Source organism: Triticum aestivum, chromosome 7A (genome assembly GCF_018294505.1).
Source record: "Triticum aestivum cultivar Chinese Spring chromosome 7A, IWGSC CS RefSeq v2.1, whole genome shotgun sequence".
Lineage (NCBI taxonomy): Eukaryota > Viridiplantae > Streptophyta > Magnoliopsida > Poales > Poaceae > Triticum > Triticum aestivum.
The window spans coordinates 373619791-373691879 of NC_057812.1; positions in this window are offsets into that span (position 1 = coordinate 373619791).

Consider the following 72089-nt stretch of genomic DNA (forward strand, 5'->3'; position numbering starts at 1 on the left):
TCTAATTGTTTCAGTTTGTTGTGGCTAATCGCAAATAGTTCAGCCATGTGAAGTGTATGCCATCAATCGTAGACACTTTGACCTGGCTGACCCGTTTCTGTTATGTTGCCTAATCGCAAACTTTAATACTTCTAAAGCGTATGCCCTCAAGCACACACACCTTGATCTAGCTGCCCGTTTCTTTTGTTCCTCCTCATCGCAAACTGTCAATTGAACTGAATCGTATGCCCTTCATCACACACACAACTAAAACCTGAACCGTGTTTGATGCATTCGTCGTCGCAAACGTTTTATACATTTATAACGGTTTTCATACAGCACCGTTTGCGATTATTGCATCACACACAGTTTCTCGAATGGTCTCTGATCGTAGTGTCGCGTTACCAGCATCCTGTAGTAGTGTATCGTTCTTGAGGCTCTACTAGAGGCGGAAAGAGATGGTGTGGCTGCCATGAATGAGGTAATCTTGAGCTTGGGGCTGGAAATTATGCAATTAGTTGCACGCATTATGCAAGCAACCCAAGAATTGGAGGAAGTAAGAATGTTGCATTTGAAGACAGAGGTGGTCCTACTTCTTCTGCTATCTGAAGCCCAGGGTAATCCTAGTTCTTCTTTAGATACCAGTTGAAATTGTCATTAGATTACTATACTTTCATGTCGTGTCGTGTCTCTAAATCGATTATGTTGTAAGACCCCCTATGTTGTCCATGTGTTGTAACGATCAAAAAAAATTAGGCGAGGTAATCCTCAGTACTTGTATGATTGACATAAGGTGAACTGTTTTTCATGTGAGCATATTGTATTGGATGAAATAACTATTTGACTTAAAGTGTATCCAACCTACCGAATTCGAAGATCATGACATTTCTAAATCATATTCATATACAAAGATGGAATAAATCTTTGTGTGGTTTTGAAGAAATAAATAACAAAACGTAGAATGATGTATGGATATTCATAATTGAATACAAATTGGGTTTGAATTTATTTGTTAGAGCCTAGGGTAAATGTGAATGCTAATTATCCCAAATTTTGAACAAAGCAGCAAAACACCCACTATCATTTGCTGGCTGCCCAAAGCAAGTGTTTATGCAATGGAATTTATTGTCTACCCCTGACACTTCACATCCTAATTGACCCGATTTCAACTTTTGTCCATAGGGATAGACTAGTAACTTCAGTCAGACATGACATGAGCGCCTTTGAGCCCATTCACACACGGTGGGCGCCAAATGTGGGTGGCAAAACACATTTGATTCAAGCTCATCCGAAAGACTTATGTCTCTCACTCCATTTCAGCATTCATACACGGTGGGCGGCAAAACAAACTCTCCTTGTTCGAAATCGATGTAGGCAAATATTTTGAATAGGGGCAGATGTGTAACTTCCCTCAGACATGACACAACCCCCTACCTGTCAACACCATTCATACATTGTGGGCGCCAACCGTGGGCGACAAAACACCATTTCCTCGCCTGAAATCGCTACCGGCAAATATTGGGGAGATGCGAGATTACCGTCCTATCACCAACCGACGAGATGTCCGAAATTTTAAATGGGGGATAAGTTCGTTACTTCCCCACATTTCAGACAAGCGCGTCCCAAAGTTTGAGATCCCCCCTTCCCCTCAATTTCCCCATTCATACACCATCGACGCCACAACAACCTCCCCACTCCAGCCAGCCTCCTCCGTCCGCCACCTCATCCTCCACCTTGCGGAGGCGCTTCCCCTATCCCGTCGTCCATTGGAAGAGATGGAAGTCTCTCATCCACAGTGCCAGACCAAGATTCTTTTATCTCGTCCTCTCGCTTCATAGGCACCGTCATCCACCTTATCATTGCCGCTCCTACGACTACCTCGTCCACGGCAACAGGACTTATCCCCTGACCCGACCGTCTCCGTCTAAAGTATTCTTCCACGCCTCCGACAGCCATCACACCCGTAGCACCCTCAACATATCAGCATGGGCCTACACGGCTTCGCAAGAGAGGTGGTACTCTTTCATATCTGCTTAAGTCATTGATCTTACCCGGAAAATAGATCATAACTTGTTTACTGTACTTTTCTTGTCCGTACCAAATCGTAGTGGCTAGTTGAAAGCAAACATTGGTTGCGAAGTAGCCTTTGTCCTGTTTGCACCTTCAGATCCGCCATGGTACGGTCACTATACGGGTAAAGCTTATGGTTTCCACCCTTTATATTCACTACCATCATTGTAGGTGCTTCGTGTCATGCTAGCACTGCTCCTCAAGACCTCAACCCATTAGCGAAACAACATGCCACTCATAATTCGAAAGCGTAGTTGTTGAAATACAAATCTGATATGATGCTCATATTACTAAAACAAAGAATGTTTAATTGGTCAGCTAATGTTCCTATATTTGTTTCGAAAAGCATGTGCGCCACATATAGATAGACAACTGGGATTTGCATTTCTTTGTGCGCTCTGGTTCATCATGAGTGGGCTAACTAGCAAGATGCTCGTGCGTTGCATGGAACATCAAGATGCATTTGTATGAGCAGTTTATCTTGTGGGAGAAAAGGATGAACGAGGGAAGGCCTTATTTGCAAATGTGGAGAGTGGTGTGGGTATCTTTTTGCAAAATTGCCATAGTTTCCTTCCTATCCGTCAGATATAAATCGGACAGCCTATATTGCAAGATGGCAGGCACAACATCATCACCAACTCTGTTTTTATAAGAGTACAGATAAGAGTATAAGAGTAGAGAAAAAAGTAGAGAAATTTTCTTGCTATTAGTTATCATTTCCCCCTTCTGTTCTTCTTAATAAGTATATTACTTCCTCCATTCCTAAACTGCCTTGGGTTCGTGCGTGTGTTGTCGTGGAGTGTGTTTGTACCTGTTGTTGTTCATCATTGCTTTATTTATAAAGTGGGCCAAAAGCCTTTTTCGATAAAACATAACTCTTTTTAGAATGTACATTCACTTATTTTGCTCCCTATGTAGTCTGCATTCGAATCTCTGAGAGATTTATATTTAAGAACTGAGGGAGTAGTACAGTATGTTCCGTGTCGGGAAGTGGAGCAGGGACATTTGTAGTCGACAGGTCTATTGGGTCACTTCAGATGGATGTTTTCAATGATTCTAGATGGTCTGCCATAATATCCGAGAAATGTTGGGAGCTATGTCGCCTCTGATAGTCTAGACTAATAGTAACAATATTGTGCCTTCAGTTGAATAGAGCTGCCCCTTTTGGGGTCGAAGCCTTTCCGAACTCTTTCTTGCTGCACCGACAATACAAGCCCATATGGTCTAGCTAGTTCCACTTTCCCGAATTTACTCTTGATGCATAGGGTTTTCCCCCTTTATCTACCCTACTATGATCTGCGTAGGTGCTTTCATAATTCCAAAGCTTAGTTGTTCAAATATGATTGTGATATGATACTGATATTAGTTAACAGACATATAGAGAGACAGCAGAATTGTATTTCTTCGTCATTTGTTGACTGTACTTTCTTGTCCATACCAAATCTTAGTTGTTATTTAAAAGAAAATATCGGTTGCTAACTATCCTCTGCATGGTTTGCAGCTTCAGATCTGCCATCCCACTGCCATGGTCAATACTATACTCATCATGCTTACGGTTTCCCCATTTTATGATGACCACGATCAGCCTACGTGGTTCATGTCATAATAGCACTGCTCCACCCGTCGAGCTATACAAGCTTAGTTGTACAAATTCGAATATGATATTATGCTGATATTATTCAAACCAAGACATGTTTAATTGGTCAGCTAAATGTTCCTACTTTAGTTTTGAAATGCATGTGAGCCACATATGGAGAGACCACAAGGAATATTATTTCTTTGTGCGCTCTGGTTCATCATGGGTGGGCAACCGACATTGTATAGAAAAACTTGTAATATCTTCAATCCGCTTGCTCTTCAGCTCTTCTTTAACATGATCCTCTTCTCTTCTTTAATAAGTATGTTCCTTGTTGGGAAGAGTAGCAGAGACATTTGTGGTCGACTGGTTAGGTCGAGTTGTTCTCCCTTAGTATATTTTTGAATATGTCAGGTCAGGCGACTTGTTCTTCTTTACTATATTTTGAAGTTGTCATCTGCGAAGTATCGTCACTTATGGAGCTCTCATATTTTGAGTAGAGGCCACATTATATTAATGCACACACCAAATTACAGCATGCATGGCATCTCTTAGAAGAATTGCAAAGATAGCACAAAGGGGTTTACAGGGAGGCAGTATTGGATTAGAATCACTTCTACATTACAAAGATAATCCCACTTGTTTTTCTCTTTTCATGCATGTGAAGTGTTGACCATGATCAAAATGAATATAAGAATGGGTGCACGAGAGGAATATTGCGGAACAATCCACTGGCTAACAAACTTGGCATGGTGGAGGATGGCCTATCTTATTCACCCATCAAGGTGCTTGCTCTAACTTGGCAAGGTTGTATTGGTCGCACATATTTTGCAGATGACCTCCTGCATTACTTCTACTTTCTTACACCACCATCTGCTAAGTTTAAGCATCATATATGAGTATATATGAGACCTATCCATTTTCGGTACCTACCATGTGTCATCATACTATGTTTTTCCAGTCAAACGTTGTTCTTTCATAATAGATGTCCAAAAGAAGAGGGTGGGCGCAGATCCTCAAGGAGTACAAAGTAGGTATTTGGAAAAGTTAGCGATACCTATTAAATCAGATAGATCAGCAACCACAGAAAATACAGGCCGAACTATACCACACTTTACCCTTACTCCACTGGCCAAACCCCTATTAGAACTATAGAAAGCCCAGCGTCACATACTATCTATGATATCAATTAAAAATTTGAAATCCTAAATTTCTGCCTATGCCATACCTTCCTCTTCTATGAAAACTAATCTCAGATGAATCTCCTTTCTCAAAGGACCATAGGATCTCACAACAATACTGGGCACTGCGCTGCTCTTGTCAGTACCTCTTGCCCTTTGTCAACATACTTACACTCATTGTTGTTTGATTATGTAGCATCACTTCTAATGTTCGCTTCTTTATCCTCCCTTTGCTCGAAATTATAAGATCTATATTTACACTTAGATAAATGTAGAATTAATACAATGGTTATGAAGTTTTGGATTGCTCATGTAAGTACTTATTGTCATGTACTCCCTTCGTATCGAATTAATTGTTTCTCAATTGGATGTATTTAGAACTTAATAGCGCTAGATACATCCATTTGAGCGACTAGTAATAATGGGCAGTGGTAGGATTACTGTACTTGCATTGCGAGATAGTTGATTGTCTAGCATTACTCTGCATCTTAACTGCCCTGCCCTCCACTTTCTCCAAATTATCAGATCGACATTTACTCTTACCAAAATGTTGAATAAAGCCAACGCCACTACAAACGTTGATGTCTTCATTCCTCTTGTCAGTACCTTTTGCGTTGTAATGCTGTACTTAATTAATTGCTATTTGATTATGTATCATCACTCTGCACCTGAGCTTCATTATCCTCTATTTCTTGAAATATTATTTGATATATATTTACTCTTTACAAAATGTAGAATAATGGCAACGCTTATAAAGAAGTTTCTTTAGGGAATTTATTGAATTACCTTCCATCAACATGGAGAAGGGCTTTGTCTAGCCCGTGTTAACATGTAATGTAAGTACATCCTTCTCAAGCCTTCAAACTTTGTTCTAGTATAGATTTGGATAGGCATCATTTCCTCCACTGCTGTTTACTTTCATGTTTACAACTGATTGGATGTTTGCAACAACTACCAATTTTAAATTGTAGTTGTAAAAACATGTTCCTTATGCGGAACAGATCCATTTATTTGCTTAAATAATTGTGAAACCGGTTACGTGTCTCCTTGTTTCTCTTTCAAAGTGGTATCTATTATGCCAGGCAGAACTTCAGGGAATATAGTGAACCAAACTATCTTGAAGAGAGCAAGATGACCCCAAGGTCTTGTCTTGTTGAAGACAGTGAGTTGAAGCTACTCACCAGCAGCTGTGAGACAACCTCGGTGCAGTTGCTGCCTCAATCAGATCAAATTCTTCGGTCTCAACTTAAAGCGGAATGGCTTGCTTCAGCTCAGCTCCGACTTGATGTCAATGATGCAAAGAAGATCTCAGAGGACTGCTTTGCGGGCTTTGGTGCTATACAACTAGGGATAGAGCATCTATCGTTGACATAACTAAGGTCTCATCAGCTCGTTTGGCTGCTCGCGGTTCACGTCCAGGACATGCTTAATGCCTTCTGAAGTGCTCTCAGTTTTGTTATTCTTTTGTTGGCGTGTTTATACGCACTGGTGGCGACCTTTGATGCCTAGTGTATGTAATCCGCGGTCACGTTGCGCTTTATTATCACCGCTGGAGAACTTTGATTCCCAGTGGATGTAATATGCCATAATTTCTTTATTGTATAGTCCAGGTTTATTCTTAGTCGGTATGCTGTAATTTAGGCAAGAAGCTTCAATGGATCTCAATGTTGTCGGTATTCAGGTCGGCCCGTAACTCGCTATATATGGGCCGAAACATGGTCCTATAATCATCTTGGGGCATTAGCAGGTCTAAACATATAGTAGTTTTCCGCCTTTAACATGCCAAGTAAAGTTCTGGCCAGCTGGGCAAAGAATACCACTCGCTTTTAACAGGCTAAAAACTAGATTGGGCTAGCATTGAGCCAAAAAATTCATGGGACAATACAGGCTGAAACTGCCTAAGGCCCATGTTTGGCCCAAATAGAATGAGCCATTAACATGCCAAAATAGATCCCGGGCCCTGTTTGGCCAAATAAAATTATGGGCTTTAAGAACGTAGGTATCAACACGGGTCGTGGGCCCAACAGTGACACGGGCCATTAACAGATGGGCTGTAAGCAGGACGGATTCAACGCGGGCTGTAATTAGGCCCAACTGTTACATGGGCCATTAACAAGCCGATAGGCCAGTTGGGATGAAATTTATCCACGAGCACTACGGGCCGTTAATAGGCCTAAAGTTACTTCGGACGAGAAATAGCCCAGTTTCTGCATGGGCCATTAAATGGCCTAAACTAAAACTAGTCCGTTAACAGCCCAGATGTACCACGGGCTGTCGGCGTTCTAGGAACGGCGTGGATCTGCAAGCGGGCCGGTACGGCCCATCTTCACCAATAAGCATCCAAGACCCTCGTGTGGGGCCAAGCCTCGCGAGGCATACTACACAAGACCTCCTCGGGAGCGGCCTCACCAGGCTGGCTCGCGAGGGGCGGAGAGATAAAGGCTAGGCAAACCTCGCAAGGTTCCAATGACGTGAGCCATGACGATCGAGACCAGGCGGGCGCCAGTGTGCACAGTGTCCTTGTTCCCTCTTTGGTGCTAAGGAGGCAAGCGCGGGCGAGGAGTACCAAGGTGTCAAGCAAAGGTTTCAATATCGGTGCAACGATACCAAGACCAGTAGGACGACAAGACGGAGGTCACCATGGAGCCCAAGGCGGCGTCACCACCAGAGCCTTTGGCAGGCGAAGACTGCTTTTGTCAGGATAACTTGTACTATCTCCCCTTTCAAATTGGTCGTTGTGGCATCCCTTCCCGCTCAATATTTGGGGAGAGGGCCAGGGCCTCTATAAATAGGATTAGCCACCACAGTAGGAGGCAATGAAAACAGGGCCTCAGCCATCTCATCCTGGACTAGATCCAACCCATCCACACACCCACCAAGCACAAGAACACCTCACCTCAGGAGGTTGTTCTTCCCCTTGTACTGTTCATCCTCAGCCCGAGAGGCAATCCACCACACCACACTAGAGTAGGGTATTAAACCACAACGGTGGCCCGAACCAGTATAAATCTTGCGTCTCTTGTGTTGCGAGTTCGTCGAGCTTGACTTCGAGATCGTGGCGAGGTTGAGGGCGTGATTCGGTAGGGGGAAATCTTCTTACGCACCCCAGTGTTCAAACCTTGAGGGTTTTGTCGGAACCCGATATCCAACATTTGGCGCGCCAGGTAGGGGTGCGCCGAAGCCTTCTTCTGTGTCGACCACGCTTCGTCACTCCACCAAGCTCATGGCCGATGCACACCGGGCTTGCACTGAGTGTCGGGCCGCTCTCGCCGCCCGTATCGCTCAGACAACCCTAGTAGGCGGGCCTCCCCGTCGTTCTCCGTCACCTGCCGCCAACGCCGTCACCAGTCCGACGGCAAACGAGTAGCAAGCCTCTTTGCTGCATCCTTCAGTGTGCCGTGACGGCCACACCGCCACCCTGTCGCTAACTCCGGCTGACTCGTCCTCTCACGCTGGCCGCGCACCCATGGATGCGCAGGCCGCGCTGCTCATGTCACGCGAGCTCCTATGCTACCGTCTAGTCGACGAACTCTACGAGGACTGGCTGGACCGCATCGCCGAGCTCGTCAACGCCGCGGAAGGCTCTACTTCACCGGCCCTTCGCTGGGGTGGAGAGGGTGTTTTGGCGCCCACGGGGTATCAGCTCCGGCATGGTGCAGGAGGACGACGGTGGATGGGGTGGCGGACGGAGGAGGCTGGGGTGGAGAGGGTGTTTTGGCGCCCACGGAGTATGAATGGGGAAATGGAGGTAGGGAGAAAGGGGGAACCATGTCTTCAGGGCGCGCTTGTCTCAAATGCAAGGAAATTTACAAACTTAGCCCCCGTTTCAAATTTCCTACATCACAGCAGTATTAGTCGGATGGGGATAGGACGGTAATCTCGCATACACCGAATATTTGCCGGCGAGAGTTTGTTTTGGGTGCCAACCGTGTATGAATCGGGGAGGGAGTCGATTTCGGCCGAGGACACACTGTGTTTTGGTGCCCACCGTGTATGAATCCGGGTGAGAGGCGGTTATGTCATGTTTGAGTGAAATTACAATCCTACCCCTATTGAAACCTATAGAAATCGAGCAGATAGGCTTTGCGTGGCAGGGATAGGCAGTAGTAATTTCCATCTTGCAGATTTTGGTTTCGGGCGGTTACTGCGACTTTCCCGCCTTCATTCAAATTTTGCAGAGTGCATGTTTACCGTGCCAACTCTATTCGAATCTCGTTTGTATTCTGTTTTTTTCGGGCGGGAGCCATTTTCGATTGGAATAAAATTATATATACATCATTTATATATATATTTTCAAAAGCACAACACCCTTTATACATAAATATGGTTTACAAATGGCATGATCTCAGATTCATAAGGTTGTATCCATCAATTTAGATTTTCAAATATTTGAAACCACTTTATGTTGAAATCCAATGTATGCATTCCTCGCTAACTGTCTCCAATTAATGTGTGTTTCATGCGGGTTTTTTTTACTTCTCAAACATGTATAATGTGTTTCACACACGCAACATATAGTGTAATCCTGTTTAGACATTAATTGCATATAAACCATGCATTGTCTCTAATTAAAGAATCTATGGATCACCAATATTGATAAACTATATAGCATTACACGTGTCCCCAAATTCAAATGAATATGCATGTTTGATGCACCAATTTGCTTTATGATATTATCGATGTCGTGATCTCTAGTTTAAATATTTGAATCCCATTTAATCCAGATATTCATCTTATATAACTATCACTCATGCTTTTATAGGACTATCTCTCTAGACCTATACACGTTCGTCGTCTCTCGGGAATCTCTCGTGCTACCTGTATGTCGACAATGATCTTTTATCTTTGTAACACACTGGTGGTACTCCCTCCCTCGACCTTCATCACTCTATCTCTCTCTAAGTATATCTCGCTCCCTACTATGTGTCTCTAACTATGATTCTCCATGTGGAATCTCTTTCTCTCACACAAACACAAAACTTTGTCTACCGGGGTCTCATTTCTCTCTACTATTCCCCTGTGTGCCACTCGCACAGCCCTCATACAGAGATGTCTTTCTCTCCTTAGGTATGAGAACCTATGACTCTTCCTCTTAAATATCTCTTTCTCACACACAAACACAAACTCTGTCTCCCAGGGTCTCATATTTCTCCACTGTTCTCTTGTATGTGGCTCGCACACACACTCTCTCTCCCTAGAGATATCCTGTGTTCCCTCATATGTCTCTCTAGCTATCACTCTCGTTGTGAAATATATTTCTCTCTCACAGACACAAAACTCCGTCTCTCTGGATCTCATTTCTCTCCGATATTTGTTTGTATGTGAGTCACATGCACCCTGTCTTCATCTCTCTCACACCCACACACATAACTCAACCTTCTGATCCACTCGACTCCTATCTCTAACGCACACTAGCTAGCATCTTTATCTTTCTATTTATCTGTTTCTCCATCAACCTTCTTTCATTTATAGGTTGATCTCTTTTGCACAATCGTTGTGCCTCACTCCCTCTGCTCGCCATAGATGCATGCTCCAGCCCACGCCACTATCTCTTAAAGACAAAAACACATGCTCAATTTTCGGGCCTTCTTCCCTGCATTCTCACATGCATGCATATTGTCATACCGATCCGTGTCTCCCATGTCGTTGATCTTATGACTTATGTCTTCTTTCTTTTATCTCGATCATGCACGCGCGCACACACACACATCCCACGTATACATATATACCTCTCTCACATGCACGTTCAAGGTCTCTATGTCTCCATACGTAGTTAATTACCCTCAACCCTAACGCCACATCAAATCGTTCTCTTTTTGTGTGCACATAACTTCTGCCTGGATGGGTAAAGCACACACTCACACTTAACAATCTCCTTCTAGCTACCCCCCTCTCACTCTTCCCCTATATCCCCGAAACCAATAAGACCATCCCTTCGTTTAATTCCCGCCTACATGCACCATCGATATATAGTAGTCTTCCTCGGTGTCTGTCGAACAAACACATTCTCTCGATGTCAACTCCTCTCACACGCACACACCTTCTCTTCCCTCTCTACGAGCATTTTCTCTCTCACACCCCATCATTAGTGGCCTCTGCCATACACATCACCTCTCTATGATGAAGCCATGCACACTTAAATTACATCCGCCACCGAGGACCCCGCGACACACCCACACCCACACACACACACACACACACACACAAACACACACACACACACACGCATGCACCCACACAAACACACACACACACTAAGACTCCATCACACACACACACACTAAGACTCCATCTCTCTCTCTCTCTCTCTCTCTCTCTCTTACACACACACCCCCCCCCCACCCCCCCACACACACACTAAGACTCCTTCTCACACACACATGCTCTAGGTGGAGCATTTGTTCCTACCACCCTTCATCCAACCTTACCCGTATGATAAACAATCACCTTAATTTACTTGTATAACATGGACAAATTCCAGTTTACTTTTTGTAGTTAGCAAACTATCATCTGTATCCTTATAAAAAACCGAGTTGGCGATGATGGTGTGCCTGCCATCTTCTAATATAGACCATCTGATCTATATCTAATGGATAGAAAGCAAACTATGATAATTTTACAAAAGATACTCACACCTCTCTCCACATCCTTATCTCCCACAACCTCATTGCTGAGCAATTAAAAAAGGAAGTCTCTGGAACAATCTAGCATGGTGGCCGCTGCCGCCTGCTGGCGCCGTCCTTCCCCATGCCTCCGCCCATTCCAACCACCAGTCACCACCACACTCCACTCCTCCTCACCTTATCTCTCATCTTTCATTTTTTCAATGACATTCTCGAGATACCAGTTTTCCGATAAAATTCTTGAAATATCGTTAGTTTTTACACATGGGATTACTCCTGCATTGGTAAATCACAACAGGTGTTTTGTAAAAAAATGCATATTGATGTTCCGTGCAATGCACGAGCATCTTGCTTGTAATTATATAACGCAAATCACGAGCAGGAAGTGACATTTTTTTTACACAACCACGTTAACATGGCCATGTAAATCACTAGCTAAAGTAAATACCATTATACTTATATCCCGATGCAAAAGGTTGAGTACATGTCCGAAGAGTAGATTCACACACACGCACTCTGTCTCTCAGAATCTCAAACACACACACACACACCAGTTACGTGACGCCCACTTAAGCAGACACGTATGTTATAATTTGTGCACCCACGGGTACACGTGATGCTGTGCATTTATTTAAGCTGGACGGCGAACCCAAATAGTAGCTGCATTCATTCCCCTCCCGCCGCCTCTTCTCTGGTTGTGGTCGCCCGGTAGCCATAGCCTGGCCGAAGGTAACAACATACGCCATACTCCCGCCGGAGTGGCACTTTAATCTGGAAATTTTAGTGGTCATGCATGCATCTTTTTGTGCTAGCACTCCTATATAAGGGTTGACTGGTCGCTTCTCGCGGACATGCGCGGGCGGTGGAAGAGGAAGGAGAAGGGAAGCGAGCTGTGGAGTAATGTTTTTTACGACAAATTCTTAGGAAACTAAGTGCAATAATTGAGTAGTTTTGCAAACTACAAGTACTACACCTGAAACGGTTCAAAACCTATACTCCCTTGCCAGCGCGCTTCCCGCGTGAAACGGTCAGCGTCGCCCTGGAGCGTCAGTGCCGCATTAGTGCCCTGCCAAAGCGAAGGCGACCTCTCACTGGCGCTGGCTTTGAAGCGGCGCGACGGCCGAGAGAGCGCCGCTTCCCGGTGCACGCGACTGCTCCGCGTCGAGGCTGGCCATAGGCCCTGTTTGGATCCATGGGTTAGAGTTAGTTTGAGCTAGTTGGGGATCCAAGCATGAGGGTTTAAATTGGAGCAAGTTGCACCGAACCCACCAAAAAACACTATCCCACCCGAGAGGTGCTAACTGGAGATAGTTCTCATTGGGACCACTGAAAAATCACTTTTCTCTCTTCATCAAGTGCATTTATTGTCAATCTAACCCTGTCACCCAATCACCTCTTTGGCTATAGTTAGTTTAGGGTTATTCATGAGTTAGTCTAACCTGTAGCTAAGTTTGAGTATCCAAATAGGAGCAGTATAGGACATGCAAGTTGCTCAAAGCATACAGTCAAATTCGTACGTGAAAGGATTTTTTCTTTTTTAAAACGGAACGTGAAAGGAATTTTTTTAGAATGCTCTTGGCATGTCGCTAACATGTGATTAGTTAACCGACCTCAATAGACGACAAAAACGCCAGCCCACCGCACTTTGAGAGAGACGAGGAGGGAGAAGCGATACGGGCTGCTAGATTACTAGAGATAGGTGTCGCACATAAGCCAAGATGTATGGTCATAGCGTGGGTTAGCCATGTACTAGTATAATGTAACTACACTGGGCTGCCGTGTTTCGTACTCTTCCAGTCCACTGTGGAGATGATTGGTTGATTTTATATCGCTGAATAATATAAAATATTATGAGTGCAGACGCTCCACCGCGAGGTTCCTTGCTCCTTCTCGGTTGTCGGGAATCTATGTTCTTCCACTCTATTTTTTTACGTGAGATTTGTTCATCCTTTTGCCAACACGCGAGACATCTAGCATCAAGGTGCACGTGTCATGCAAGGATCGTTCCATCTATATGAAGAACATGTGGGACTGGAACTATGAGATGGACATGCACCCAGGAGTGGACATGCGAACTTGTGTAATGTTTAAGTGAAGTAGAAAGGCACAAATAGTATGAACATGCATGGAATATAGGAATTTGTCTCTTACTACCACTAAATGTTGTACGTGCAATGCCCGGTGATGTTATGGAGTATGTGACTAAGTACTCTACTACTACTATATTAATTGGAGGCACATATTAGGTTTTATATTTGTTTACGTGTATGCCCTGAGTCCTTCCAACTAGACGTGTCTTTCTCTCCGAGTCGCACTTTGTATCGTTCATGCCACTATTACAGTAGTACTACTACGTGTGGTCTCCGACCTAGAAGTGGAGACGCTCTACCACGCTGTTCATGTCCCACACATTTCGTTGACGTGTGGGACATCCAGCACGTGCCGTGTGTTTGGCACTCCTTCGTCGTAAGAGTTGAAATGCTAGCATTCATCAGAAATAAAAAAAATATAAATCACTAGTGATACTATACCACGCGGTTTCCTTGCTGCTCGATATCAGAAAGAATACTTCCGCTCGCCGACATGTGGGACATCGACCATCCTGGTCCACTTGCCATGCCCGGAGAAATACAAGGGAGAGTCACCCCAGTCGTCCCGTCGTAGTAATTACTAATGAGCCGTCAAATCACAGGCCCAACCTTACCCACTGTGAAGTTGCTCGGACGAAGGAACCATCATGACTTCGTTGAATTCCACTTCTTGAAGAAAACTACTATACCAGCAGTACTGCTAGCTACAGTAGTTACTCCAGCATAGGACTCCTTTGGTTCATAGGATAGGAATTTTATAGGAATATGAAAATCATAGGAAATGAGATGACATGCATCTCAATTCCTATAGAGAAAGAGATGTCATTTGATGCATAGGATAGGAATTTTTCCATTGAGTCTTGGCTAATGTACTTGTAATTTGCTCTAAAAACTATAGTAGTAACTAGTAGTACTGGTACATGCTCATAAAAAATTAAACAAACCTACGGGTGACACAGACACAGACACTAACTACTAGTACTACTACTTCTCACATGCTGGCCAGAGGTCGTCGGTCTCCTTCCCGGCTTTGTTGGCGACACCCCACTGTGATTGGAACTCCGCCATCCCCTCTGCAGCAGCGCGTGCATCCTCTTCTTTCTTGCGGCGGCGGGCCTCTCTTTTCTTGAGTGTTTTCTGACTTTTCCGCTCCCTCTTTGCGGCTTTGGCCGCCTCTTGCTCAACCTCCCATTCGGCCTTGGCAGCTTCAAATTCCACCCACATAGGTGTGAGGTCGCGAGCGGCGATGAACTCGGCACGGCGGGATGCCACCGCTTCCCTACCATTCTATGTTCGGTCATGGGCGGCGAGGAACTCAGCACCGGCGGGATGCCATCGCTTCCTTACCGGTTAGTGTGCGGCACGGTGGCATGAATGACGCTTGGTGACAACTCTGGTGGTCGTTGAAGGCTAGCTAGCAACAAGAGTGGTTGCAGGTACGCTTGGTTGTCAATACGTGCCGCATACGCTTCAAAGGCTCATCATCCATGAGTTCAAATTTTACCACCACACCAACGTCTAACCGCCCTGGCCTACCGAAACCCTTTCCATCGCTAGCGCGTGCTTCCTGCCTGAAACAATCACCGTCTCTCCAGAACGTCAATGCCGCATTCATCGGCCTTAACTGCAGGTGCAGTTGGTGTGTCACTTACATGCGGGCCAGATGCCTATTGGGCCCACATGTCTGTGATACAACGCACCTGTGGTTAAGTCACTTAAGCAGCATCTGCATTCACGCGACCTCTCACTGGCGCCAGCATTGCAACAGCGCGACGGCCGAGAGAGCGCCACCCGCGCGGCATCCCAGTGCAAGCGACTGTTCCTCGTTAACGACACCACGGCTATCCTTCCGTCCGCCACCCACATTAATGACACGCGGCTGCCGACGAACCTACTCCGGCGCCAGCAGTACATCCGTCTGCCGCGGCTCATTACCATTCACCCGCTATATTAACTTGAGCCCCCGCTCCCAGCCATAGCGAAAGACCCACACTCATTCTCCTCTGGTCCCTTCCTTCTGTCAGCACCACTCCAACCATGGCCTCATGGCGCTCCAAAGCTCTCTTGGATGTACTGTCATAAGAGCAGACGAAGGACATTGGCGGCCCCGCTCCGAGCATGCTACAAAGCTCTCTTGGACGTACTGTCGCAGGAGCAGACAAAGGAGATCGCCGTCTCCCCCCCGGCCGCCCTCCGCCGCCACGACCACGAAGCCAGCGCGCGTGTGCGGGCGCAGCCGGCAGCGAGGAAGAGTAGTACACGGTAGGTCGCCACCGCTCTGTTCCCAGGAAGGCCACCACTCCTCCACTCAGTCAACGCCAAGCTTGGTAGGATAAACATCGGCGGCTGATTAGCCGCTTAACGGCGATGTGGAGGAGGAAATCTTCAGAACCTTGTGTTCCGGAGGAGGAGGTTATCGAGGCGGATGAGGAGGAGGCAAAGGCAATAGCCGACTTTCTCAAGTTCATGGCCGGACATGGTGGTCTAGTGCCGGTGATCATTTAGATTAGGTTTACAGTAGGTTTTAGTATGGTCTGTGTGAAATATGTAATGAATTTTGTCCAGTTTATAGGAAAAGTTTTTGAAATGTAATGAATTTCATACGGTTAATTTGAAATTTGCTTTGTTTGCACGAATTTTGTTCGGTTAGTTCATATAGTTGTCGAAAGGTATGCGGGCAGCATTGGACGTCATCCATCAATGTCCTCGGATAGATGCATGTGTAAATTTGAGGGCCAGCGCTGGAGATGCCCTAAGTATCATGCTATAATCGCTAACAATGCTCCATTATTTCGCAGGGAACTATTTTCCCTCGATCAAAATCAGATCGTCCGTGTTTCGCACTCCTCCCACGTAAGAGTGTAGACTCTTGCTTACATAAAAATGGAGCAAGTGGACGGCACTGTAGGAGGTCATATCACTCAAACTAGCCCGCGTAACACGCGGGAAAGCACCGCCCTTGTCACTCTATTCTGTATTTCTATGACCGATCGCACGAAAATGTTACGCTTTGCAAGTTCAAAAGGAAAAGGTGGCACACTTACGACTCATATGCGTCGCACCCCCGACAGTCCGTCTCGCACACCGCTCACCAGAGGGGACACGCGTTGTCTCGCATTTTCACTAACATGTGGGAATAAACCATCGATAGCCGAAATCTAATCACTCGGCAGGCGTCGGCTGAGAAGAGAGAGAGGGGGAGGGAGAAGAGATCGCCCGCCCACCGCGCACGGACTCCAAGAAATATATATGGTGATAATGTGAGGTGGGCCATGGGGGAGTCCGGAGTAATTGAAGTAGAAAGGCACAAACGGTATGAACATGCGTGGCATATAGGGTGTGTTTGGTTGTGTTCTCGTCTCAGCATAGTTGTTCCCTCTTCATGCATTCTCAACTCAACACCCCTCTTCATGCATGCTCTCTTCATGCATGCTTCTAGTGTATTAGTGCTAAACTAGTGTGGACTCATGCACCCTCCATACACTCTACCAAACACCCAAAAGTGGGTCGAGAAGGGTACTGTTGGGCGACATTTGTCTCTTACTACGTACTCCCTCCGTTCCAAATTACTCATCGTGGTTTTAGTTCAAATTTGAACTAAAACCACGACGAGTAATTTGGAACGGAGGGAGTACCACTAAATGTTGTACGTGCAATGCACGGTGATGTTATGGAGTACGTGCCTAAGTACTCTACTACTACTATATTAGTTGGAGGCACATATTAGCTTTTATATTTGTTTACGTGTATGCCCCGAGACCTTCCAACTAGACATGTCTTTCTCTCCAGGTCGCACTTTGTATCGTTCATACCACTAGTACTACTACGTGTGGTCTCCGACCCAGAAGTGGAAGAAGTGGAGACGCTCTACCACGCTGTTTTTTTGCGCTGGGCTCTACCACGCTGTTCATGTCCCACTCCTTTCGCTGACGTGTGGGACATCCAGCACGTGCCGTGTTTGGCACTCTTCGTCGTAAGAGTTGAAATGCTAGCATTCATCAGAAATAAAAAATAAATATAAATCAGCAGTGATACTATTTTTTTAAATTATCCTGGTCTACCCCTGTCGTATCGCAGGCCCAACCATTCCCATTGTAAGTTGGTCGGACGAAGGAACCATCATGACTTCGTTGAATTCCGCTTCTTCAAGAAAACTTACTGTACCCGCAATACTGCTACCAAACGAGAAGACTGGACAACACTGTACCACATCATATCACTGAAACCAACTAGGCCATCCTAAAAAAACCACTAGGCCAAACTAGCCCGCCTATAGGTCATCTATTTTGGAATGGAGGGAGTACGTCTCTGTACTGCTATGATTTTCTGTTGTACGTCTCTGTACTTTTTCTATGATTTTCCTACCCTATGAACCAAATGAGGCCTGAATGCATCCGTGTCGATTAAGCCTACAATTTTAGGAGCTTGGGCTATTGGCCGATCGACGATGGATAAGTATAAGCGTACCACGAGCTCATCAGCCCCAACGTTTCTCTTCAATGAGTGTTTTGCAAGTACTATAGCTCGCATAGTAGCTAGCCTTCTAACACCAAGAATCATCAAACAAGCCCTGCTGATATGATAAATAGTTCAAACTTACATCTAAGCATGCCATATATTACATCAAAAGCTGGTGAGGATACATCTCTTTCCATAACTCGGAGAGGTTTGGCATGATTCACTATCAAACAAAAGTAGCAAGTACCGCCCACACAAGACAGTGCACTAGCCCTAAGATGGTTTGATAATACGCATCATTCTGGTAATTAAACACAGGGCAATGCAAACTACCCTGAAGGATTAGCGCGACCAACTATTTCTTGTCATCGATCTCTCGGGCAATGACCACAGCACGAACAGCAGCATGGGAATCGATCTCTGGGGCGATGTCCAATTGGATGGACAGCGACATGGGAATCGATCTCCGGGGCGATGCCAACAAGTCGGACTGCAACATCGAAAACGATCTCTGGGCGTTGTCCACATGACGGGCCGCAACATCGGAATCATGAAGGACGTCCACCGGCACCTGCACAACCCTAACATATTAGCAAGCACATTGCAAATAATCAAAAACCACAACTATGGTAATAAGACATTATTTTTTACCTTGTGTAGCTCACCGGGGGATCCCATCCCTCCGGGGCCATCTCCTCGTCCTCAATGGGGGCCACCACCTTGCCAGGGGAATAATGCTTCTCAACGGCGACTATATCCTCAAACTCGGCCTTGAGCCTCGCATAGGTGGCCATCAGTGTTTCCGGGGTAGGCACGATGGGGCCCTTGCTGTTCTTCCAACTTTCTTTGAGGAGTTCATCCGCCAACGTCGTCAACTCTTTGGCCAGTGCTTGTTTCTTGGAGTTCTTCATCTCCATGGGTTGGCCCGCCAACATGGTCAACTCGTTGGTCGATGCTCAGTTCCTGGAGATCGCTGTCTCCAGTGGGTTGTCCGCCGACAACTCTTTACCTAGTGCTCCAGGATCCATCAATGAACTGACAAACAAAAAGCAATTGAAAGGAAACTACAATTGCAATGAAAACGGGAAAATAATAGGCTGTGAGAATCGGTCGGTGCTTCGCAAAAAGAAGATTCTTGGAATGAAAATATAGCAGCATCACTGATTCGCCCACCTTTCCTTCGTTGGTACAGAAGAAAAATGGAAGAAGTGAGTAGCCTGGAGTGAGGTTTTCTTCAAGAAAGGGGAGAAAGGGCTTCAACGAGCGTTCGAGTGAAATGATGGTTGCTTTGTCCAGTCCAACTTCGAGGCCACTTTACCACTGCTGGTAAAGGTGTGGGTTTTGTGATATGACGGGTCATGACAGCCACACCGGGGTGACCAGTGAGTTTCGACTGTAGCACCTCGCTGTGATTTGGTGGATGGCACGCGGGCCCGGATGGTTTGATGTCCCGCATGTAGATAGAGCGGCTAGACATATAGGAGTGCTCAATATTGTGCACCGCGACCAAGGCGGAGAGGAAAACAAGAAAACTATGTAATTAATGCATGAGTTTAATTAGGGTAGTTTTGTAAAGTACGAGATACATTCCTCCAATCGCAAAATGCCTTGGTTGATGAGATTTGAGATTGGAGCCCTATAAGAGCATGGTTAATAGTATAGCCAGATGCTGGCTATAAGACAGTGCCATGTCATCTACATCACATCTTATAGCCAACATGTACAATAGTAGATCAAAAGAGTGTACTACTTTTTTTATTATGTGGCCCACCTTTCATTCTCACAAAGTGCCTAGGAGCACGTGCTAGAGCTGGCTCTTCACGAAGAGCCCACTTACATTCTCTCTCCTCTTCTCTTTCCTCCAACAAAGCAGAAATATACTAGTTTAATCCTTATAGCCCGTTGACTCTGCTCTATTGTACTTGCTCTAAACCGGAAGAGAGGGAGTATTGCACGCGGTGTAGTCTAGTCACTTGTTGAAATCTCTAGAAAGGCAAGTACTCCTTTCCGGTTTACAGGGCTATACTAGCAAGTACTAGTACTACAATAGTGGGCTCAAATAGCAATTTTGTCTCATGCAAGAGCCTGGCTATATGCATGCGTGCTGCAAGGCACCGCACCGCGCAAGCGTTCGCAACTGCCATGTTCGGGTTGCGCTTGGCTCTTCGCCTCTTTGAGAAGATGAACAATGATGTTACTCCTACTTCTACAGTATCGAATCCACTGCTGCATGTCCGTCACCTCGTGCGGGAGGGATAGCGTGTAGCGAAAGCTCCTACTAGTCCTGCCAGCCACCACGCTCATGCGCGAGGGAGGGATGCAGCTTCATTGACTTACTGCTCCTGCCTTTCCGTCTATGACAGGTGGGCCCAACAGGTGGTTGGCCCACCTGTCATGCAGCCAAAGGCAGGTGCAGTTAAGGCACCAGAGCTTAGTCCGCGAGGGAGAGGGCGTTGTAGTAATCAAACTTCTCTGTCTTGTACAAGTTGACACGACGCATCAAAGCACTTCACTCGATATAAGTCTTTTTACACATTTCAAATGGACTACAACATACGGATGTATGTAGACATATTTTGCTTCGTATGTAGTCACTTATTGCAATCTCTAAAAAGACTTATATTTCAAAACGGATGGAGTACAATGCATAGATGCATGCTGTGACATCCCTTTTGATACTTGCATGCACTACTAGGGAAAAGCCTATACACAGAACTTTAGCAGTGGCGCATGTTAAAAAAGGGCGCTACTGCTAGACAGCAGTAGCGCGTGCTAAATAACTGCGCTGCAGATACATATATAGCAGTAGCGTGTCCCGTTGTAAAAGCACTACTACAAAAATTCCCACCACTAAGCCGATCGGCTACACATAGTAGTAGCGCTCTTTTAGAAACAGCGCTGCCGCTAATTTTGTTGTAGCAGCACGTTTATGTGTAAGGTGCTACTGCTAACGAAAATAAAATAAAATGAAAAACAAGTAGAAAAGTAATTGAAAATGGAAGAAATAACAAAAGGAGAAAGGAAAATAAAAATAAAATGTAAATAAAAATAAATGGAAAAAGGGAAAAAGGAGAAAGGAATGGCAGTAGCGCGTTTCAGGAAACGCGATGTAGCTAACTTAGCTATAGCGCGTTTTCAGGAACGCGCTACCGTTATGTTTCACTTAAACATCGGTTTCCCTCCCCCCGGCCACCACTTCTCCCCTAAATCCCTCGCCCTCGCCACCGTCTCCCCAATTCGCCGTCGCCCCACTTTGCCGCCGTCTCCTACCAGCGTGGATGCCCGCAACCTCACCGTCTCCCCCCCCCGAGGCCGTCGTTATCCTCACCGCCGCCGCCCAAGGCTGCCCTCAGCCTCAATGCCGCCGCCCGAGGCCACCCTCGACCTCACCGTCGCAGCCCTCGACCTCACCGCCGCCCGAGCCTGCCCCGGACCGCCGCTGCCCCTGCTCGAGCCCGCCCTCTCCGCCCCTGCCTCTGTCGTCGAGCACCTCCCCGCCACCGTCTCGCCACTCTTTGTAAGTCCCCCACTCCTCTCTCTCTCTCTCTCTCTCTCTGCATTTTAGAGCAAAAACTAGTAGAGTAAAAGTGAATTTATAGCAAAAATTTTAATTTAGAGAAAAAGATGTTAAGTAGTAGATGTTAGAGCAAAAATTAGTTTAATGCAAAAAAAATTGGTTGACAACAAAAGTTAGTTAGGGCAGTAGGGTTTATTTAGGGTAGATGCTGCTTGTAGTATATAGTGATACTAGTAGATGTTAATTAGGTTAGGGCAGTAGTGGTACTAGTAGATGCTAATTAGATGTTTTTTAGTTAGGGCAGTAGAGTTTTGCTAGGTTAATTAGGTTAGTAGTGCTGCTAGTAGTAGTGGTACAGTAGGTTAATTAGGTGAAGTTAAATGAATAACCTAAATGAATGAAATTAGTAGTTAAGTGGATTTTTTTCCTTTCATCATTATAGAGCACTAAAATTAACTGAATTTTGTTATATTAGTAGTGAAATGAATTTTCTTCTACACTTTGTTTTTGAATTAGCTTTTGAAATTTGGACATGTGGTTGCTCGTGTATATTTGGACATGTGTTGCGGTGTCGAAGATGGATATTTGAACACTGTTTCCAGGGAATGAAGCTGAGTGGCCTATGTTTTTTGCCGGAATGTTGATTCATTTCCATTCCGGCAAATTTCAGCTTCTCGATTTGTCCACTTTTTTGCAAAGGTCATGCCGAAATTTTCCATGAATTTCGGCATGACTTGTGCTACAAACTATGACATATCAAGTGCCCGGGATTTGCCGCACCGAGAAGGAGTCAACGTTCCTGTAAAACATAGGCCTTTTTATGTCATTATTCATTTTATTAGGTCCGGAATTAATTGACTATATTTAATCGTAGGAAACATGACTAGCAACGATGAATGACAGGGTTCTGATGATTGCAACGATGTCTACCTGGCGGCAGACGAATTTTTGAGCCTTGCCGAGGATCAACCGATGTTGTTGCTGGGCCCACCGGTCGCATCGGGGACTAAGACCGACACGCAGACCGGTGCTGAGACTGAGACCGGCGCTGAGACTCAGACCGGCATCGAGACCTGCGTTGAGACTGAGACCGGCGCTGCCTCGGGGAGCGGAGCCGGTGTAGAACCGAAAGCAAAGAGGCAACGGCTTCCTAACAAACTCAGGACTACTAGACTGGTGGTCACGGAGGTGGACAATGGCAATTTTGAGCCAAACGCACCCAAGGAAGCGCGCGCGTGCTATGGCAATCAAATAGGCTACATCGTACAGACAACCGCCACCATCAACAATGAGAAACTACAGAAGATAGATAATATGAGGCCCTCCCTCCTAAAGAAGTTGCACCAGATATTCTTGTTCCTGGGCCAGAATGAAAAGGATTATAAAGATCCAGATAAGGACACATCAATGAAGAAGATAAACAACACGCCATGACCAAGTTTAGCAACGCGTTGGCCGCCTGGAAAGCAAGGGTGAAAGCAAGGATCATCGACAAAAAGGAACTCTACTCCGAGATTGTAAAGGATAATCCGACAATCACGCTAATGCGAGAGAGGGATACGAAATCATGTACCGCATAGTTCCGCTCTCACTCAAAGTGATATCTCTTCTCGCGTATATCATTGTTTAGATGGATGACGATGTAGTTGCAAGTAATCGAGACATGTATCGCTATTTTCGAGATGATGACGAGAGACCACTTTGTGTTGGATGATGATTACGATGATGACATCATTTGATGAGACTATTTGTATGTATATGCTATGATTACATTTGTATGTGTATGATATGCTAAAGATTATTGTATAAAGCCTATTCAAATACAAAACAAATATGCAGAAAAAAAACTAATAAAACTAGCAGTAGCGAGGGGAACAAAGTTAGTAGTAGCGTTGCCTTACCAGTAGCGCTTCCTGCTAAAAAGCGTTGCAGATATTAGCAGCAGTGCTCTTCACTAAAGCGCGCTACTCCTAGCCATGTATAGCAGTAGCGTGGGATGACAGGCGCTACTGCTACACGTTAGCTGTAGCGCCTTATCAGTAGCGCATCGTCCCGCGCTACTGATAGGCAAAATACCCGCGCTACTGCTAGGGTTTTCCCTAGTAGTGATGTGTTGATTTGATGCACCTTGCCAAATTTTGACTATAAATTTAACTAACCAAATTTTCATGCATGTCACAAAAAATTACGGGTCCATTTGGATTGTGACTACGTTTGTCTTATGTCGCCACATTATTTTTCCCACACTTGCCACACTTTCCTAACTTGAGTTGCTCAAATCATTAGACACACTTTGGCTTTCCTAAGGGAATCTTGCCACACTTTTTGTGTCTATGACATGTGGGGTTCACTGCTAATAAAAAAATTCTTATCTTAGGTGTGGCTAATAAAAAGGACTTATATTTAGGAGCGGAGGGAGTAGAAAATATAAATAATAATGCATGTTGGGGCAACCCACGTTTCCGATAATTTTAGCCATGGACTTGTTCATAGTTTTTACGAGGGGGTGGTTGTTCATTTAATGGAGGGACTTGTACCGGACTTGAACGATACAAAGTGCGACCTGACACACCGTAACAACACTTGGAACAAGCGGGTAGCTATGTAAAAAAACAATCAACAACTGAAAAAGGCGACCTGGCACATAGTACACAATTTTAAACGATTGTTTTGATGGAGTGAAAAAGGAAAACTACCCCACTACGTATATATAGGCCGGAGCCTCCGCGCTTGCTTGCTAGGGTTGCTCTATTCACACACTCTCATCCTGTCCAGATCTAAAGAAGATAGGGGTGGTAACACTGTCTTTCTCCCTTCAAAAAACAATGTCTTTCTATCCTCACCACTGGTTATAGATCCGGATGTATCCCCCTCTGCCGGTTAAGGGGGGAGGGCGGCGCTTAGGACGTCGTGGACAGTGAGGGAGGAGACCCACTGCCGGCCGCACCGTTATCTCTGGCCGAGCACCAGCACGGGAGGTCCTCCGATCCCTTCCTCATTGCCCTAGTCTGGGCCGATCCGGCCTCCCGCCGTCCACCTATCCACATCCTGACGACCTTTAGGTATATCTTCCTTCCAAACCGCCTTAGCTCTACTTCCCCAACTCGCTACGTCGCTGCATGTGCATCATTTTCTACCTCTCAGCCCCTCTCGATCGGATGGTCCCATGTCACCTATTTTTTCTTCTATTGTTAGATGTAAAGCTACTTCATGGAGTCGAATCTTGTACTTGGTTCAAACAAGAAATAAACTGGGGGTGGGGGAATTTAGTATGTACATTGGACATGGTACACACAGGAAGGAAAGGGGGTGAAAGTAGTAGAGACTGGTCATCCAACTGGTCTCTTGGTCGAAAAGGGAAATATCGGGGTAACGCTGTATACAGTTGTATGACCAGGACTAGATTTGTTATCCACACATAGGAGTAGGTGGCTAGAGTGAACAAAAATGGGACCAACCCAGATATGTTTCTTGGATGTTTGTTTCTCAGGGCAACAAACTCTGAATCACCACTTTATGCCCCTGTTTAGGTACATGGTGCTGGACTGCTAGTGCACCCACTATCCCATGCCCTTATACCAAATATTTAGCTGTTCTTAATCCAATGCCCCTGGTAAAATGAAGTCATGCCACTATTATAAGCCATGACAAGTTTAGCCAAATATTTTTGCTTGTAATTGTTTGAGACTTTGACTGTTTCCATTGTAGCTTTTTGTGCAAACAGGGATATCCATTTCACCAGGTTGCTTTTGTGACCTTTTGGTGCACTGCACAAAACACTTCTTAAAAGAAGTGACTTTTGTGCTGTTTAACTGGAATGTCGGAATGGAATAGTTGATTCATTTCGGTGGAACTGCACAAAGGGAGATATGTGTTCCAATCCTCATCATCCATATTGACGCCATAACCTTCCTTTAGGTAAGAATGATATTTAATGCATGTGTTCATCTCTATTTTGCGACTCCCATGAGAAAATAATGCTATTGTTTACTAGTACACTTGTACTCACTCACTAACAAAACCAATTCAGAAATAGAAGGCCAATCATGTACTTGGTTTCACCAACTGGTGAGGAGAAAGAGAAACAAAGGATGAAGAGGAAGAAGAAGAAGAAGAATAAACAGTGCCAAGGTGATCTTGCAGAAGCCAGAGGCCTCAGTCGAAGCCATTCAAGGGCTCTGGCAACGTCTACCTTACATGTGAGACGATCCTGTGCAAACAGGGATCATGTTGTGCCAATCATACATTTTAGTGGAACTTCATAAGACAATACAATGAACTGTATCCCATCCAGTGCTTTAACTCTGATGGAAGTTCTTGGTAATTTGTCGATATAATCTCAGCACTGGTAAACAAGAGTGATTTCAACCATACATTTGAAGTGCACAAAAATATACACTATTGAGTGATTCTAGTGAGTGCTTTATCATCTCTTACGGGACTACATGAATAAGCTTTTTTCCTCAGGTTTGTACCATCCTAAGGCCTTCATCCATATTAGTTTGTTGTATCTCTATTTGTATCGTGCTACTGTCATGAGAAACTCCGTTATATTTGCACGTTAAAGTTTTGCAACCTATGATACATGGCAATGCTTTGAGTGTTGAGCTAATTGGCACTGATTAAATAAACAAATACCTCTCTTTAAGAAAGACTACTATGTTGCTAACTTTACCCATTAAGATAATGAGGGTGCTTCTATTTGTTAGTGTATGTTTCATCAACTAGTCCCACTATTACAGTAATCTCACTCTCTCAATATATGTGCCAACAGGGATGCTCGAATTTGGTGGAATTGCACAAAAACTTTGGGTGTTTCATTGCCTCGATAGCTTCCTTCCTTTCCTGTCTGTCGCTAATCTGGGCTTGCATTCTTCCTTTGCTGTCAGTCGCTTGGCTTATCTCAGCTTCCAGTCAAAGGAAATAGTAATTGATATGCTACATCACACAGGTTGGTACTGGTCTTTATCCTGATTATTGTGCTTGTAATATGTATTGGTAATTTGGTATTGTGCTATTGTTTGCCGATTTCATAAAGGAGTAACTTGGAGCCTGAACTCGTAGGCAAATCATTACATTGGGTGATTTCAGTAGAACTGCACAAAAAGATCAGATGGACAGGTACTTATGCTGCTGCTATGTTCTCCAAAGTTCACTCAAACAAGCATCAATGTTGACAAGAAGAAGTGCCTATATTCATTCGAGTATCGACCGATGTCAACCAGTTGTCAAACTACATGTATTAGGAGAGTGAACACCAAAAATATTGCTTGGTGCATAGCCCAGAAAAACGCAGTCCAGTCTTTGGTCCAAACTTGTTCCTTTTGCTTATCGGCAGATATGGTAGCGGACTGTATGGCATGGAGTCTAAAGATTCCAGACAAGTTGTTTGACGCGTATATTCTTCTGGCACTCAATCAGTCTGCACGCCAGGGATGTTCCATTTCAGTTGAACTGCACAAAAAATTTGGGTGGTTCATTTTCTTAACCGCCTCCTTTCTCGTCAGCAATGTAGAATTTCGGCGAGCTACAGGAACGAGATGAGCCAGTAAACTAGTTGGATGAAAGTAGTGGCCAAGTTTCTCAAACCTCCCTCGGCGCCACTATTTGAGGATAAACCTACAAGCAAAGTTCAGATTGTCTGTGTTGCCTCTTGTGTACTCAAAAGTTTACTCGTACAAGCATTAATTTTAGCAAGAAGTACCTCCGACTGAACGCCATTTACCAATCTGCAATGTAGAATTTTGGCGAGCTACAGGACCAAGATGAGCTAGTAAACTAGTTGGATGAAAGTAGTGGCCAAGTTGCTCAAACCTCCCTCGGCACGAGGCCACTATTTGAGGATAAACCTACAAGCAAAGTTCAGATTGTCTGTGCTGCCTCTTATGTACTTGAAAGTTTACTCGTACAAGCATTAATTTTAGCAAGAAGTACCTCCGGCTGAACACCATTTACCACTCTATACCCTAGGTAATTAAAGTTCATCCACGGATCATATTGGCTATGATCTAAATCATTTGGATGCATAAACATACTGAACATGTGTATATCTGAATCTTTTTGTGAATTATCTATGAACATTGTTGTGTGATCTATCAACCATTCGGATCCATAGACATGCTGAACTTGTGTATATATGAATCTTTTGAGTTGTTGATAGTGAATGTTGGCTATGAATATGAACGTATCCTATGAACCTGAGTTTCATACGAATGTTTACCTTTTCTGTTGCACTTGTGTGTGAACTTGTTAGTATGCCTACTATGGGGTATGTGACGCGTGGGTGTCAACGGCACACCTTCTTCCCGAGAAGAATTGCACCTGCTTTCTTAGGGTAGCAACGGGGCATCAGCTCTTTTTAATCCTTTTGCTCTGTCTTTCCCCCTCCCCTGCTCAACCCCTGTCGTAATGTTTTCGGCCTCAAAACAAACATAGTACCGCGTTGTTTTGGGGGCCTTATGAAAAATCGAGTGCTGGTTTATGTAGGTTGGCCCGCCCAGCAAATGGGCTGCTGGTCCACCATGGACTGGGAGGCTAAAAATACAAGTTGTATGGTGCAGATGCAAGTAAAAAAACGCCATCGAGAGTCATCCACTGAAAAAAAATCGCTCCTGATGTGCTTCTTCAGTCATGCCGTCGGCTCCCTCTTTAATCCAGTTCGCTCGGGGATATGGTATCATTTTTTCTAGAGGGCGAACAAATATCAGCTAGGCCTAGGTTTTGTATTTTAACATGCGTAGCCCACGACATACGGTGATAGTGGTTTCAACTTATTTTTTGAGGTCCATACCAGCCTATGGGCTTTTTCTTAAAGATCGGCAGTCCAATGTATTTTTTAACCACATTATATATATTTATATTATTACTATTATCGTATATTTTATACAGACTTATATATACATTATAAAAACATCCCACGTGTTATTAACTTATAAAAGTAAATGTTTAACAGAAGTTGGCAAGGAAAATCGTGGTTGTTTTGACTCACAGGCAAGGAAAATCCTGGTGATTGCGTACAAAATCTTGCGAAGATTTTAAGGACAAATGTAATAATAACGCGCTCATTTTTATTTTGAGCAATGACTCGCTAATTTGTTAATTATGTATATAAAAAATGTGCCTCCCCGGTTTATTTTTTGATATTAATTGCTCCTTCTAACATAACATTATATATATAACGAGCCCAGCTAATTCGTGTATTTGAAGGAAGTGCAAATGGGCTGGGATTCCTTAGAAAATAAAAATGGGCCGCATTGACGCGGAATTATTTGTTCACCCAGCCCAGCAAATGGACTGTACATTCTAGAAAACATGGGTTAAATATATGCCACATTTTTGTAGGCTGACATGTGGGCCAATAGGTCGAAGCCTACGAAGGGCATTGTCAACTTGGTCAACAAATGATTATGACATCCACAGCCATTGGATTTATATCCAACGGCCGGCATGCACCTTCAATTTGTCATCTTCTTCCTCCAGCCTCGCCTGGACCGCCTGGTCCGGCCTCCGGCGGCTAGCAGCTCTGCTTAGCACGCATTGTTGCGAAGCGCTACTCCACCACCGGCCAGGCTATCCCTCCACCCCTCCACACCTCCTGTTATTCTCCACCGACTGCAGCCCCACGCCGCACCAGAACCAGTTATAACCTTTTCCCCCTCTCAATCTGTGACTCCACTGCTGCGTCTTCCCATCTCCGAGTCATTACCGTCCGGGGCCTCACCGCCGTCCACCGCCTCGCTACGCTCGGTGCGGCATGGTCAACAAACGGGAGTCATCGAAAGAGGACTACGTGGAGAGCCTGACGGCTGGGACCCACGAGGTCCATGGTCGCACACATGGAAAGTTCCTCCTTATTAAGCTGAAAAAATGTTTCCTCCACCTGACAGCTGGGAACCACCGGCTGTATCTTCGCACGGAAGGAAGTGCCTCCTTGTTATGCGAAAAAAATTATTCCTCCCGTTGACAGCTGGGACCCGTCAGATTTGTTGGCTGACTTGTGGGCCTACTGAGCGGACGTGTATGCATGGCTTTGTCAACTTAATCAACAAATGATTCTAGCAGCTGGACCATTGGATGTTAATCCAACAGCCGTGCTCCTTCTTCAACCTCTATTCTTGCTCCTGTCTCCCGTGGGCGGCACCGCGGTTGTGCTGTCGCACGCTCGATCCAGTCAAGTTTCCCTCCTCTCCATCTGCGACTCCACTGCCCCATCTTCCCCATCTCCGGGTCATTCTAGTCTGGGGCCTCGCCATCATCCATCAACCTTGGTGCGCTTGGCACGGTGTGGTCAATGTGGTGAACAACCGAGAGTCATCGGAAGATGACTGTACGTGAGAGGCTAAGAATGGGGACGCACCACGCCCATGGACGCATGTGGCGTGGTCAACGTGGTCAAGGAACGACCTCCATCGGAAGTGTACTGTATGTGGAAAGGCTGACAGCTCGGTCCACGGCCGCAGCAAGGAAGTGCCTCCTTATTACGCGGAATATAATGATTCCTCCACCTGACAGCAGGGACCCACCGGACGGGCCACTATATTTTGTGAAAAAATGTTTTCCCCCTTGACTGCTGGGACCCACTGGATGGCCCACCGTATTTCGCAAAAAAAAACGTTCCCCCTCTGTCAGCTCGGACCCACCGGAAGTGCCTCCATATTACGCAGAAAAAAATGAATACTCCCCCTGCTAGCTGGGACCCACCTTGGTGGGAGGCTGACTTGTGGGCCTACTAAGTTGACGGGGATGGAGGGCTTTGTCAACTTAGTCAATATGAACGATTCTAGCTGCAGTGACCGTACGATGTCCATCCAACGGCCATAGTGCTTCTTCAACCTCTGGTCTTATTGCTCCAGCCGCCTAAACCAGCATCGGTCGTGCCGCGTGCTCCTGCCTCCCGTGGCTGGGTGTGATGCCGCGGAGGCCTCACCGCCCCCTACTACTCCCACCATTGGCCATGCCATCCCTCTTCTTACCCACACCCCCTGTTATTCTGCGGCGACGGTAGCCTCACACCGCAGCCGAAACAGTGAACCCTCATACTCCTCTTCGTGTGGGCATCCACTGTCGCGTCTTCCCTGGCTTCGTGTCATACCCTTCCTAGGCCTCGCCATTGTCCACCGCCTTGGTGCTCTCAGCGCGGCGTGGTCAATGTGGTCAACAACCGACTTCCATCGGAAGAGTACTGTACATGGGGAGGCTGACAGCTGGGTCCACGGCAGCCGCAAGGAAGTGCCTCCTTATTACCCGCAAAATAATTATTCCTGCACCTGACAGTGGGGACCCACCGGACGGGCCACCGTATTTCGTGAAAAAACGTTTCCCCCCTGACTGCTGGGACCCACCAGCTACATCTTTGCACGCAAGGAAGTGTGTCCGGAAAAAAAATGATTCGCCCCCATGACTGCTGGGACCCACCAGCTATATCTTCGCATGCAAGGAAGTGCCTGACAGTCGGGACCCACTTGGTTGAAGCATACGTAGCATTGTCATTATGGTCGTGAACGTGTACGTACATACTGGTCGATGTAGAGCGCGCACGTGTCGTAGTAGAGGCGAGCATGTAGCATGTACACGTACGTACAACGGCTAGTGTGCAAGAAAGAAAGTATGGCTACATACGTACATACGGGCGGGGTCTCAAACTCCAACTAGCGCATACGTACGGCCAGGGCTCGTGTACATGCCTGGGTCGGAACAGAGAAACTACGTCGTCGTCGTGTTCATGGGGAGCCAACCGGCTGGGTCGGAACGGAATGCATCGTCGCGTTCATCAGGAGGGCTTGGATGGAACAGCCGATGGAAACGAGGCCTGGCATACCGCAGAACGGAGGAAACGGCCTTGTGTTCGACCGACCACGGTCGAAATGAGATCATGTTCATCGGGAGGGGTCTGGCGTACCGCAAAACGGAGCAAACGGACCTCCTACGGTCGAAACGGGGGTCCTATTCATCGGGAGGGGTGTGGCGTAGCACAAAACGGGACTCCACATGATATTATTCATCTCCACCGTCGACCCCTCCAGCCTCCACGGGCCACTGTTCATCCACCGTTGACCTCCTCCAGCCTCCACCTGCGACTGTTCATCCACGGGCTCTTGTTCATCCAGCCTCCACCGCACGCTACTCCACCGACTACTGTTCAACCAGCCCTCTCCACGGGCTCCTGTTCAACCACCCCTCCACGGGCTACTATTCATCCAACCCTCCACCATCTACTGTTCATCCAGCCCTCCACGGGGTGGTCCTGTTCATCCAGCCCTCCACGGGGTGGTCCTGTTCATCCAGCCCTCCACGGGGTCCTGTTCATCCAGCCCCAACCGGCTCAATCTATTGGGGTCTTGTTCATCCAGAGGCAACACCACGGGCTCCTGTTCATCCACCCCCACCGGGAACTGTTCATCTAACCCCCTAGCAACACTCACTATTCATCCAGAGGCAGCATCGATCGGCTTCAGTTAGCAGCAGTAGCAAAGGAATCACTCGATCAGGTTCAGTTAACAGCCATCATTCGATCGCTCGGGTTCAGTAACGCGTAGCCTGCAGTGCTATCGCTCAGGTTCAGTAGGCGAACGCCTCACTCGGGTTCAGTTAGAGCCCAACACCTCGCACCCACGTGCGTGCATGTAAGAGAGAAATGCGCAAACCTCCGTGCATCGCTCGGCCCTGACCACCCACCGTTACCGGGAACACCCCGATATTTTCCTCGCCCTCGCTTCTACCATTGTTGTTTCCGTCATGGACGGCCCAAAGAATGTCATGCAGCTGCGTCTCCGGCCCGCCCAGGACGAGATGCCCATTTTTTGTCATGATTTTTTGTCATAGAAGTAGGAGCCCACCACATCTATGATGATACCGGGTTTTGTCACAATTATTGTCATAGAAGTGTCATAAGTATGACATAATTTTTTTTCGTTCGGCCCAAAATGTCACGGATGTGTCTTTTTTTGTAGTGTTACTAATATCCTAAAGGAACGAGCAAACACTATCTACACGAAGTAAGTAGAGTGAATCTTGGGTTCAAGAACCTAGGAATAGAATGCCTACTAACTAAGTGGCATCACAGGATGCGTTCGAGAATGATGACCAGAATCAACACACTAGGAATTCAAATCAGAGCTAGATTACTGGGTGCTTCTCTAAGATACCCTAGTGTAATAACAATAGCTTCAACATATACGTTGAGGCAATGGAGTACCTCAACACACTGATTAGTGTGGTTAATCTGGCCAAAAGGGACGTTGGAACAGGGAGAAAGAATTTGCAAGTGCGTCAGACTATTTAGAAACCTGGTATAACTCGGACAGCATAATGGCAGCAAATGCTCAAAAAGATTTGAGACATCCTGCAAAATGGTGGCATAACCACTCAACATCACAATAAAAGGGTTCCGAGATCAACTGTCAACATACAGAAGTACTAGAAATTGAAGTGAGGCTTCAATCCATCAATCCTATAAGGCTATGGATTAGTAACATGTGATCCTGATAGAAAGAAGAGAAAGCCTAGTTCTTAATCCCCAAAGAAGAGAAGACGATGACTCAGATAAGAAGGCATAAGGTAAAGGAGTAAAAAGAGCCTTACATTCCCTTCCACAATCAATCCCCTTATATAACTAAAGCATTTCTAGACTCGAGTTCGACTAGTTTGGCTTGGTAATCCTACATGCAGTTAGGCTCTGATACCAAAGCTATGAGGACCCCAATCCTAAGTCACACCGATCTAGCATGTAACACATCATATCACTATGCGGCCTCACACACGGTATTCCCATGGGTGCCACCTTACCTGGCCCGGGACTGTTTTCGCATTTTGGCTCACGTATATGATAGTGTCTCTAGCATCCATATGACAGAGAACTCGGGCTGACATGACTAGTCGTAAACCCAAAGTGGCACTAACTTATAGGGACATGCATACATGACCCAGCAACGAATGTGCCGGTCATCAGTGAGTGAATCCGGGCCGTAGCTGCTGGGCTAACAGGACACTGGAGAATCGGGGCTATATCAGTCTAACAGGACTCCGGTAGACACCGCGTGACATTCCCCCGAAGGGACAGACACGGGAATGAAGAAGGACACATGTCGGCCAGCCTAAGTGTTTCGGAGCAATAGCAAGCTACTATGGCTCAGTGGAAGCACTAGGAGACATTTCCCCATAAGAGAAGCTACCAAGAATAAACAACTAGGTTGTCGGATCCCACACATACTAAGCATTTCAATAACATACACACAATATGCTCGGTATGTGCAAATACAACATGGCATCACAACATAACTCTATGACTCAAAGTATTATTCATTAGGCCCCGAAGAGCCAGATATTACAAACATGGGTCTGATGACCGAGCATTCAAGTCATACAAGCAACATGCACATGCGGAAGCATAAACATGTATGAGTACAGACATTTGAAAAGAGAGAAGGCTAGTAAGCCTATCTATCTACAAGACCCTCCAAAGGGTACAAGATCGTAGCTGAGGTAACAAGTTAAACGTCGAAGTCCACATGGAACTACTAGCGAGACTGAAGTCTCTCTACAAAAACATAATTTAAGCAAACGTGAGTACAACTGTACCCAACAAGACTTACATTAGAACTATCTACATATGCATCGGTATCAACAAAGGGGTGGTGGAGTTTAATTGCAGCAAGCCAGCTTTGACTTAGTGGCTATCCTAAACTACAACTGTTGGTAACTCTTTACACCACTATGGATCCGCTCCAGTATCCCTACGAGAGGGCCATCCATAGCACTCACGTTTATCTTGCACATTTTAGAGTATCCACTTTCCCTTGTCTATGAACTATACAGGCAACCCAGGAGTCCTTTACCACGGACGCGGCTATTCGAATAGATGATGTTAACCCTGCAGGGGTGTACTTCTTCACACACGCTCTCGCCAATTACCACCATGTAAATGATGTGTATCTCGGCAACCTTCAAGCAGAAGCCTAGCGAGGGAGTTGGCCACGACCTAACTAACCACACAAGTGTCTAGTCCAGGTTTATCGCCTATTCGGGTTCCATCTGCAAGGAGATCCATCTGGGGTGTCGCTCACAGCCCCAAACAATGTGAGCAGGGTTCCCAAGCCAACCAAACGGGCAATGCTTGGTACACCGTGCCACTGCACCTAGTCTTTCCCAAGCCCACCTGTACCGGGTGCCACTTGGTAGACTACTAGCACTACCTACAAACACGAGAAACTAGTTGCAACTCCTGGAAAGAGACCAGGTTGATTAATAAGTCGAGACATAGAACTCAGTTCCTGAGGACGATTTCAATGAGACAACCCACCATGTACTCCTACATGACCTCTCACCGCTACCTTTACCAAATCGGGTTTACACACTTAGCTCTCAACAGTAAGACATGTTCACCACATTCCAATTCATCCCCGATGAATCAGACCTGACTCAACTCTAAGAAGTAGCAGGCATGAAAACAAGCATAAATGAGTAGGCACATCAGGGCTCAAACAACTCCTACTCATGCTAGCACTAGTAGGGAAAACCCTAGTAGTAGCGCGGGTTTAATGCCCACTAGTAGCACGGGCTGCCGTGCTACGCTACAACTATTACATAGCAGTAGCGCGTGCGACACGCGCTACTGCTAAGACACATAACGGCAGCGCTTGTTCTCTCCCGCGCTGCTGCTAATCTAGCTAGTTGCAGCGTGTTTACTATCCATCGCTACTAGTATTCTTTTCCCATTTTTTTATTTTTAGTGTATTTATACGCCGTTATACAAATTTTGGTACAATACCAATTCTGAGATTTATATCATTATGTCGAAAACAGTGTGTCAAATGAAGGTGGATTAGGTTCAAGTGGAGGCAATATGTGGTGCATGTCAAAAGTATACTACTAATCCAAACTTGATCCAGTTTGGACTAGTAGTACTTTCTATGTGCACCACATGTTGCCTCCAGCTGAATCTAATCCGCCAGCACAAGCTATTTAATCATCATCATAGTCATTACCACCAAAAGTATTTATTTAATCACCATAGTCATAGTGTAGCACATCATCCGATCAAACTCATTCTAGCTAGCTAATCACCACGAACACTAGATGTGGTAGCTATCTAATCACCACCAACACTAGCTAATAATAATCATCATAGTCATTACCACCAACACTAGCTATTTAATCATCATAGTCATAGTGTAGCACATCATCATCTTCAAACTCATTTCTAGCTAACTAATCACTCCCGCTGCTCTCTCTCAGGTAAAATAACATAAAACATGTGTAGCTCTCCTCCTTCATCAAGTTGGAGCATGCAGATGAACCTGTCTCCTAATCATGGGCTGCGCTTCTTATTGCTGGCCCTAGTACTTCTCTGCACTCCTCCATCACAAATTTGGTCCAGTCTTTCACTATTAAGAATTGCTCACTATTAGAAATCCTAAATGCACTAAAGTGCATTGTAGGATATCTTAGCCGTAAGCTAACAACACTCATGTTACCTTTAGTCTCGATCCTGTGAGGCACAACATTCATCGGGAGTCCCTGTTGAAGAACATCGTATAGTAAAATACTTAGCAATGAAGTTTAGCTTAAAAATAATCTATGCAAAAGATGCACTGAGGACAAATAGTAAAAATATTACCATCTTTTCTAAATAGATGTGACCGTAGTTCATTACGAACACTATTGGTCGCACGTTTTCATTACTAACATTTCTAAGTGCAGGAAGAAAATTTGTCTTGACAATATCAAGATCCTCAAGCCATGTAACATGATGACTTAGCTCCTCGTAGTTTAGTTCAGCCCCGGGATAGTAGTAGGTCATGTCTACCAAGCGCTGGACATGTTTGGTTGAACGGAAATAAGTTGACAATAGAAATTAGTTGTCAACTATTTTTAAATAAACAATATTAAAGACATAAATATGGTTGAGAAACTCACATAATGGTATAACTGGAGGCGTCTGCACATCGACCCAGATGTCGATATTACCTTCGGTATCATCTTCTGGACGAATATCAAAGTTGATAACCATATCAGGCTCAAATGCATAAGTCTTGCATAGTGCTCGCCAAGTTTTGGATCCAAAATAGGTGTAGTCGTCTATGTTGTATAATTTTTCATGGAAAATACAACCATGCTCGATCTTCAAGTAAACTTTCTTTACCTCCATAGTACAACTAAAACCTATCTCATCCAATACAAAAACTCTTGCATGGCAGGGGATACGCTAGTAGAATAGTAAAAAATTTAAATTATAAGTTGAAGCAAATGAAGCAGATGTCATGCTTAATTACAAAAAAAGACTTGTCATTGTGACTTACTGTATGCACTTCGAAGTTCACGTCTAGCTTGATGCTGAAGCGCCTATCATCATCTAGGAAGATTCCGTCGCACAGGCCGCGCTCGTCTTTGCAGTATTTGCAAATACCGAAATCCTTTTCATTGTCAGACATTTCCTATGTTCATAGTTAAAACATTAATTGAAAATCGATCAAAGACAACTACCAGGATACTCAAAATATCTTATTGGACTCATATTGACATGAGCATTCAATAAGGAAAACCAAATCGTAAAATAAATTAGTATTCAAATTAGCATGCATTCAATAAGCAAAAGTAAATCATCTCATGCGTTCGTACATCGTCGAATATTATCACTAATACATCCCGAATAGTATCATACATATAACATCACTAATACAACTAAAACCCTAGCGCACGACGGGTATCGGCGCGGGTGGTGGACACCCAAAGAGAAGGAACCATCACAGGATCATAGCTCCAGTGAGATCCTTGGAGAACCTGCCAGGTATTGGAGAACCTGTGCTCCGACGCAAACAAGTAGCGATGGACATGCGCGTCGTCCTCACTAACACGGTGACGCACCACCTCCGCGGGGTCCTCGAGCCTCAGGACCATCACTGGCCCACGCGACCGCCACCAAAGAAGGTTCGGGTCAATGACAGGCTGGCTCCTCACCAACCTGCGCCCCCTGGTAGGTAGCGCCTCCCAGTACCACCCCGGTGGAGCCCAGTCCTAGACATGGCCCATCTGATGACGCGGGTGTCCTTCGCCGACTCCACGACAAGGATGCGGGAAAATTTTCTTTAACTAAAAAACAACAAATGTGACATGTTCAACTAGTTCTATTAATTCAACTAGTTCTTACGATTAAATCTATTCAATTAATTATATACCTAATAAAATGAATAATGACATAAAAAAGACCTATGCTTTGCAGGAATGTTGACTCCTTCCCGGTAGGACTCGATATGTCCTAGTTTGTAGCACAAGTCATGCCAAAATTCACGGAAAATTTCGGCATGACTTTTATTAAAAAGTAGACAAATCGAGAACCTGAAATTTGCCGAAACGGAAAGGAATCAACATTCAGGCAAAACATAGGCCACTCGACTTCATTCCCTGGAAAAAACAAAGCCACTTGGGCACAATCGAACCACTTCAATAATGGAATATGCAAATGAACATCAATGACATATATCATATAACAACAATCTTTTTTTGTTTACGTAGCAACATTTAGTTTAACCAAGTTTTTGAAAGAAAAACAATTCTGTTTTTTGTTTTTTGAATGAAATTATTGTTTAGGAATTTTCATAAAAATTTGCCCGAGCTAATTTCCTAAAAAAATTGCAAATCATTTTTCCTAAATGCTAAAAAAATGCCTACTGCCCTAAACAAATCTAGGGTTCATATGAACACCTAGGGTTCATATGAACATCAACACAGCATCAACACATATATGAATTGCCCTAGCAGAGAGAGAGGAGGGTAGGGGAGAGGAGAGGCAGAGGCTTACGGTGACTGCGGCGAGGAAGGGGTAGGCGGTGTTGAGGACGGGGTCGGGGCTCGGGCGCGCGGCGGAGGGTGGCGTCGATGTCGGGGTCGGGGGCGGCGTCGAGGGTGTGCGGCGGGCGGTGGCGGTGGTGAGTGTCGGTGTCAAAACCGGCGGATCTCGGGTAGGGGGTCCCGAACTGTGCGTCTAGGCCGGATGGTAACAGGAGGCAGGGAACACGATGTTTTACCCAGGTTCGGGCCCTCTTGATGGAGGTAAAACCATACGTCCTGCTTGATTAATATTGATGATATGGGTAGTACAAGAGTAGATCTACCACGAGATCAATGAGGGTAAACCCTAGAAGCTAGCCTATGGTATGATTGTATGTATATGATCTATCGACTAGCCTGGCCTCGGTTTATATAATGCACCAGAGGCCTAGGATAACAAGAGTCCTAGCCGAATACGCCGGTGGGGAGGAGTCCTTGTCTTGATCGCCAAGTCTTGTGGAATATTCCTTGTATGCGGGAGCTGTCCGAACTGGCCCATGAGTATACGGCCATGGGGGTCCTCGGCCCAATCTAATAGATCGGGAGATGACGTGGTGAGTACCCCCTAGTCCAGGACACCGTCAGTAGCCCCCTGAACCGGTCTTCAAGTTAGGGACGCTCCTCGATTCTTCTGAACTGTTCTTCATCTTCGGTCTTCGGTCTTGAAAACTGGTTCAACAAATCTTCTCATCTTCGGTCTTGAGGATCACCGAGATGCATTCGACGAGTTTATACGCCGGGTATCCGAGGAGCCCCTTTAAGTTTCCGGCCTTTATCAATGCCTTGTTTATTTTTATGCCACACCTCGGGTTTGAAGTTGTTCCCGGGAGGTAGTGTCCTCTTGCGTTCGAGCTCCAACTCCGGACTGCATTCGAGGTATCTTTTGTAGCCGAGCACCAACGCCGGACCGCTTCCCAGCTCTAATGCCGGAATGTATCCGAGCTCCAACGCCGGATATGTATCCGAGATCCAACGCCGGACTATATCCGAGGTGTCGTAAATCACCTTGGTTCAAAGAAGTTTGAAGGAGTTTAGCCGAGCTTAATGTCGGAAATGCCCTCTATGGAGCCAGCCACTAGCGCCCGAGCTTTATGCCGGACTGCTTCCGAGGTGGTGCACCACCCCGACTGTGGGCCGATTTTTTGTCAATATTTTTTATTATTGCAATTTATTCTCTGCCGAGATATATAGCCAGTAGCCCTCAAGGTGTGTATCGGTCTAAAACCCGAGATGCACCTGAAGGATGACGTAAGACCGCTGATCCTAGTAGCCGCTGAGACTCAGTTTGATTTGCAAAATCAGCCTGAGGATCAAGTCCAAGCTTGGCAGAATACTTCGGGACACTAAAAGCGGCGTGCTCAGTCCTCGAGACTCAGGTTGGGTGCGGCCGACCAACCTGAGGATCAAAATCTCCTCGGAAACTATATTGCACATAAAATTTTCTGCATTGGACAAGCAATGCAGTAGCCCCCGAGACACTGGTCGGGTGGTAACACCAGATCAGGGGATCAATGTGCCCCTTTAATATTTGTAAATAATAAGCCCGAAGCCCAGTAGCCCCCGAGCCTTAATACGGGCACGAGTGGCCGAATTAAGGATCAATATCCATAGCAAAATCACAAATTATGTGTAATGACTCTATGTATCCAAGTACTTTACGTCATTAATGCTCGGATCTGCATTGTACAAAACTTTGTTGACCGACCATCGGCTTCCACCTCCTCGGCCAGTAGCCGAGGAGTGTTTGTCCTACTTTATAAAGCCTTTATGAGGGCAAAGATTTACAACAAACAAGGCAATCTGGCCATACGGTTTTATAAACAAAGGTACGCAGAGAGTTATATCACTGTTTAACAGAAGAAATGTCTTCCAAAGAAAATAGTCCCGCTATCGGTTCCTTTCTTTGGGTTGTCATGCTAAGCATGATCATTAAACCTCAGCTCTAATGTAAGAGCAAAATATTGAGGATTTAGTTTGGGAGGCCAGTTAATAGCCCCGGTAGTGTTCGGCGACAGTCCGGGTCAAGCCGTAACCACTTCGGCCAATGTTATGAACGGCCCATCATTTAACATAGTCATCGGATCGCTGACCAGTTTACGCTTATTGTGAAAGTCAATTTTCGGCTTTCTCCACTGAGGTGCTTAGCCATGTGAGCTGGAAGCACAATCACAGTCGTTCTCCCTTTGCACGCCTAGCCGAACAAAACGGAACGTAGGAAGCAAGTGCAGGAGCCAGGCAACCCAACTATTGACCGAAGACACAATTCGAAACCGATGCATATATAGCAATATCTGAGAATGTTTTTGCCGAATCCCTAAAGGTGTCCGGTGTTGCACTGTGAGACTAATGCTGGAGAACCACAAATAGTTTAAAAGTGCCAAAAAGCTTGGAAAACCAAGAAACGTCAGTAAAAACATGACGTCCGAACAATATCAAGTGTTCGGTGCCAATCCGAATGTTGGTCTTAGAAAAAAGAAGTGCTTCTGTCATGCTTTAACATGATACATCCTATCTCAAGACTTCGAGCGGGTCATCCTATGGCTTCAACCTCCTATCCCGAGGGTGGAGTACTCCTCATTAGGCCAGTTTAGCAAACTAAACTCTAGCGGCTTTGAGAGAGAAATTAGGCTCCCCGGCTAGTGACCGCACACTCGTGTCGAAAAAGGAGTGATAAATAATAATAAAACTTTGCAACGACTAAGAAGAAGAACACTTATTATAAAACGGCTCAAATAAACTTAAGAGCCCCCAAGTGACTTGGGTAGAAGAATGATTGCATGTACCGAATTACTTATATCATATCTATGTTCAACCGAACTTTAAACGCGTCTTAACCGACAGTCAGCTTCTCCCGCTTCGGTCAAGGACCGAAAAGTGTTATGTACTCCATTGGTCGAGAATATCGACGGTGTTTCCAATAACCAGGCAATCAGGCCATAAGGCTGTAACAGACAAAGCGTGCTCAGGGAACTTATGCTATATTACCGTGAAGTGTAAGAAGCATCTTCGAAGAAAATAGTACCCCCACCGATACTTTTCTTCTATGCTCATTGTTATTATGAGACTTGTGCAATAGATTTTTTGTACTCATGAGTTCCGTTGTGTGCCGACCATCATTGAAAACTATAAGAGCGCTAGCTTTTGGCTTCACCCAGTCTGAGGTCCGGCTTGGTTGACCCGATCGTGACAATCGCAGAGGTGCTCCCTTTACTCCCTAGCCGAACAATCGGGAATGTAGGGGTAAACACAGGAGCGAGGCAACCCAGCTTGCAAATCGCTTAAGTAATATGGTGCATATTGTGGCGTAATACATGAACAAGGAACGAAGCCGTACAAGTATAATCATATGCAATAGGAAAAGCTTCATAAAGGAAGCCCCCAAGTAAACAGGGTATTTGAATTTATGCGTCACAAACAAAGTTTGGGCAAGGAAATTTTTTACAAGCAACTTTTTTCCAAAAGAGTATAATGCTTGGTCGAACCGAGCACAAGTTAGAAATTAAAGCTTTGAGCATGAAAGCGACTTAGCTGGTTAATGTGTTCGGTATTGATGACGCGGCCCGAGCTTGATGCGGGGCAAGGTTCCATCCCCCAAGCTGGTCCCGAGGTGGCGGAGCGGAGAGCTCGACACGCCGAAGTGGTGACATAGCACGGTCAATGCAGACCGGCAGAGTGACGCTGAAGTCCCTGGATCATTTTCCCGTGCACAAAATAGTGCAAAGCGGAGATAATAGTAATAATGATAATTTAAAAAAAATGTTGCATAATAAATAATTTATGCAAAGTGGGGAATAGAAGAAATATGGCCTAGCGCCGAAGTCAATGTCGAGGCAGGGCGTCGGCGTGATGTAGTAAAGGCGTGGCAAAGCCTGAATTCACAGGTCGGTCCGAGCTCCGGATGCGGCGTTCGCCGGACTATGTATGGAAATTGATCGAACCACCACGCGACTGTCGTTAATGCGGTAACCATTTGATAGACCGAGGCAAAGCCCTCGGCCCAGCTAACGTGATGGAGCTGGTCGGCTAGTGACGCCGAAGTGTCCGCAGTAGGTTGATGAAGAGATGGCGAAGCCCCCGGTCCAGCCGAGATGTCGAAGCCTCGACGTCAGCCGATGAGTCGAAGTAGGTCGGCGTGATGGACACCACCTTGAAGAAGCAATAGTGCGGCCCTGTCGATGCAGGTCGTGACGTGGTCGATGCCGGCTTGATGAAGCGACCGTGTGGCGATGCCGGTATGCCCGCTCCGTGTAATCCGTGGGGTGGCTATGTTGATGATGATTTATCCTTCGCGATGCTGGACTCTTGTTGGCTTGCCGAGATGATGATCCGAAGAAGTTGAGCTCGGCTAAAGTGACGACGTGTCTAGCGCAGGTCGGCAGCCGTGGAGTAATATTGCCGGACTGGTTTGACACCAGCATGATGTTGAAGATCATGTTCAAAAGATCTTAAAGTTAGTGGGATGTGTTCGGAAACACAACACAATACCCGTACAAAACTTCCTTCAAAAGGGATGTCCGAAATCCCGTTCATAAAAAAGATGAACTCGGGTCAGATTTGTTTTCGCGCAGAAAACAGATCCAAAAAGTGATGCACTAATCGGAAGGTTTCCGGAGTTTGGACGGTCGGATCGAGCTGAAATTTTGAGAGGTGGTAGATATAGGAATTCCGCAGCCGATCAACGGTTGGATCTTCCAAAGGACGTCCGAGCTAGAAGCTGGACACCACGCCCTAAACTCATCCAAATTCCCATCCAGATTTGACAGGGCTCCGATATATCGTGGATTGCCAGAGATTCCTCCATCGGAACTCGACGAAATTTCCAGGGTTGTTATAGACCCAATTCCGCTCAATTCCACCAAAGCGATCGTCAAAGCGATACTCGAGGATGTGGTGGCGGCAGATACGAGTTCGCTGTCCAAAAAAACAGCACGGTCGCTTGAGGGCAATGTTGACGTTGAGCCCCCGAGCTCCATAGATAATTCCTCCATGATCTTGATAGAGATCGGAGTTGATGTTTGAAGAAGGCCCTCATTCGAACATGGTGATCCGAACACGGGGCGCAATTCTTGGTCGAACCAAGGTGACCAGTCGAACTGGTGACGAAGACGCCAAAGTCGCAGTTGATCTGCAGGCGAGCCATTGATCCTTTTGTCGATCACACAGCGGAACTCTCAATGAAAGCACCAATGTCGGTGTCAAAACCGGCGGATCTCGGGTAGGGGTCCCGAACTGTGCGTCTAGGCCGGATGGTAACAGGAGGCAGGGAACATGATGTTTTACCCAGGTTCGAGCCCTCTTGATGGAGGTAAAACCCTACGTCCTGCTTGATTAGTATTGATGATATGGATAGTACAAGAGTAGACCTACCACAAGATCAATGACGCTAAACCCTAGAAGCTAGCCTATGGTATGATTGTATGGATATGATCTATCGACTAGCCTGGCCTCGGTTTATATAATGCACTAGAGGCCTAGGATAACAAGAGTCCTAGCCGAATACGCCGGTGGGGAGGAGTCCTTGTCTTGATCGCCAAGTCTTGTGGAATATTCTGTGTATGCGGCAGCTGTCCGAACAGGCCCATGAGTATACGGCCATGGGGGTCCTCGGCCCAATCTAATAGATCGGGAGATGACGTGGTGAGTACCCCCTAGTCCAGGACACCGTCAGTGAGGTTGAGGGCGGCGGCAGTGAGGTCGAGAGCGGCAGGGCGACGGCAGTGATGGAGCAGTTGGGGGAAAGGGGGAAGTGGAGGGGAAGGACTTGGCGAAATTTTGAGCCCGCGCGGCCGGGGGTTAAGTCAAACTAGCAGCAGCACGTTTTGCCGGAACGCGCTACAGCTATTCCTTTCTGTTTTATAGTATCAGTAGCGCTTTGCCCTGAAAAACGCTACTTCTAAGTCTAAGCATGTAAAAACTTCAAAAATATACATTGGTCATCATTGATCTTTTTGTGTAGAATCTAAATAGTTAACATGAATCCTCACAGTACCTGTATAGGCACAGGTGAAGATTCATATTGCAGCCATAAATCCTACACATATAGTTCAATGAAGACCAAGTGCTAGAGATTGTTTGAGAAGTAACATATTTAAGGTGGTAAACACCTTGTTCGCTTAGCAGTATGGGACTAAACTTAATTATGTGCAATACTTAGCAGTAGCGTGTTTTGAAGAAAAATGTTGCTACTAAGTACTTTAGCAGTAGCGCGTCCTCGGAAGGGCGCTACTACTATATCTAGCCTGGGGGCAATGCCGTGGCAATTATAGTAGGAGCGCTTGTTTCACCTAGACCGCTACTGCTACCGTGCTATTAGTAGCGCGGTTTTCTAAAGATCGCAACTACTAATTAGTAGTAGCGTCTATTTTTAGACCGCGCTGCTGCTAATATTCTGTGTATAAGGTTTTCCCTAGTAGTGTAGTGGGTTTCATCTATTTACTGTGGCAATGACAGGTCATGAAGTGGAAAAGGGTTCAACTACTGCAGCATGTAACAGTTGAATCGTTGTTGTCCTTATGTAGTAAAAGAGAGTAGGAGCGAGAGAGTGGGATTGTATTGGAATGAACAAGGGGGTTTTGCTTGCTTGACACTTTCGAAGATAGCATAACTCTTCATCGGTTTCATCGAACTCATCATCGAAACTGCGTCCACTAAGAGGGGACAAACACCGGCAACAGAGAAGAAACACAATCAATGCAATGCAACAATATGATGCATGAACATGACATAGTAATATGATGTGATTTGAGCTAATGCAACTGAAACTAGAAGGGTTTGAGCTAATTTGAACCAAGGGTTCAAATTCAAACTCAAGTTATGAATTTATAATGTGCATTATCATGTTTTGATCTATATAGCAAGGTTAAGTTGCTTTGTCATGCATGAAAACAGCATATATGGATAGATTGGATTTTTTGATAATTTTTTTATATATAATTTATTTCATTTGGAGTTATAGATTATTTTCTATGATTTTCTGAAGTTTACTCAAATTTCTGAGGATAAATAAATCATTTAGATTTATTTAAATACCAGAAATGGTTTACTACATGAGCATGACATCGGTGTGATGTCATCAGGTCAACAGGGTGCTGTCTAGGTCAAACCTAACATGTGGGCCCCACATGTCATTGACTCAGTTAACTAACATGGTTTAAATTAAACCTAATCTAAAGGATTAACAGGGTGGGGACCACTCGGTGACCCTATGGTTTAATTAAGTGGGGGAGTAGTTTGTCCCTAATAACCACGCCACTTCAGCTAAACAGCATTTAGCCATCGGCGCTATCCGAGGACGCCAGAGTTGCCCTCTCGGCCATTTCCGGCGACGGGAGCTCACGTGGCTGGGTTCTACGGACGCAGCGCATCGAGGCGCATCGGTTGCTAGTGGAAGCAGTCGATGGGGTGGCCGGAATCATCGATGGCGTCGAGTTCCACGGCGGCTGCAGCTCGGCCTCGAGCGAGCGCGTTGTTTTAGCGCTGGCTTGAGCGAGAGGTGTGGCGCATTCTCCTCCCGGGGATGCGGTGAGCACACTCGTGCTGCTTGGGAGAGTAGGGGAGGTTGGGGGCGCGGGGCTAGCCGGCCATGGCGGGCGGCGGCACTCGGGGGCTTGCAGGGCAGCGGCTAGAGGGCGAGCGCAACTAAGGGAGGAGGGGGAAAAGGCTGCAGGGCTCACAGCGGATAGTACGGACAGCAAGCTCGAGGAGGTGCCGCAGCCGGCGAATCGACGACGGCGGCTATCAGGGCAGAGGATGAATATGGCGATGGTGGCGACGCTGCAGGGCTCCCGTGGTCGAACGGATTGGTGTAGACGATGAAGGAGACAATGTCGGTCCTGCTGGATGCTCCGGAAAGGCGAGTGGTGGACAGTGGCCGCGGTGGTTCTTGTCGGCGTTCTCGGGTGCGTCCGAGCGAGAGCAGGGGAGGGAGGCAGAGGTGGGGAAAGTGAGCGCGGGGAGGTGGGAAGGATCCAGGGGGGCGTGGGCATCTCCATGGCTCCATCAGAAGGCTCGAGGAGGAGTACAGCGAGGCAAGCAAGAGGTGGCACGGCCGATGTCGTGCTCGGTCTCTCCCTCTGCCTACTAGCAGAGGTTGAAGATGACCTCTTCGCCCCTGGTGGGCTGCGCCAACTATACCAGGCCAGGTGGCAGGGCCAGGTAAGCTTCTCTTTCTTTGTGTGTGTGTGTGTTTTATTTTATGTTTGTTTTTCTGTCTTTGATTTTGATTTAGCAAAAATGATAAATCATTTAAACAAACCCTAGAAATAATTGTGGGCACTTGTGAAATTATTCCCAATAGCCCTCAAGTACTTTTAGAAGTATTTGGACATGTAAAAAATATTTATAGTATTTAAATGTCCAAATGCAAATACCTTTATGGATTAATTCAATACTACAGAGTGTCCTACAAAAATGTGCACCATTTTAGCCAGGGTTTTAGCCCAAACCAGAAGTGATGAACATTTTGTGAAGGCCATTTTGGGTTCATTGAAACCAATTTTGGTTGAACCTAGTAATTCAAAGGGGTGCTAGGGTTTGTTAAATCCCCATCTAAAGTTTAAATAAAATTTAAACATGATGGAACATGCAAATCTAACCCAAGTGCATTACTGAACTTGGGTTGTGACACCTTGCTGGGCTATTTTGCCAGCCTCATGCCTGCTTGCTTGACACGTCTCAGGACGGGTGTCATATGGAGGTGTTTTCTGTAGGAAGTTGCTGCCATGTTGCAAGAAGCAGCCACTTAGTCACTTAGGCGCTTGACACCGCACTGATCAGTGACTTGCATTGCTATGAGGTGGTGCACTGGAGTAGTTTGCCTCTGCAAGCCCTGGCAGGATTGCTGGGACGATCTGGAGGCTTGCTTCCGGGGTAACCTCGACCTCGCCAGGCTCGCCTGCCCGGCAAGGGAGGTTTTTCCCTTAGCGATATCTTGCTTCATTGGCTCGACTTGGTCTTCTTGATCTACACTTTGGTCCTTCAAAGGACTGGTCTTTGGTACTTGGTCTGATCTTGGATGTTGTAATCTCACCCTTGGGCCTGTGCATAGTCCGGGGAATGGACCCAGGGTTTGTTGCACCGACAGGAGCCCCCGGGCCTGACCCGAACGCACTGTCGGGCGTCGTCGAGGTAGGCCCTAACTAGTGCACATGCAGGAGCGTAGTTGTGGATTGCCCCTTGAGATCTTCTTTGCTTCTACATTAACCTGAACCCATGTCATTTTCCGGTTTTTCCGTCTGTTGTGTAACACCAACTGTAGTGGGGTAGATAATGAGCCATGTCTTGCAGAGTACCCACATCCCATGTTCACGGGGCGACAACTGCCATCCCACTATTCTTCCCACTCCAAGTGCTTCTGCCACATGTACCGCATGCATTGTGCAGGGTTGGTGGTCGATGCGGAGGGTACGAGAATGGGTGCCATGGCAGAAAGCCAGGCGCCGTGGATTGGAGCAGCGGGTCAGCCTTGATTCCGTGAGCCGTTAATGGTTAGGAGGATTCGGATTGGTTGAACGGGGGCAACAACCTGCACGGAAAAACCCGACCTCTCCCCTTGCCCGCCTATAAAAGGGGATGCCGGGCGAGACGCTTTTGTGCACCCCTCCTCCCTCAATTCTTTCCATAGCCTCCGCTTATCATGGCGAGAGGTCGGGGATTGGGTGTTGCCCTAGTGGTGACGAGAAATTCTGCTCGACAGCGCCTCCCTCCTTCCTTTGTCGATGCGGGGGCTAAACCCGTGGTGAGAGGAGGTGGAAGGGGGCGTGGCCGTGGTTGTCCTGGTGCATGAGGCTGAGGGGGACGAGGCGATGCCTCGATCGCGCCTGCTCTGGATGCTCCTTCCCCAACGGTAGGCCACGTTGACGATCAGCCCTTGGATTTCGTTATCAGGCTGTATAAACCTCCGCATGGCCGGCTCCGCCTCCCTACCCCATTTGCAAGGGTGATGGAGCTCGAGCAGCCGTGAGAATTGAGATTGCACATGAGGGGTAGTGGGAATGGCAACATATATGTGGATGTAGATTTCCCCGCCCCTCATGTCATGTACTTCCGTCGAGGCTGGAAGACTTTTGCTCGTGCCCATAGCTTGTCGGAAGGGCACGTTCTCCATTTTATGTTAATGGAGGACAATTTCCTTTCTGACAAGGTTTTTGGGAGCTTAGGAGCTCGCTTAGGGTGCTGCACGGAGAGCTCAATCAACAACGAAAGCTCCTCCTCGAGCAATAGTGATGAGGAGGAAAGTGACGACTATGACAACGACACCGACCGGGAGGGCGAGGACTCTGAGTCCGGTTGAGCATTAGTTGCACTGTCACCATCAGACGGCGGCGGCACCATCTTCATCTACACCTCCTCTCTAGCAAGATGATTTGGCGGGGAGTTGGGATCAGGGGTGGAGTGGTGCTTCCGCCTCCTCCAGCAGTCTTCCAGCTGGACCCCAGCAGGCTTCCTCACAGGCTGCACCTTCGTTCGCCCAGCCGTGTAATGCTGGCCCTGGTGGTGGTGGTTGACGGCTCGCCTCCGCTGATCTCTTAACCATCGCCTTCCCCCATGCCCTCCCGCTCCCGCTGGCCTACCTCTCCTGGAGCCCGACAGGGTCAGGCTGGGCTTCTGCCCACGCGCTCCTTTTGCCCACTTCACCTCCTTCCATAGTGCCTAGGAGGAGAGGGACAAGAAAGGGCATCACGGGGCACTTATCTTTTTTGAATCTTAAATCTGTAGGCACTTGCCAAATTTTAGTTCAAATTATGTGGTCTTTTTAATCCATGTTTGTGTCATGTAAGGTTTGTGCTTGTTTGTTTCAGCATATTAATGAAAAAGATAAACCTTGCCAGGGACTCATGCATGTAATATGTCCATGCAGAGGTGGGATGCCTCTATACATTTAAGTAAAGAAGTTTCCCTAGGCAAGCTATCCTGTTGGTACCCTCAATTTTGTTGCCGCGGAGTGAGGCCTACTGGGCACAAATCATGAAGAGGGACCAGCCCCCCACCAATCCTTTTTCTCCAAAGGCCACTGCAACCATCCTGATCGAAGCAACGTTCGAGCCGAGGGATGGGATCACCTAAGTTACGAAAGGAAATGGTATTTTCTTATGCACAAGTCCTTACTTATAGAACACGTATGGATAAGAGAAAGAACTTACATGTTTGGCTTGCCGAAGGCCGCAGTGTAGGCTCGTCTTCCCATCTCCTCTTGGGGTCCAAGTCCATAGGAGGAGCCTGCAGTTTATGCTGAGGAAAATGATGCCAGATGTGATCTCATCTACACGAACATGAGATGCTGATGATATGCTTATCCATGCATGCAACTTGTCGGGGGCCCCAGCGCTTCATTTATTTCTTTGTTGCTCAGGGTCTGCGCCTGGCTTTGTACAAGGGGTTACATGCAATTGAGGGAAGGCCTATACAAAAGGTGGCTGTCGGGCACCGCCTGATAGCCGCGCGTTAGAGATGCTCAATATTCCATGAGTTTTGCAATTGAATGTAGTCTTCGGTCTCCAGACGGACTGTGCCAGGTCTGGTGACTTGTACTACCCGGTAAGGGCCTTCCCACTTTGGCATCAATTTGTTTATACCCTTGGCGGACTGAACACGCCTAAGGACAAGGTCGCCTACCTCAAAACACAGGGCATGCACCCTGTGGCTGTGATAGTGGCGCGGGGCTTGTTGGTAGCGTGCAGCACACATAGCAGCCCAAAGACGGTTCTCCTTGATAAGCACAATGTCTTCACGCCGGTGTAGATCCTACGTTACTTCATCATAGGCAAGCACTTGAGGTGACCCATGAATGAGTTCCATGGGGTTAACTGCTTCTGCCCCATAGACTAGGGAGAAGCAAGTCTGCCCGGTAGCTCAATTTGGTGTCGTTCTGAGGGACCAATGAACCATCGGCAGCTCATCGATCCATCGCCTGCCGCACTTCTGCAACTTATCAAAAGTTCTTGTCTTGAGTCCTTGCAACACATTAGCGTTCGCCCTCTCATCTTGTCCATTGCTTCTGGGATGTGCAACAGAAGCAAATGAGATCTTGCTTCTGAGGGCATGAACATATTACATGAAGGCATGACTCATGAATTGGGCACCGATATCAGTGATGATCCGGGCAGGGACGCCGAAGCGGCACACCAATCCTTTCATGAACTTGATAGCTGACTGAGCAGTCACTTTCCTCACGGCTTCTACTTCTGGCCACTTTCTAAACTTGTGGATTGTAACGAACAAGAATTCAAAGCCGCTGGCAGCTCGGGGGAAAGGGCCAAGGATATCAAGCCCCCAGACCAAAAACAGCCATGACAAAGGGATTGTCTGAAGAGCTTGGGCAGGCAGATGGATGTTCTTGGAATGGGATTGGCAGACTTCGCACTTGGTGACTAGCTCGATCGCATCTTGGAGGGCTGTGGGCCAATAGAATCCTTGCCGGAATGCTTTCCCAACCAAAGCCCTTGATCCAATGTGGGAGCCGCACATGCCTTTGTGTATTTCCGCTAGCAGTTCATTTCCTTCTTCCCGGTAAATGCGATTCAATTTCACACTATTAGGCCTTCTTCTATATAGTGTGTCGTTGATGAACTGATACATATTGGCCCTCTGGGCTACTCTTTCATATTCTTCTTGCTCTTCAGGAAGTTCTACGATTTGGAGGAAATGAATGCCTTCCCCAAGTTGGAGCCTGGGGCTCGGCAACAAGGACTAGCGGCACCTCCTCCTTCGTAGGAGCACACCCCTCGACCATGAGGACCAGTGGTATAGTGGGAGGGGGTAGCTCAGCAGCTGAAGAGGAGTTGTTCCCGTCAGGCTCTCTGTCGTGAGCCCCGGGAGGCTCTACCGGGAGAGGCTTGCCGGAGTCCAGTTTTCTCCTCTTTCGGGCAATTGTTATTGGGGATATAGAGGGTTGAGTAAGATGGAGAACAAAACTTCCTGGTTCCACAGGAAGCTTCTGCGCAGCGCACTTTGACAGATGATCAGCAAAGATGTTTTCCCCACGGGATACATGCTCTATTTGCAATCCGTCAAAGCGCTCCTCCAGTCTTCTCGTTTCCTCAATGTATGCCTCCATCAATGGGCTTTGGTAATTCTTGTTGACTTGTTTCACCACAGGTTGTGAATCTCCACAAATGATCAACTTCTTGATTCCCAATTCTGTTGCAATCCTGAGCCCAACAAGGATCCCCTCATACTCTGCAGTATTGTTGGTCACTTCCTCCCGAGGAAAATAAATTTGGACAACATACTTCAGGTGCTCTCCAGCAGGAGCAATGAGAAGCACACCAGCCCCCGCACCTTGTAGAGAGAAGGCACCGTCGAAATACATGATCCGTTCTTGGGTTGTTTCCTTTCTGGGGATAACTATCTCCTGTACCTCTTCATCAGGGGTTGGCGTCCATTCTGCAATAAACTCTGCCAATGCCCTGCTCTGAATTGTTGATGTGCTTTCAAACTTCAGGACAAAGCTGGATAACTCCAATGCCCACTCCACTATTCTACCGGTAGCCTTAGGGTTTCGCAGTATCCTTTGCAAAGGGAAGCGGGTGACAACTCTGACTTGGAAGTACTGGCGCGGTTTTTTAAGGCCATGACTCAGCCGAAAAACAAATTTTGCACGCCAAAATACCTGGATCTAGCCCCCGGAAAAAGGGAGTTGACGAAGTACACTAGGCACTGCACCACTTTATTCCTGGCCGCATCCTTGGGGTTGTGTCCGCTGTCGTGCTCTTCTTTGTCTTGATCTACATCTAGCCTTGTCGGGCAGTGCACACTCTCTCCCCCGGAAGGGACGCTGTCTGAGGTCGCTGCCTCTTCCACTTCCCATTGCGCCACTAGTGCTGCGCTAACCACTTGATTAGTTGCCGCCAGGTATAGCAGCAACGGCTCTTGTGGTTTGGGAGCAACCAAAGTGGGCACAAAAGACAAGTAGGTCTTCAAATCTTGCAGTGTTGCGTCTGCTTCCGAAGTCCACTTCATGGGTCCTGTCTTCTTCAAAATTTTGAAGAATGACAAGGCGCGCTCGGCAGACTTGGAGATGAACCTGCTAAGTGTGGCAACACACCCTGTTAAATGCCTCACATCCTTAACTATCTCGGGTGCCTGAATCTGCTCAATAGCCTTGATCTTATCGGGGTTGGCCTCTATCCCTCGATGGGATACAAAGAAACCAAGTAGCTTGCCAGAGGGAATGCCAAACACACAGGTCTCTGGGTTCAGCTCCAAGTTGATCTTGCATAGATTAGCAAACGTCTCTTCTAAGTCATGCATGAGGGTTGATCTGTCCTTGGTATTGACCACAATATCATCCATGTAAGCTTCAATGTTCCTATGCAACTGTGATTCAAAGCCAATCTGGACTGCTCTTGCAAAAGTGGACCCGACATTGTTCAGCCCGAAAGGCGTTCGCACAAAGTAGTATGTGCCACATGGGGTGATGAATGGGGTCTTCTATTTGTCTTCCTTGGACATAAAGATTTGATGATATTCAGAGTATGCATCTAGAAAGGAGAGAAAATCATAACCGGAAGTGGGATCCACAATCTGATCAATGCGCAGCAAGGGGAATGGGTCCTTGGGTCATGCCTTGTTCAGATCCGTGAAATCTATGCAAAGCGTCCATTTCCCATATTAGCCTTCCGTACGACCACCGGGTTTGCTAACCATGTTGGATGTAGTACTCCTCTGACCAAACCAGCTACCTCAAGTTTCTTGTTATCCTCGGCCATGAACTGCTGCCGCTCCAAGGCTTGCTTTCGGACCTTCTGCTTGACGGGTCGGGCATGTGGGCAGACTGCAAGGTGGTGCTTGATCATCTTCCTGGTAACACCGGGGATATCAGATGGTTGCCATGTAAACACATCGATATTCGCCCATAGGAAGGTAACGAGCGCGCTTTCCTATTTGTCATCAAGGGTGGCACTGATCATGAAAGTACCATCAGCGATAGCCAGCCCTGCCGAGACCAGTTTCACAAGGGGCGCAACATCCTTGGATCTCTTGCTATTGGAACTCTCCGGCAAGTCATCAACGGGCACAACATACTCCGAAGATGTACGCTTCCTGGATTCCTTGCCGATGTCCATGCTAGCCTTCTTCTTTCCTTTGATTTCCTTGGCGGGAACCACGGCTTCAGTGGCCTCTACCACGACTTTGTCCTAGTACATCTTATCCATTCCGTCCTTCTCATCTGATAGAGGCAAAGGTGTCCCGTCTTTCGATGAGATGGTGGCTATCGTTTTAGAGGAAGTCGACTTTGACGGTCCGACTACGAACGTGCGAGGACGTCGCGCCTTAGCAATCACTAAACCAACTCCGAGGGGTTATTGACCATGCTGGAGCATGATCAACCTGACCACGAGCGCCTGTTTCCTGCGAGCAAACGAAGAACAATCAAGAAACTAAGATTGCAATCTGGATATTGCGAATATAAGATGAAAGCTTTATTGATCAAGGTGGGGTTCTATGACGTCTTGGTCTAGTCGTTGGACACAAACGAAGTACGCAAAGTTGCAGCTATGGCGAACTTTTAATCTAAACAAAACCCGAAGTCTAAACGATGCCCTAAGGGCTGTATATATGGAGGAGAGAGGGGGAATTTCGTGGCCCTTGGTGGAGGGGTCCGAAACCAACCCTAACTCTTGTTTCCCCACACATACGGACTCTAAAAACATCCTATACTTAAGTACTTCAAAAATACATGGGCCTGGCCCAATAATAAGGTGACGCAACACCTAGAATAGCCTCTAGATGAAATTTATGATGTGGCATCTTGTATATTTCATCCCATGCTTCATGCACTCATTATGGTGGCTTCAGAGTCCTGGAATCATCACTTGTAACTCTGTTCTTGTTCCCCTTGCGCATGCCATCATCTCCATGCTTGAACTTGCTCCAAGGTTCATATTTCTTGTCAAAGGTAGGCCCTTCATTTGTAAGCAAAACAAATGTATCCAATTTAGGCAGCATCATATTCTCATGAACATTAGAATCGTTACCAAGAAACGAAAGTACCTGGTAATTCAATTGGCATGCGCGAGCTCTAGTAATTGGTCCAGTATGTATAATAGCAGGGGTTGTGGGTGTAACAATGGTATTGATGTCCTCATAATCATCTGACGAAATGGAAATGATGCCCTGATAACCCACAAGTATAGGGGATCAATTCTAGCCTCTTTAGATAAGTAGGAGTGTCGAACCCAACGAGGAGCTAAAGGTAGAACAAATATCCCCTCAAGTTCTATCGACCACCGATACAAATCTACGCACGCTCAACCTATAAAAAGTATGAAACTAGAAGTACTTTGTACATGTTGTTGGATAGGTTTGCAACATAATAAAGAGCATGTAAATAAAATCTAGGGTCTGTTTAGATGAAGACACAACTAAGTTAGTTTCAGTAGAGAGCTTTTTGTCACGACAAAGTTATTTGTCCCTAGACAATCGTTAACTAGACAGGTAATAATTATTGCAATTTTATTAGAGGGAGACGCATAAGCTAACATACTTTCTCTTCCTGGATCATATGCACTTATGATTGGAACTCTAGCAAGCATCCGCAACTACTAAAGATCATTAAGTCCTCTTTTACTCACATACGCAAACAACCTACTTACTCGGGTATGTGCTTCTGTCACTCACGCCATCGACCATAAGCAGATCATGAACATATTGCAAACCCTACAGTGGGGATTCCTCATGCTTGCGCAACACCGAGAGCAGCATAGGACAGAACCAACAATAAAACATCCAACTAAAACCAATCGCGATCATCAATTAACCCATATGACAAAATAGATCTACTCAAACATCATAGGATAGCCATACATCATTGGGAAATAATATATAGCATTGATCACCATGTTTAAGTAGAGATTACAGCGGGTAAAAGATGGTTACACCACTGAATAGAGGGAGGAAGAGTTGGTGATGACGACGGTGAAGTTGTTGGTGTAGATCGTTGTCGCGATGATGGCCCCAGCAGCGTTCCGGCGCCACCAGGAGAGAGGGGGAGAGAGCCCCCTTCTTCTTCTTCTTCTTCTTATAATTCTTCCTTGACCTTCCCCCTAGATGGGAGAAGGGTTTCCCCTTTGGTCCATGGCCTCCATGGCGGCGGAGGGGCGAGAGCCCCTCCGAGATTGGATCTCTCTCTTTGTTTCCTTCTGTTTCTGTGCTCCCTGATTCTTTCCTTTCAACATTTCTTAAATTCCGGGAGATCCGTAAATCCGATTGGGCTGAAATTTTGACACAATTTTATCTGGATATTGGCTTTCTTGCGGCGAAAGAAGGGCACAAACCGCCTTATGGAGTGACCAGGAGGGCCCAGTGTGTGCCCAACCCCTGGGGCACGCCCCTCACCCTCATGGGCCCCTCGGGCATCGTCTCGCGTTGATTCCACTTCCCAAAATTCACATATATATTCCACAAAAAATCTCTGTTAGTTTTTATCCCGTTTGGACTCCGTTTGATATGGATTTTGCAAAAAGAAAAACATGCAACAAACAGGAACTGGCACTAGGCACTGGATCAATATGTTAGTCCCAAAAATAGTATAGAAAGTTGCCAAAAGTATGAAAAAGTTGTAGAATGTTGGCATGGAACAACCAAAAATTATAGATATGATGGAGACGTATCAGCATCCCGAGCTTAATTCCTGCTCGTCCTCGAGTAGGTAAATGATAAAAAAAGATAATTTTTGATGTGGAATGCTACCTAGCATAATCTTGATCACGTAATCTAATCATGGCATGAATATTAAGACACGAGTGGTTCAAAGCGATAGTCTATCATTTGATATTAAGACAATAATACTTCAAGCATACTAATAAAGCAATCATGTCTTTTCAAAATAACATGGCCAAAGAAAGTTATCCCTACAAAATCATATGGTCTGGCTATGCTCTATCTTCATCACACAAAATATTCAAATCATGCACAACCCCGATGACAAGCCAAGTAATTGTTTCATACTTTTGATGTTCTCAAACCTTTTCAACTTTCACGCAGTACATGAGCATGAGCCATGGATATAGCACTATATGTGGAATAGAATATGATGATGGAGGTTGTGTGGAGAAGACAAAAAAGGGAGAAAGTCTCACATCGACGCGGCTAATCAACGGGCTAAGGAGATGCCCATTAATTGATGTCAATGCGAGGAGTAGGGATTGCCATGCAACATATGCACTAGAGCTATAAGTGCATGAAAGCTCAAAGTGAAACTAAGTGGTGTGCATCCAACTTGCTTGCTCATGAAGACCTATGGCACTTGGGGAAGCCCATTGTTGGGATATACAAGCCAAGTTCTATAATGAAAATTCCCACTAGTATATGAAAGTGATAACTCAAAAGACTCTCCATATGAAGAACATGGTGCTACTCTGAAGCACAAGTGTGGTAAAAGGATAATAACATTGTCCCTTCTCTCTTTTCTCTCATTTTTTTGAATTTCTTTTCTCTTTTTGTATAGGCTTCTTTGGCATCTCTCTCTTTTTTTAGGGAGGGGGGGGGCTTCTCTGGCCGCTTTTATTTTGATAACCTCACATGGGACAATGTTCTAATAGTGATGATCATCACACTTTTATTTCCATACAACTCAATATTACAACTCGATACTAGAACAAAGATATGACTTTATATGAATGCCTCTGGCGGTGTACCGAGATGTGCAATGATCTAGCGTGGCAATGAAATCAAAAAATGGACAAGCCATGAAAACATCATGCTAGCTATCTTACGATCATGCAAAGCAATATGACAATAAATGATCAAGTCATGTATATGATGATGATGGAAGTTGCATGGCAATATATCTCGGAATGGCTATGGAAATGCCATGATAGGTAGGTATGGTGGCTGTTTTGACGAAGATATAAGGAGGATTATGTGTGATAGAGCGTATCATATCATGGGGTTCGGATGCACTGGCGAAGTTTGCACCGATTCTCAAGGTGAGAAAGGGCAATGCACGGTACCGAAGAGGCTAGCAATGATGGAAGGGTGAGAGTGCGTATAATCCATGGACTCAACATTAGTCATAAAGAACTCACATACTTATTCCAAAAATCTATTAGTCATCGAAACAAAGTACTACGCGCATCCTCCTAGGGGGATAGATTGGTAGGAAAAGACCATCGCTCATCCCCGACCGCCACTCATAAGGAAGACAATCAATAAATACCTCATGCTCCAACTTCGTTAGATAACGGTTCACCCACTAGTAGAAAAAGGGCCTATTGTCCTGGTTCGTAAGGGCCTTTTGTCTCGGTTCCTGAACTGGGACTAAAGGGTCGGTACTAATGCCCTGTCCCTTTAGTCCCGGTTCAATCCAGAACCGGGACAGTTGGGCCTCCACGTGGCCTGTGCGTGGAGCCCAGGCAGGAGGGCCTTTGGTCCCGGTTGGTGGCACCAACCGGGACCAATAGGCACCCACGCATCAGCATTTCTGCGGCTGGGGTTTTTGTTTTTTTGAAAGGGGGGGTTTGGGGGTTTTCGGGGGTTAATTTAGGTGTTTTATATATTGTGTTAGCTAGCTATAATTAATAGAGAGAAGTGTCCTCTCTTATGTCCGTGCTTGGTCGACGCTGCGTACTATACATACGTATAGAGAGGACTAGACACGCTAGCTAGCTATTAAGCAAATGAAGGAAACAGAAGATCGTCATGAACATATATGCATACAGAGAGAAGTGATATCGACCACCTCTCCTTCTCCGAGAGATTGGTCGAACAACAAGTTCTCGTATATCTATCCGACACTACCGGCTACATATATACAATAATTATCTCTTACAAATATAATCTCCTGACATACGGACTCATGGTCCACATAGTATTCTCCATCTTCAGCGATCACATGGTCGAGAAAGAATGCCGCCAATTCCTCTTGAATTGCTCGCATGCGAGCTGCTGCTAGGAGTTCATCCCGCTTCTGAAACATCTAATGTGAAGAAGGGGGTCAATACATATATATATGAATGGATGAAACTCAACACAAATGATGGTAATAAAATAAAATTGTGAATGTTGTTATTTACGCACTTCATATTGTTCGTCAGAGTAGCCCCGCTCACAGGTCGTGTGGAGGATGGACTCGCAAACGTAGTATCCACAGAAATCATTCCCTTGTTCCTGCCACAACCACTTTACAAGAAATAGAGGTCATCAAACTGATAAGCAAGAATGCCAAATGGTATTGATGAAACTAGCGCTTGAATCAATATGATATGCGCAGAACATGCTACTATAGTACTTACTTTCGGGTGTCTAAATTGTAGCTACTTTGGGAGTCCCGGAACTTTATTGGTGAATTTTTTCCAAACCCTGCCAGACAAAGAAAACAATTATTTGATATATCAGGAAATGAACAAAGTTGCTGATATGGTGGATAATGATCGATTTAACTTACTTCTCGAGCATTTGAGTCATGTCCGCATAGTCCTGGGGATCTTTTCGTCTTGAGTCTAAGACAGTTACTAGTCCCTGCTCAAGCTTAATCTCTAGGATAATATAGTGGAAACTGCACACGCATGCATAACTCATCAATTACATTACTATAACCTTGACTAATATATAAGGGAAACCGAATATGCACAAGACAGTAACACTCACTTGAAGTTGTAAGGAAAGAGTATTATATCTTTGTTTTCATTTATTACCAACGATCATAGCAAGTTGGCCTCGGTATCTGCGGCATGAAATTTAACCTGAGTTGCATTTATGATATTTGTGTTAATGAACCCAATATCACCGATTTATCTTTTCTTCAATTTGACGATCTTTAATCTGCATAATATAATGAGGATAATTATAAATACATGCAATGAAAGAGCTGAGCTATATAGAGAGACTTAATGACAGAAGTAGTACTACTTACAGACAGTAGCAGGTGATCGTTGCTTTATCGAGGGCCAACTGATTGAAAAACTGAAAGAACTCCTCAAATGGAATAGGCAACAGGTCAATTCCAACTAGGTCATGCTCCTTTTTAACTCTCACATACAAAGTACTCCTCCCCACAGACTCTCTGTAGATTTTCAGGTACCAATCATGCAATCTTCGCATCATTGTTGATAGAGATCTTTCATCTTTGACGAGAGGCTTCCCGTACACGTATCTTTGTATCTGCACCTCCATGAAATCCTAATGTACATCATCGGGCAGGTAATCTCCAAGATTGCTATAACCGGGCACCATCCTCAGATCATTAGCGATGATGTCGCTAGGCATCTTGAGCGGGGGGCACGATTGCTTCGCTTATTCGCCGAGCTGGGCAATTTGTTTCCCATCTCGTCGTTCTTTCAGCCTTTGATCACTGACAGTACTTCCCGACCGCTCCGCTTCGGCAAATTCCTTTCCAATAATGCGCTCATAGTTTCCTTTCAGCAGAGACTTGGGTGGTTTTGTCAGGGCTGCTAGAGTGCGCTTCGCTTTCACCGGATCTACCTCCTCCTCCGGAGGTGGATGTTTCTTTGCTTTCACCCCCTTCAAAGAAGTTCCTCACTTCTTCTCGCGCAATCTCGGCGTTCTCCTCCGGGGTCCTCTCGTATGGTAACTTCTCTAGAGTCTTCAGAGAAGGACCGAATCTGTATGTCCTCCCACCTCTGACTATACTGCTAGACACCGGCAGAGCAGACGGAGCAGTTGTCTTCTTTACTTGCTTATGAGGCGGAGGAGAAGGACTACGACGCGCCGAAGCATGAGTGGTATCCTTTGTTTGTCTGTCCTGAAAGGTTACTAAGAGCGGGCCAATTGTTGATGGTCACGAACAGCAACACCTTTAGGTTAAAGTCCTCCTTTCTGTGCTCATCCCATGTACATACACCGTTTCCATTCCACAGCTGTAAAAGTTCTTCAACTAATGGCCTTAGGTACACATCAATGTCGTTGCCGGGTTGCTTAGGGCCTTGGATGAGAACTGGCATCATAATGAACTTCCGCTTCATGCACATTCAAGGAGGAAGGTTATATATACATAGAGTCACGGGCCAGGTGCTGTGATTGCTGCTCTGCTCCCCGAAAGAATTAATTCCATCCACGCTTAAAGCAAACCATACATTCCTTGGGTCCTTTGCAAACTCATCCTAGTACTTTCTCTCGATTTTTCTCCACTGCGACCCGTCAGTGGGTGCTCTCAACTTCCCGCCTTTCTTCCGGTCCTCATTGTTCCATCGCATCAACTTGGCATGCTCTTTGTTTTTGAACAGACGTTTCAACTGTGGTATTATAGGAGCATACCACATCACCTTCACAGGAACCCTCTTCCTGGGGGGCTCGCCGTCAACATCACCAGGGTCATCTCGTCTGATCTTATACTGCAATGCACCGCATACCGGGCATGCGTTCAGATCCTTGTATGCACTGCGGTAGAGGATGCAGTCATTAGGGCATGCATGTATCTTCTCCACCTCCAATCCTAGAGGGCATACGACCTTCTTTGCTGCGTATGTACTATTGGGCAATTCGTTATCCTTTGGAAGCTTATTCTTCAATATTTTCAGTAGCTTCTCAAATCCTTTGTCAGCCACAACATTCTCTGCCTTCCACTGCAGCAATTCCAGTATGGTACCAAGCTTTGTGTTGCCATCTTCACAATTGGGGTACAACCCTTTTTTGTGATCCTCTAACATGCGATCAAACTTCAGCTTCTCCTTTTGACTTTCACATTGCGTCCTTGCATCGACAATGACCCGACGGAGATCATCATCATCGGGCACATTGTCTGGTTCCTCTTGATCTTCAGCAGCTTCACCCGTTGCAGCATCATTGGGCACATCGTCTGGTTCCTCTTGATCTTCACTAGCTCCCCCCGTTGCAGCATCACCGTATTCAGGGGGCACATAGTTGTCATCGTACTCTTCTTCTTCGCCATCTTCCATCATAACCCCTATTTCTCCGTGCCTCGTCCAAACATTATAGTGTGGCATGAAACCCTTGTAAAGCAGGTGGGAGTGAAGGATTTTCCGGATAGAGTAAGACCTCGCATTCCCACATTCAGTGCATGGACAACACATAAAACCATTCTGCTTGTTTGCCTCAGCTGCATCGAGAAACTCATGCACGCCCTTAATGTACTCGGAGGTGTGTCTATAACCATACATCCATTGCCGGTTCATCTGCGTGCATTATATATAATTAAGTGTCCAAATTAATAGAAGTTCATCATCACATTAAAACCAAAGTACATACATAGTTCTCATCTAACAACATATAGCTCTCCAGAGCATCTAATTAATTAAACCATACATTGAAACTATGTAAAACATTTCAATGCGAAAACAAATGCGATCATAATCGCAACCAAGGTAACAATTGATCCAACGGCATAATGATACCAAGCCTCGGTATGAATGGCATATTTTCTAATCTTTCTAATCTTCAAGCGCATTGCATCCATCTTGATCTTCTGATATCGACGACATCCGCAACATGCAACTCCAATATCATCTTCTCCTCCTCAATTTTTTTAATTTTTTCCTTCAACAAATTGTTTTCTTCTTCAACTAAATTTAACCTCTCGACAATAGGGTCGGTTGGAATTTCCGATTCACATACATCCTACATAAATAAATCTATGTCACGTTGGTCGGCATAATTTTCATAAACAATAAATGAACCAATAGTTATAAAGATAATATATATACCACATCCGAATCATAGACAGGACGAGGGCCGACGGGGGCGGATACCAAAACCATCGCAATATATAAGATGCAATAATAAAAGTAAGAAAATAATACAAGTATCTATGTAAACATACAAGTAAGAATATTTTTCCTTTCAGAAAGAAGATAAGAACAAGAGGCTCGCCACGGTGGTGCCGGCGATGAGCTCGGCGCGGGTGATCGACGACGGTGAAGACGGGGACGGGGCATGACGGATCGCTAAACCTAGACAAATATTGAGGAAAATGGAGCTTGGAGGTCATGCTTGGAGAGGAGAAAGCTTAAGTAGTGTGGCTCGAGCATTCCATCGAACACCTTGTGTGCATAGGAGGTGAGCTAGAGCACCACCAAGCCCTTTCCCCCTCGGCTAGAAAAAAACAGAGCAGTGTGCTCTGCTCTTACACGAGGGGGTATATATAGGCACCTCATTGGTCCCAGTTGGTGGCATGAACCGGGACTAAAGGGGAGCCTTTGGTCCCGGTTCAAGCCACCAACCGGGACCAATGGTGGTGGGCCAGGAGCGAGGCCCATTGGTCCCGGTTCGTCCCACCAATCGGGACCAAAAGGTCCAGATGAACCGGGACCAATGTCCCACGTGGCCCGGCCGGCCCCCTGGGCTCACGAACCGGGTCCAATGCCCCCATTGGTCCCAGTTCTGGACTGAACCGGGACTAATGGGCTGGCCCGCCTGGACCGTTGTCCCCTTTTCTACTAGTGACCGTGCGTGCATGCTACGGGAATCACAAACTTCAACACAATTATTTCTAGACTCCACAACTACCCACTAGCATGACTCTAATATCACCATCTTTATATTCGCAAAACTATTGCAAGGAATCAAACATATCATATTCAATGATTAACAAGTTTTATGTCGGATTTAATGACTAATCATGTGAATGACCAATTCCTGTTATCTCTCTAAATAGATATAAGTGAAGCAAGAGATTTTAATTCTTTCTACAAAATATATGCCCGCGCTCTAACAGATATATGTGAAGCAAAAGATCATTCTACAAATGGTGGTTTTCTATGTGTAGGGAAACAGGCAATCCAAACTTCAAATGATATATGTGATGCACATGAAGCATTCTATAAAGCCATACTCAAAAGATATAAGTGAAGTGCAATGAGCATTCTATAAATAAACCATGGACTATCTCATACCAGCAAGGTGCATCAAAGAAAAGTGAAAACTGAATGCGAAAGATGCTCCAAGATTTGCACATATCACATGAACGAAACGAAACCGAAAACATACCGATACTTGTTGAAGAAAGATGGGATGCCTTCCGGGGAATATCCAAGCTTAGATGCTTGAGTATCCTTGATTATTTACTTGGGTTGCCTTGGGAATACCCAAGCTTGAACTTTTTCCTCTCCTCCTTTCCTCATATCAAGACCTCCTCGATCCTCGATCACTTCATCCACACAAAACTCAACAGAAAGTTTGGTAAGATCCGTTAGTATAATAAAGCAAATCACTACTCTAAGTACTGTTGCAAACCAATTCATATTTTGTTTTTGCATTGTAGCTACTATAATATAACTTTTCCATGGCTTAATCCACTGATAGAAATCGATAGTTTCATCAAAACAAGCAAACAATCCATCAAAAACAGAATTTGTCTTAAACAGGACAGTCTGTAGTAATCTGAACATTCACCGTACTTATGTTACTCCAAAAATTCTGAAACATTTAGGGAAAATAAAAAAAAATTATAGAAAGACATTCCAAAAAGTTTCAGAACCGTTTGACGTTTCAGTAAAAAATGTAAAATCACGCACTATAGCCCAAGTTTCTGTTTTGCACAAACTAACCAGCAATGTAAACATCCTAAAGGAAAATCTTGGCACATTTTTTCTATAATACAATGGAATTGTACAAAGGGATAATTATTTTTGTGAAAAAGTTTCTGTAGTCAAGATTCACAAAGTTTCTGTGAGCATGAACAAAGTTCAAGGAGCTCCCTCACTTCAACAATGCTTGTCTCTCTCACTTTCACTTTCCTTTTTGAAAAGTTTTGGGTTCCCCTCTTTAATTTTTTTTAAACTCTATAAAAGCACTCAACAGAAATAAATGACTCTCTAAAACTTCCGGGTTGTCTCCCTGGCAGCACTTTCTTTAAAGCCATTAGGCTAGGCATAAGGTGCTCAAGTAATGAATCCACCCGGATCCCAAGGTATATTATAGCCAATTTGAATTAGCAATGATTTGGCATTTAGTAGTGAGCACAAAGAAACATATATCAAGAAATGATGAATTCTAACTCTCTTCCTATGCATCGGCATTTCATACAAGAACAATTCATGCACATCAAGTAAAGGCCAATGAATAGCATACGAAGTTTCTTGCAATTTTATCGTGTTGGAAACATAGAGAGGTGGAGATGTAGTTCCTCTCCCATAATAATTGCAAGTAGGAGCAGCAAGCACATGCATATTATATTCATCATAATTATCATGTGCAATGGTAAAAGGCCACCCATCAATATAATCCTTAATAAGTGCAAACTTCTCTGATATAGTGTAGTTTGGAGAATTCAAAAAGATAATAGAACTATCATGTGTGGGTGCAATAGCAACAATTTCATGTTTAACATAAGGAACAATAGCAAGTTCATCTCCATAAGCATAATTCATATTGGCATCTTGGCCACAATAATAGCAAGCATAAAGTTCATCAAAAAGGGATATTTCAAACGAATCAACGGGATCATAGCAATTATCATGGCATTCATCCTTCGGTAAGAACGGAGGGACATTAAATAATGTATGAGTTGGAGAGTTACTCTCATTAGAAGGTGGGAACGGGTAGCTAATTCGATCTAGCTCCTTTTGTTCTTCGCTCGCCTCATCATCTTTTTCATCCAATGAGCTCATAGTTTCATCAATTTCTTATTCCATAGACTCCTGCAAAATATTAATCTCTTCTCGGACAGCGGAGACTTTCTCAATAAATTCATCAATATCATAATTGTATTTATATTTCTCATAGTAATATTTAGGGATAGCTAAATTTTCAGGTCTATAAACTGAATCATCAAAATCTTCAAACTCTTTAAACAAAGATTCAATTTCACAAGCACCCTTAAAAGCAACAAATTCTTCTATTCGTTCCTCATCATAGTAATCATTATAACCATTAGCATAAGAAGCTAAGGTTTCATTATCGTTGAATTTGCATGAAAAGGGAGGTGTGGAGTCTTCATCCTAGAGCAACAAGTATAATCATATCTCAAGCATAGTTGCCAAGCATGCCAATGCAACATATAAATTTTATCCCATAATAGTTTCCCTTTTTGAGTCAAGCGATAATCCCAAAATTATTCACGTTGATCCAACATGTCTCCTATTATATAATTGAATGGGGTTTTCTCAGGATTATTAAAGTAGTGCATAATATCTTTCACATAATGAGCATTGAGGGTTTTAGGAGGTTCCCCATCTCCATGAATAGCAAGTAAACCTAATTTTTTGGTATTTCATGTTCCATATCCATAACTAAAGATAGATAACAACTTAGAACATCAAATAAGATCAACTTAGTGATAAAGCAAACACGCACACACGATAATATTCACCCCACGCTATTGCTCCCCGGCAACGGCGCCAGAAAAAGGTCTTGACAACCCACAAGTATAGGGGATCAGTTGTATCCTCTTTCGATAAGTAGGACTGTCGAACCCAATGAGGAGCTAAAGGTAGAACAAATATTCCCTCAAGTTCTATCGACCACCGATACAACTCTACGCACGCTTAACGTTTGCTTTACCTGGAACAAGTATGAAACTAGAAGTACTTAGTAGGTGTTGTTGGATAGGTTTGCAAGATAATAAAGAGCATGTAAATAAAAGCTAGGGGCTATTTAGATAAAGACACAATTAAGTTAGTTTTAGTATAGAGCTTTTTGTCATGAGAATGTTATTTGTCCCTAGACAATCGATAACTAGACCGGTAATCAGTATTGCAATTTTATTTGAGGGATAGGCATAAGCTAACATACTTTCTCTTCTTGGATCATATGCACTTATGATTGGAACTCTAGCAAGCATCTGCAACTACTAAAGATCATTAAGGTAAAACCCAACCATAGCATTATAAGGCATCAAGTCCTCTTTTACTCCCATACGCAAACAACCTACTTACTCGGGTTTGTGCTTCTATCACTCACGCCACCCACCATAAGAAAATCATGAACATATTGCAAACACTACAGCGGGGATCCCTCACCCTTGCCCGACAGGGAGAACACCATAGGATAGCTGATACCTCCATTTTGCATCATGCTTTTATATCGATATTTATTGCATTATGGGTTGTTATTACACATTATGTCATAATACTTATGCCTATTCTCTCTTATTTTACAAGGTTTACATAAAGAGGGAGAATGCCGGCAGCTAGGATTGCTGGAAAAGGAGCAAATATTAGAGACCTTTTCTGCACAGCTCCAAAAGTCCTGAAACTCCACGGAAGATGTTTTCCAAATATATAAAAAATACTGAGAGCAAGAACTGCACCAAGGGGGCCACACCCTGCCCATGAGGGTGGGGGGCGCGCCCTACCCCCCTGGGCGCACCCCCTACCTCGTGGGCCCCTGGTGGCCCTCCGGTGACCATCTTTTGCTATATGAAGTCTTTCGATGGAAAAAATAAGAAGCCATCTTCTCGGAGAAACTCCGCCGCCACGAGGCGGAACCTTGGCGGAACCAATCTAGGGCTCTGGCGGAGCTGTTCTGTTGGGGAAACTTCCCTCCGGGAGGGGGAAATCATCGCCATCATCATCTCCAATGCTTCTCTCATCGGGAGAGGGCAATCTCCATCAACATCTTCATCAGCACCATCTCCTCTCAAAACCCTAGTTCATCTCTTGTATCCAATTCTTGTCTCCAAGGCCGGGATTGGTGCTAGTAGGTTGCTAGTTGTGTTAATTACTCCTTGTAGTTGATGCTAGTTGGTTTAATTGGTGGAAGATCATATGTTCAGATCCTATATGCATATTAATACCCCTCGGATTATGAACATGTTTATGCTTTGTGAGTAGTTACTTTCGTTCCTGAGGACATGGGAGAAGTCTTGCTATTACTAGTCATGTGAATTTGGTATTCGTTCGATATTTTGATGAGATGTATGTTGTCTCTCCTCTAGTGGTGTTATGTGAACGTCTACTACATGACACTTAACCATTGTTTGGGCCTAGAGGAAGGCATTGGGGAGTAATAAGTAGATGATGGGTTGCTAGAGTGACAGAAGCTTAAACCCTAGTTTATGCGTTGTTTCGCAAGGGGCTGATTTGGATACATATGTTTCATGCTATGGTTAGGTTTACCTTAATACTTTTGTTGTAGTTACGGATGCTTGCAATAGAGGTTAATCATAAGTGGGATGCTTGTACAAGTAAGGTCAGTACCCAAGCACCGGTCCACCCACATACCAAATTATCAAAGTACCGAACGCGAATCATATGAGCGTGATGAAAACTAGCTTGACGATATTCCTGTGTGTCCTCGGGAGCGCTTTTCTCTATATAAGAGTTTGTCCAGGCTTGTCCTTTGCTACAAAAAGGATTGGGCCACCTTGCTGCACATTATTTACTTTTGTTACTTGTTGTTCGTTACAATTTATCCTATCACAAAACTATCTGTTACCACTTATTTCAGTACTTGCAGAGAATACCTTGCTGGAAACTGCTTATCATTTCCTTGTACTCCTCGTTGGGTTCGACACTCTCACTTATCGAAAGGACTATGATAGATCCCCTATACTTGTGGGTCATCAACAACACCAATAATAAAACATGCAACTCAAACCAATCACGATCATCAATTAACCGATAGGACAAAACAGATCTACTCAAACATCAAAGGATAGCCATACATCATTGGGAAATAATATATAGCATTGAGCACCATGTTTAAGTTGAGATTAAAGTGGGTAAAAGAGGGGTTACACCGCTGCATAGAGGGGGGAAGAGTTGGTAATGACGGCGGTGAAGTTGTTGGTGTAGATCACAGTCGCGGTGATGGCCCCAGCGGCGTTCCGGCGCCACCGGGAAAGAGGGGGAGAGAGCCCCCCTTCTTCTTCTTCTTCATTGACCCCCCCCCCTAGATGGGAGAAGGGTTTCCCCTCTAGTCCATGGCGTCCATTGTGGAGGAGGGGCACGAGCCTCTCCGAGATTGGATCTCTCTCTCTCTCTCTCTCTCTCTCTCTCTCTCTCTCTCTCTCTCTCTCTCTCTCTCTCTCTCTCTCTCTGTTTCCTTCTGTTTCTGCGCTCCCTGATTCTGCCCATTCACCATTTCTTAAATTCCTGGAGATTCGTAACTCCGATTGGGCTTAAATTTTGACACGATTTTTATCCGGATATTGTCTTTCTTGCGGCAAAAGAAGGGCACCAACCGTCTTATGGAGTGGCCACGAGTGCCCAGGGTGCGCCCTACCCCCTCGTGTGCACCTCGAGCATCGTCTTGCGTTGATTCCACTTCCCAAAATACACATATATTCCAAAACAAATCTCCGTAAGTTTTTATCCCGTTTGGACTCCGTTTGATATGGATTTTCCGCGAAACAAAAAACATGCAACAAACAGGAACTGGCACTGGGCACTGGATCAATATGTTAGTCCCAAAACTAGTATAAAAATTTGCCAAAAGTATGTAAAAGTGGTAGAATATTGGCATGGAACAATCAAAAATTATAGATACGACGCAGATGTATCATGCCCACCGGCCCTGACATCTTCATGGTGTTGTAGGCATAGTGGGATGCCGCCAAGAATTTGCCCAGACTGGGCGTCCAAGGATTCCATTGTACGGCAGGGGGAGTTCGACCACATCAAAAAAAACCTTCTTAGTCCGGTAATTTAACTCCCCCCAAATGTCATTGGCAATGTGATCTTTCCCTTAGGACGACTCATGCCGGGGTTGATTCCTTGAAATGTGCCTGTGACCTTGAGCTCTTCCTCTGCTCTCTGAAGTTTACTGGTGACCTATGGGGAAATCAGATTCAACCCGGTACCACCGTCAACCAACATCTTTGTGACTTTGAGGTTGCGGATCTTTGGTGAGACCAACAATAGCATGCACCCCACCGCGGTGGTGCGCTCAGGGTGGTCCTCTTCGTCAAAGATGATGGGCGTGTGTGACCACTTGAGCGGCTTCTGAGAATCTACCGTTGGTTCCATGGCATTGATCTCACACGCCTACTGTTTAAGTTGGCGATGAGAGGAGTGTAGAGATGCACCCCTGTCAATGCACACAACATCAATGGCCTTCTGGAATAACTGCTCGCTTGTTTCCTCTTCATCCCCTCCATCACTTTCATCATTGCAATCCTCTTTCTCTCGGCCCATGGCAGGTTTTCCTTGGTTTCGAGGAGCCTTGTCAGAGTGATTTGCTTTATCGCCAAGGCCCTTCACCCCAGCGCCATTCTGACCTTTTTCCTTATGACCCTTCTCGTAATCAACCCTATGCTTCTTGACAAGCTGCTCAACTTGATGACATTCCTGGAGGTCGTGGCCATTGGTCTGATGAATCTTGCAATACGACCATCAACTTTCCCTGCCTTCTCGGCATCCGCAGCATCCCGGCAGTTAGTGCATGCGGCAACCTCCTTGTCGGGGGCTTCGGCCTTAGCCTTCTTGCCGATACTCAATGTTCCCGATCCCTCAATAGTCATTACTGCCTTATCTTTGGGCCTCTTGTTGCGCTTCTTGTTCTTCTTCTTTTGACTGGTGGCCTCGTCATTGTCCTCTGAGTTGATGTCGATGCCATCTTCTTCTCCAGGGAGTTTCCTCCCCTCCTCCACCCGAGCACACCTTTCCACCAAGGTGTAAAGGTCCTTCATAGTCTTGGGAAACCGAACGTTCATCTTGGAGCGTATTCAACGGTTTCACATGTTGGACTGGAACACAACTATCAGAGCTGCCGGGTGGATATCTGGAATATTTCTACGGACTCGGCTAAACCTCTGCATGTACTTCCATAGAGTCTCTCCTTCCTTCTGTGGGAGAAGCTATAGATCGCTTGGCCACCCGTGAAGGCGCCAACGAAATCATGGCACATGTCAGCCCAGGTCGAGATGGATTTCTCCGGTAGGTGCATCAGCCAAGACCTCACGTTTGGCTTGATTGGCAAAGGGAAGTAGTTGGCAAAAACATTCTCATCTCTTCCCCCAACAGCTTGAACAACGATGGTGTAGATGCTCAAGAAATCTGCCGGGTTTAGCCTCCCGTCGTACTTCTCTGGTATCTCTGGCTTGAATGTGTGAGCGGACGGCCATCGGACTTGCTGCAACTCATGGGTGATGGCAAGGCACCTAGCCTTTTAAGGAAGGTACCCGCCTCCGCCGAGCGCAGGCTTGTCGACATTAGGGCCATCATGCCCACTGGACTAGCGGTGGTTGTCACGGTGTTGCCCGATGGTGATGTGTGTACCCTCCATCTGCCATTCATCTAGGGCTTGCCGTCGGCCTTGACGTGCTCGAGGATCAGACAAAGCCATCGTGACATCATCAAGCTCTTGGTCACCTGGCCCTCGTGCTGGTTGCCGCGGCGGGGATTACACTGTTCGGGTGACCCCTTTCGTATGGCCAGCGGCATGGGCAGCCTTTGTCGTCTGTGGAGGTCGTAGCAGGCCAGCTCGCTCTGAACCTCCAGCCTCAGCAAACCCAATTAGGCTCTGAATGGTGGCTCTCCACTTATCCATCTGATCATCTGCCGGCGGAAACCTCAGTAGTAACTGGGACCGCGCCATGGCCTCTGAAGAGGTGCTTGGCATAGGTGAGGATGATGTAGACTGCAACATCGCTCGGCTCCTGACGGTGCCGACAGTGGCGGCGTCGGGCTCCCGACGTCGGGAGCCAGTCACTTGGATGCCATGGTGACGAGGTCGTGGCGCGTGTGGGCCTATGATCCCGTTCAGAGCATTGGTTGGGCCAGTTTGCTCCAGGGGCGGTGCATGTCCTGCGATCGCGCCTGCAGTGGGGGCGGCCAGAGGTTCTGATTCGCCTTTGGGCGAGCGTCACCAATGTGATTATGCCCCTCGGCTAGGTAGGGAGGCATAGAAGGAATTATCTCTCTACCCGTACCTCGCGGAGCATGGTCACTAGGATGTTGTTGGTGTTGTGCTTCTCCGGTGTCTTCCTCTCCTGCTTCAGCTGCAGGGGAGGTGGTGACAATGCCGCCTGCGTTGACCTTGTCCCCCACAGTGTCCACAACCTCGTGTGCCCCTGTAGTCCCCACGACGTCGGTGGTTGCGGGTGGCAGGTCCTTCGAGGTGGACGGGTGAGCTGTGGCACCAGACTTCTTCTTGGGCGCCATAGTTGATGGAGTCGTCAATAATGAAAATGGCGACGAAGTTGATGTGCTCCTTATGCTCTCGGGTTCGCGCAAGTGATTCCCTTACCTGGCGCGCCAAATATATCATGGGAAACTACAAACACCTATGGGGCCATGTGCCCATTTTGGTTTGGCAGGGGGAAGGGCACGTTGGACAAAGAGCGGAGAAGTGTAACACAGCACGACAGAGATCACAAGGGCAGTTTTACCCAGGTTCGGGCCGCCGCGAGGGGTAAAACCCTAATCCTGCTTTGGTGGATTGATGGTGGATAATGGTGGACAACGCAATGCTCTTGCCCAGCAAGGTTGCCTTGGGGCGAGACTGGCTACGCGCGTATGAATGTGTGGAGGTCCAAATCCTTTCCACGGTTGCCATGAGCCTCCTTTTATAGATAAAGGGCTCACAACAGTGGAAAATCTATCTTTTACATACTGATTAGATAGCAAATAGTGCTATCATATCTAACTCTGCAGGCGGATAGAGCACATTAAATGCATCGCTCAGTGTCACATCACAGCGTGCCCGGTAGGCCTTGCCGGGCAATTTTGCCAGCATCGCGCCTGCTTGCTTGACACGTCTCAAGACGGGTGTCATATGGAGGTGTTTTCTGTAGGAAGTTGCTGCCATGTGGCAGGAAGCAGCCACTTAGTCACTTAGGGGCTTTGACGCCGCACTGATTGATGACTTGCGTTGCTGTCAGGTGGTGCGATGGAGTAGTTTGCCTCCGCAATCCCTGGTAGGCCTACCGGGCCGATCTGCAGGCTTGCTTTCGGGATAACTCCGACCTCGCTA